The sequence below is a fragment of the Echeneis naucrates genome, chromosome 19, assembly GCF_900963305.1.
Source record: "Echeneis naucrates chromosome 19, fEcheNa1.1, whole genome shotgun sequence".
In the NCBI taxonomy this organism is placed as follows: Eukaryota; Metazoa; Chordata; class Actinopteri; order Carangiformes; family Echeneidae; genus Echeneis; species Echeneis naucrates.
Window position 1 is genome coordinate 17,525,930 of NC_042529.1, and position 69,331 is coordinate 17,595,260.

Below are 69,331 nucleotides of genomic sequence, written 5' to 3' on the forward strand. Positions count from 1 at the left end.
TTTGCTCCTGGTGTATCAGTGCTAGTCAATGAGCACTCATTTAAATCCCAGCTCCGGGCCACAGCCTTCACCCTGTTTCTGTTTCTGGCTACCTGGGCTTTAGGCGGACTGGCAGTGTCACTGGGACATTTCCTGGATATGATATTCAGCTGCCTCTACGGAGCATTTTGTGTAACTCTGGGTCTTTTCCTACTCATCCAGCACTGTGCCAAACGAGATGATGTTTGGCATTGCTGGTGGTCTTGTTGTCCATCTAAGTCCACGATGGAAAATGGGAATGGGGTTGAGCTAAGCCAGAACCAGGGACTCCATCCACCCCACAGCCACCAACACTCCCCATGTTCAGGCAAGCAGCCACTTTTCTCTCCTCTGCTTGTGCAGAGTTCATACCAGAAAATGACGTCACCCTCCCAGAGCCCCATAACCAACCACACAGGTGCATGCTCTGTGGCTGTGATGAGTCCTGGTACAACCACTTTCACCTCACCTCTCACAGATCCAATGGCCTCAATACATCCACAGTCACTTCCAGATGACCTGCCTCATCTCGTTTTGCCCCTGCACAGCTGCCTTACTGACAGAACAAAGTCACGCTCCTCGAAAACCCCACGTCTAAGCCTCCAGGACTACCAAAGTCACATGACCTCTGTTAACACAGATGAGAGTGTGCACACCTCCCATATAGACAGCCTTCATGCTGCACACCATCTTGAAGGCTCAACACTGGTTTCCAAAAATCCAAACCCAGACCTCCAGCTTACCTGCCTCAGTCCTCACTTAGATAAACAGCTTGTTTCCTGCCAAAGCTTGCAATGCCAGACATCCTGCCACAGTGTACAAGACTCATTAGCTTCTTGCTCATGTCACAGCTTACTGCCTTCTCATAGGGTTCACACCTGCAACTGGCACCAGCGCAGTTCAGCTGATCATTCCTCCAATACAAGCTTCTCACAGTATCAACAAAACCCTGATGCTTCCAGCTCCATGTCAAAGATAACAGACAAAGAAAAGGCTATTCTCTGTGAAGAGCAAGAGCAGAAAGGCTTTCCCAGAAATACTCTGCCTCGGCAACATGCCAGCATCAACATCCGAGGCTCCTTTAGCCGAAACAGGAGCCTGCAGGAGGATAACCTCCTGGGGTTAGCCGGCACTAGAAATTTACGAACTGGCCGTTGGATGAATGAAACCACTGTATAGTTTTCTAATGTGTTCACCTGCAACACCTTACAGCAGCCCTGTAATCAAATTATTCCTAAAGTATTTGGACCTCACTGCCTTTAGTATTGCCCTTAAATCATAGGTTGAGCTTTTCAGTGGGTTGTGGTATTGTAATGATATGTAAGAACCCCAAATTATGAAATTACAATAAGTTTTTATAAAGAAAGAAAACTAATGTTTACTTATTTTCTGCTCCATGCAGCTTTAAATTGCAGTCAGTATTTTTTGACTCTTGAGAGCATATGAACTCAGTAGGCAGCAAATTCAAGAAAAGAATTTGACCCCCACCAGTTCCAGTCTTTTTGTGTGTGGTTTGTGTTTACTCCTCGTGATTCCTCAACAGTCCAAAGCGAAATCAGATATGCAGCCCAGAGATCTTCACAGGTCGAAGACTGTGATAAGATTCTTAGTCACTAGGAGCTACAGGACATGACCTTGTGACGACATCCGAAATATGTGCAAAATAGCGCAGTATCTCAGCAATATTGATATTGTGACGTAACTTATCACTTTTTGGCTAAGCCACTGTTTCCATCCACAGAGTGCTTCCACATTTTACTCATCAATTATGCAAGAGAACCACATGGCAGAATTGTTCCCCAAAATTCTCAGATACACATTCACCTGCAAGGAGAAAAAGAGTAACGCTCCGAAGCGTCAAATAAGATTTTAATGAGGCATTTATCCTCACTTAGTTTCAGGACTGGAGGTTTTCATGTGTGAGACACCAACCTGAACTGATCTGTGAGAAAAAACAGACTTAAAGATAATCACATCTGATTTAATCCAGTATTATGCAAAAAGGACACATCACTGATTGCACCTTTACATATCATTTGAAAAAAGATCAACATATCATGTTTCTAATGATATAAGTTACTTAATGATTTTAATCAGTGTGAGTATTTGTGTGTGATTTCTTTTATGTACAGTGTGTTAGTAGGTACATAGAGGCCTGGTGTGTTTGTGCTGTATGCATTTGTTATTATGGAGCCACCCCAGAATTTTGCATTTGTAAATAGCTTAATGAAAATATTTATAAAGTGTGAAGGTTTTATATGAATATACTTTTATGTATGATGCCAAATACAGTGAAATAGATTTGTCTGACAAATATTGCACTAGTATGTACCAGAGTAACTCTCACTTGAGCTCATTTAAAAGAAAAATGCAAAGTGCTCCAAAGCACAAACTTTGTACTGTGCCAATATTCACTGTGATGACAAACTACACACAACTCATTCTAAACATTGTTTGTAGCATCCGACAAACTTGCTCTCAGGTGTTAGAAGATCATCAGCAATCCTTTCAACTATTCCACAGAGTTTTTTTTCTCTAGTGAAGTGTTTATGAGTGTATTACAGTCATTTCCTGTTCCTAAGTAGTTTAACAGGGTACCATTGAGATGTATGCCCTCACACCAGATTGACTTTCAGGTTTGAACATTTTTTTTTTATATTAGAAAATGCATCATCAGCTCAGTTAGCTTTATATAAAAGCTTCCTCCCTCGAGCTCACTAAAACCTTTTTTTTTACCTACATGTCATGGAATTCATCGAGGACTTGGCTAAGCTGTAATAGGATTAGCTACCCTAACCCCAGTCAGCACCACCCTGACAATTGCATTTGCTGATAAATGGAATTCTATTTGTTTAATTTGTGAGTATGTGGGACATTTTTAGCAAAATGTATTAACTAGGTTGAGTAGTGAAAATATATGCTAACCCTAACACAATATAAACAAAAATGTATTTTGTGATCAATTAACATATTTATGGCTCAACACAGTAGCCTGGGCCCGACTTTTTCCATGAAAATTCATGTTTGTCATGTGTATTTAAGTTCAACTTACAGTGCAGTGAAATGCAGTTTGTACCGGCTCTTTCTCAACTTTTAAGATCTATAAATTATACATGAATAATTCAATAAAAACAATGCCCGTGAATAATATTAAATAAAACCCAAAGCTGCAGTGATAAATAAAAGTGAAGGCAGTAGTAAAAACAACCACAAGACGTTCCACAGCTCTATATTAATTTTGTGCTACTGGTAAGTAACTGCTTGAGGGTTAGCTACTATAATAGATGGTAAGATTGTATTACCTGCACCGCAACAAATAGCATTTCACTTGCACAGCACACGCCACAAAGTTAAGAATTGGTGGAGGAGATTTTATCTGGTAGGGTGGTCTAGCAGTTGGGCAGGTAGAGACCCAGTAAGGAGAAATGTATTTGCCTCAGTTCGACACTCAGCCCTGAAAGAGTTGTAGTAAAGCTTGAGATAACCAGCCATGTAGGATGTGAAATCAAAGATCTCACAATGGTTCTGTTTGCTTCTGTTCGATATGTAGTCAATTTGATATAAAAGTTGAGAAGGTAGGTCTGAATAGTGTCAAAATAGCTGGTCCTGCAATATTCAGTGTGGGACTGGATATTTTGGATAGACTGAGCATGGGTGATGAAGTAACAGTTGGAATGCAATGTTTTGAGAAGGAAAAGGCAATACAAGAGTAGGTGCTATGGTAGCTTTGAAACAATTACAGCCTGTTAGGTAGGCCGATAGGAGGAGTCTGTCAGGATAGGAAAGGATGCACTTCATTAAATCCCCAAAGGGGAAATTCATTTGCTACCACGGCAACATACTGTACATCACAAGATATGAAAGGTATAATAGTGGATGCATCAGGCAAAGGTACTGAGAGATCCAGTAAATACTGGACCATTCATGCACCCAAAGAATGGCGGCTATGGGAATACAGGTCATGTAGTGCAGAAGAAGTCAAATATCACTGGGGGTCAAATTCTGACGGCCAGGCTAAGGAGAGCCATCCTCCCCTATAGAAGCCGTCGAAACCTATAGCAAGAACTGCATCATCTGTGAAAAGTTAGACATCCTGAGGTTGAGGAATGAAATCCTTGTAAAATGTTGAAATGCCATTCTATTATTACATATATAATAATAGAACGGCATATAATTACATATTAAGCCACACTGGCATTTCCAATCAGCAATTGTCATCAAGACCGGCTCTCTCATTGAGGTTATGATAGGTGTGGGAAGTTTCCAGAAGAACGTCTATGCCTGGGTGATAACAGATTGTGAGGCTGTCAATGAAAAGTTTAAGAAAGGGTATTAATTAGATGCAAGTGAAACTAAAGTATGAAGATTTTCCAGTTGGTACACCCGATTTGGAAGATTCTGTTGTCACTGTATTGGTTGAGGATGGGATGGAATGATAGCGTGTGTACAGGGATTTTGTAAAGCCTGCTAAAACCGGAATGAAAGGAGAGCTGAGACCATTTGAGAAAAAGCAGGCATTGGGGGATTTCTTGGTCTTGAGAAATCTGAGACAGACAAGCATGAAATGACTGACTGGCTATAAGTGGGCTTGAGAGGTAATTAGGGGTGTGGTTCTGCTTGTGAATTTAAATTAACTATATTCTAGCATGGGTTTTTGCCCTCCAAGTGTCTTCAGACAGTATTTAAAGCTTGTGATACTGCACATTTTCAACTTTGTAGATGCAATCTTTGATTGTCCAACATTGATATTTTATTGTTTATGGATTCCATAATCAGTTGCTCAAAGTACTTCATTATCACAGATTGTCAGGCTACAGGTTTTTTTTTGTTTGTTTGTTTGTTTGTTTCTTTGTTTTTTTTTTCTTTTTTTGGGCAAATGTGTGATAATGAATTTCTTCAAGTGTGGGAATCACAGAGAGACAGCAACAAGTTAAAAATATCTTTAACAAAAAATAATAAAAAAAAAAAAGACACCAAGTCTTTGGTTCTACTGCACTCAAAAGAGTCAAAAGTATTATTTATACAAGAGCTGCTAATAACTCAGCTTCTCTCAAAAACAGTTGGTTTATTGTTCATTTATCAGGTTCACCTCTGGTTTATGTAGTTAGGTTTGATTCTAATTCTTTACCGTCATGCTTTACTTTTTAAACCTCAACTTAATAGTACTCAGCTCATTCTTAAATTTGAGTCTACATTGAGATCTCCACTAGATGTATATATAGAAACCAGTGCTATATTAGATGAAGGATGAGTCACAAAACTGTTACATATTGTAAGTCAAATTTAAGTTCACCTATATGTCACCACATCCTAGTGTAGTTGACCATATAATCATGTAATCCACCTATTACATGAGCACTAACCTTCAGGCTGACACTGATGACTGTGAACATGTGAAATGTTGTCCCAGTGTTTTGGCATGCTTCACATGTTGATGTTGAAATTACACATAAGGATGTTGTCCAGACATGAGACTTTTTTTTTTTCTTTTTTGGTTACCTCTACTGTGGATTTTACACAATCCAAGAAGCAAATGGACACATTATGAGAAAAAGTGAGTGAAATAAAATGTCATTTGAAAATATAGTATGTCCTTAGCTGTTTGTACATGAATTTATTGAATTTAGAGTAAATTCAAGAAACTTGTGCGACAAAAAAAAAAAAAAAAAATCATGGACCAGACTCATTGACTAAATCCCTAACAAACTATCGCCCTGCCCTATGTGCCCTAAAGATAATATCTAACTAAGCCAGTGATCAGTGATAGCTAACATGTCCTTGGGGTCATCAGGTGGGAACCTCCTTTCACCGGTGTTTAGTCTAGTTAGGCCCACAACACCTCCAGGAGGCTAACCAGTGATCACTGGCATCCCAGAGTCACCCCACTAATGCCAGCCATCACCACTCCTCACACAAAGACAACTATCTCAAACAGCATTACTGTCAGCTGCTCTGACTGCTCACCAACTGCACCAGTGAAAGCAGGGTGGGGATACAGACCCTGGTTCGGGTAGGGGGCATGAAAGTATAGAGGGTGCAGGAGGTGGAGGCAATACAAGCTACACTAGCAGATTCAGCAAACAAACTCACCTGGAAAGTCCTATAATCAAACCAAAATCAAACCAATACGGGCCATTTCATGTGGACTAACAGCATGATCTCAAAGAGGCTCAAACAGGCCACATCCTCACTTCCCCTACCTGGATTTCTTCCTCTGCTTCTCCCTAGAGTCTGTCTATCTTAAGAGCTCCCCCTGCTGGGCCCCCAGCTACTATTACTTCTTCTAACCCAAATCCACTGACTGGATCTTACGGCCTCATTTGACATTACCTTCACCATTTTCCTCACACTCTTCCTTCTTTGTTGCTTCAACAAAGCAACAGCAGATCTTGCTACAAACCCTCTACATCCTACTTCCACTGGACAAATCCTAACCTTCCACCCTCACTGCTCAGCATCCTTACCTAGATCTGCATACCTGAGCTTTTTCCTTTCATATGCTTCTTCAACTGAATCCTCCCACGGCACAATCAGCTCTATGAAACATGCTCTCTTTCTACTCCTAGGCCACAAAATTATATCAGCCCTTTGTGCAGGCTATTTCATGGGGAACAACACACTTTCCTCCTAAATCCACCTGCATCTCCCAGTCACTAGCATCCTCTAAGCGGCCTTGCCTTGTTGTTACCTTATTAACTTTCCCTCCTTCTTGAACAAACTGAATTGCTACTGTCTTTGTCTTAGACCCTCCTAAATTTTCCTGCCTCTGCATATCTTCAATGCCTGCAGCTAAGCTTTTTAGAACTTGGCTATGTTGCCATGAATAAGTTTATTTAGTTTATGACTTCTACCTGCTGAACTAGTCAGGTCTCAGAATTAATCTCAAAACAACCTCCTGAGGCCCCCAGAGTTCTTGATCATTTCTTGATTCCTCCTGCTGGACCTGCAAGCAGCCTTCTGTAACTGCCCCATTAAGTGGACAACAGAATCACACTATCTTCACTCTTTGACAGGGGCATCTTGCCTTTTATGGGTTTGAGCCCTACTTCCCTTAGCACTCCTTTAGTATGTCATGGCAAGAACAAAATCCACAATTTTCCAATTGCTTTAAAAATATAACGCCATCTTCTTGAACTCTACCATTCAGCAAATATGCTCCCCCACTGTGTTGTTCTCAGGATGATGTTTCTGCCATCACCATCTCAGAAATAAAACCTTGTTAGTTCAGCCTGTTATGTGTTTCCCCAACCAGCCAGATGGATTCTGGTTTCTCACTGAAACTAATGAATGTTGTTAGCTATGTACCTTGAAAAGAAAATCAAATTTATTTATATAGTGCCAAATCATACACATCCATCCAAGAGCAAGCACTTGGCAACAGTGGCAATGAAAACCTTCCTTTAGGAGGCAGAAACCTCGGGCAGTCATCTGCCTTGGCTGGTTGGGTTGAGGAGGCAGGGGGGCCAGCGAGAGAAGCAGAGGCAGGGAGAAAGAGTGAAAACTGATGCTGTTCTCCCAGATAATATTGCCTAGTTGAAGCATATATAGGGTGAAAAGGATTGTTCCAAAGACAGAACCCTTAGGTTCATGATTAATTAAAGTGCGTGAGGAAGAGTTATTAACATGAACAAAATGAAATGTCTTGATAAATCATTTCAAAGAGTGCATTTCCTTTGATTTCCCATTTCAGCCTTTGTTATAGAATCAATTGGTCAATGGTATCAAAAACACTAACATCTAACGGGACGAGTATGAAGATCAATCCATTGTCTGAAGGTATTAGAGTGTTGTTGGTAACTTTTACAAGTGCTGTTTCTGTGCTCTGATGTACTCTAAAACCTGACTGAAACTCTTCAAATAAGCCATTCCTATGCAGATGTTCACATAATTGGCTTGCAACTGCTTTTTCAAGAATTTTGAAATGAAAGGGAGGTTAGACGTGAGTCGATAATTAGCCAAAACATCTTGATCAAGATTAGGCCTTTTGTGGAGAACTTAATTACCAACAATCTTGAAAGGCTGCATTACATAACCAAGAGATAAATTCACATTGATCAGATCCAGAATATAATTGTTAATTAGTGGAAAAACATCTTTAAATAGTCTGGTAGGTCTAAAAAACAAGTTGATGGTTGAGATGGTGAGACTATAGAAGCTAAAATGTAAATCCAATAACTTGTTCTGCACAATCGCTGGGGTGGGGTGGGGGTTCCCTTCTATTGAACTGACCTTGTCAAATCCACCCAGTGAGATGAGAAGCATCTATGGTGAAGATAATGCTTCACGTCGAGGTTTTCTCCATCCAACCATACCCCACACAGTGCTGTCCTCCACAGCTGTACCCACAGGCTACTGGCCTTAATCTCTTCAGCAGCAGAGAAGTCAGAAAAATAAAGTAAATGTCCTTGATGTGAACATGACCTATTTCGAATGCCTACAGAAGGCTGTTGTAGCCTCAGCCTGCCTACATGACACGTTGCATGCACATGATCAAAGATTCAAAGTCCTGAAGCCAATTTATTAAGTTTAATTTAAAGAGTTTTGTATGTAAATATTTCATATGTTCCTCCAATGTCCAATCTCTCTCCGGCACTGCTCTAGCACTTGTGAACAAATATTTACTGTTTGTTAGTGAATGTTTCAAAAGTAAGTCACTGGGAAGTCACTTGGTAATCACATTTGAGTTTTAGCTGAATTCACTTTGAATACATATAGTAGTCATAATATATATATTGACCGGTCGAGGCAGATGGCCGCCCCCCCTGAGCCTGGTTCTGCCTGAGGTTTCTGCCTCTTAAAGGAAGTTTTTCCTTGCCACTGCCGCTAAGTGCTTGCTCATCGGGGGATCTGTTGGGTCTCTTTAAATCATTTTATAAAGAGTTTGGTCTCGACCTGCTCTATATGTAAAGTGCCTTGATGTATCTTTGTTATGATTTGGCCCTATATTATATGTATATATAAATACATATAGCTGAATGGGCCTTTCTGTGTGGAGTCTCTGTCTTGCCTCTGGATACTCCAGAACGGGAGCCTACCACCAGGTAAGGTGGTAGGCCCCAATGTCCTCCACGCTGCACTGGTCTGGCTTGATCCAACGTTGATTTAGACTTTTCAAGCATTTCAGTTGGCTTCTCTCCCTGGGGTACAGCTGGATCTCTGAATCGTTGGTGATACATCTCAGAAGAAATGTCAAACTTGGCCAGTCGGCCTTGTTTAAGGTCTGGGTAGGAATTAGACTGCTCTTCATCCATGGTAGAATAGGTCTCCAATGCCTTCCCCATTAGTAAAGGCACAAGTTTGTAGGCCCACTCAGTCTCTGGCCACGCCCAAGTTCTAGCAATTTGGTCAAAGCAGAGTAGGTAGTTTTCAATGTCCTCACCGAACTGAAATGGAAGCAACTTGGGGTCTTTACACAGAGCTGGTATTGGTGGCTGCGGCTCTCGTTAGGGAGACTGAGCTGACTACTGGTGTAGGCAGCTGACTACCCACGTGGCAGGTGACCGTAAGCCTCGGAGTTCCCCCAGGATCGCTTCTTCCCGGTCCCTCTGAGCACCCATACACTGACAAAGTAGTGTGACCGTCTTCTGCTGTGGCAGCACATCATGGGAAGGCTGAGATGATGGCCCTTTTCCATCCTCAGCCGTCTCCCACAACTCACCTTCTGTATCTGTATCTGTTTTAAGTTTGACTGTCTTGCTCCTCATTTGTATTTTCTTTCGGCCCCCACTGGGGATGGGTCAGGTGGCCATCCCACCAAATGTCACACTATGACCTAGAGTGAGGGTAGTGTGACAGAAGACTGACTGAAAAAGGTCCAAACATAAAATGTTGGGGGGAAAAGGCAGCAAAACAGAATCTTTTCAATAGGAAAGAGATGAAGTGGTTTATTGCCCCTAAATTATAATCCAGGAAAATGTGAACAAAATGCAAAAATGCTGTAGAAAAATAGATATATTTACAAGGTATTAAGCAAAACACCACTGTGTCTACACAGCATCACAGCCCTTCTTTGACTGCCCAGGCAGTGTGGAAACTCCTCCATTTAAAGGCCAGCCCCACCCCCACTGGACCATACCACCCTTAATAGGAAGCAATCAAATAATCACTAGTCATTTTATATATCCAACATCATTACAAACTTTATTTACACATTTTCACACCTAACAGCAGTTGTCATTTGCACAAGAGCTCATTTCAGAAAATATATCCATGAACCCATTTCAACCCCACAGTTGGAATGGCCTGGGCATGCTCCCTACATATTACTCAGGCACTGTAAAAGACAGCCTGAAACAAGGCTTAGGTCCTTTGTTACTGTCCAGGACCAGGAAGCACTGTGGTAACGCAAGGAAAACATAAGATACAAATTTATAATCTCCACTCTTCGAATACTAAAGCAATAACCCAAACAATGAATGTGTTTGTGTGTCCCTTTATGGGCATAAATAGCACAAGGAACTTACTTGGATGGTATATGTAGTTCAGTATGTTACCAGGTATATTACCAGGGACGAAACTGTCACATCCATATTGGAGACAAAAAGGAGATAGATTAATTAGACAAGGACCTTAAAGATTCAGCAACTTTACTGAAAGACCTGAAAGCTTCTAATCAAGACATTGACTACGCAATGCAAATAATTGAGAATACAGTGCAAAACATCCAGGTAACAGTTAACAGTCTGTTACTGCCTTCCCCAAAGAAAACAGTCAAGCAGCCTTATTTTCTCATCTTAATTTTTTTATTATTGAAACAGGGCCCATGTTCAGCCTTGCTGAAGGTCATCACTACACATCTTTAGATGGATTTCTAAATGAATCAATAGTGGAAATGCCAGTGAGATTTATGAGTTTCTTTTGTGATTGGTTGTTGTTCCTTAGAATACTGGAAGGATTCGTGTTCTATAAATTCAATATTATATGCTGACTGAATAGGTTTTTAGTGATTAAATAAAGTTTATTAAATGACATAAATGGGGCACATTTTTAAGCCTTCTGCAAAAGCATACAACCTCCCACAATGCAATGTAGAAGGTGTAATGTATGTAGAGCTGCTCAAAGCTGAGAAAAAATGGGAAAGATATGGCTTAGTGAAACGCCTTTGGGGAGTTTGTCTTTGACCAGGAACATAATTTCTGTTCTAAGAAAGCAGCACTTTGACACTCTGAGTTCTGCTCTAACTGCTAGTCTGATGGAAGGTCTGCAGAAAGGACAAACTGTTCAGGAACTCACTTTTTTTGGAGCTTCAGGAAAACATTTGACTAATTTGCAGACAGGTTGGATATCTGTGGTACTTGGTCATCTGCTGCCCTCATGTGGTTCTCTTCAGACCTATCATTATATCATGTTGATATACTGTCACTTCACTTGACCAAGTAATAAACTCTAAACATTAAACTATATTATAATGCAGTATAGTATATTGGAATGTATTATGTCATCATTCTGATAACAAAAACAGAAACACATTCCTTCTATAAGGTATGTACATTTATTAGAGGACTGAATCACTAAGACAAATACGAGAATGCACTACATTGTCAATCAGCCAAGGGACACGAGGCACTTTGCATGAAGTAAAGATTCCCTTAAGATATTAACAGCCTGCTGAAGAGGAAGAGTTTACTGTACATGACGACTCTGCATAGGGGTGAGACAAATTGTAAGTGGAGTGTCATCATTCAGATTTTTGGGAGGGGTTTAGTTGGGGAGCTAAATTGTACTGGAGTGTACTTAACCTTGAGGCTCACACAATTGACAGAACTTTTGTATGCAGCTGGGAACACCGTCAAAACTTCTCTTCTCTTTCCTTCACAGAACCAAAATGTTTTGGACCTGAGAGCAGTGAAGAAGGAATACAAGTGAGGACATTTAACTCAATCTGTAGCAACCAACGCATTGATAATCATAATGCCAAGTTTAGTACTGTCACACATTAAAATCAAACATCAAAAAATTCACAATGACAAAATTTGCTTTTATTACAAGTATATTAACAGTATTTTAGACTGTAGCCCTTGACTTGAAGAAGTCCATTTAAAAACATTTCCTTCAGGAGATAAAGTAAGTCCTTAAACCAAGGCAGTAACACTGCGGGAACCCTTGTGATTTTTGACACTGTGGGCTTCAGGTCGGCGCATGTTCCCGTTTTTTTCCACAAAGCAGACACCACGCAGCAATCTGAGGAACCTTCACTGGCAAATTACAGATGGGTAGATTTGGTAATGGTTCTCAATGACCATATCTGACTGCATAAAAGTGCTGCAATGGAAATGAGAATATGTAATTCTGCACAGGACTTCCACAAAACAATTTTACATTTTTTGTGTTAATACATAACCAAGATAAAACACATTAGTTATGGTCTGGAGGTCTTAATAGGTCAGCTTCTTGATTTGCCTGTTTCCAACAGCCTAAACTGGGGTAATCATATCCCTATTCCAGCTCTGTATTTGACATCAAGACAAGAGCATATGCAAATTCATGTATTACAATGTGAAACTGTTCCTTCTAGGAGAATTTACAGATCATGCATATTTGGTTTTAATCGTAATTCCCAAAGATCAGTCAAAGGGATCTACCACTTATACTCCATTTACCGACTGTAACTCAGAATGAACTGATAAAAATGCTCTGCTGACTGGAGTGCTTGATCCAGATAAACATTTGGCAAACAGTGGAAAGTGGACCCTGCTGAGGCCAGGACTTCAGTAACTGGAGTCTGGCCATGTTGAATCATTTTGAAGTATAAAATATTAGCATGGCTTGCATTTGTTCAGTTTTGCATATCTAACAGAATAAAACATTCATTTTCAATGGTTCAATAATCATGTTAAAGTATAAAAATCATTAAAAGCCATGATGTTCATGTACTGTTAAAAAATTGCTTAAAATGTAATATCAAAATAAATGTATATACATTATACTGAATGACAGTAAGCTGATTTAAAGTACAATATTAATGCAGTAAAAGTGAAATACACGGGTGCCCTACTACACACAAGATGTTTATAAAGCAAGAAATCAAAAAGATTAGTAAATATAAAATAACCTCTTAAGGTATTTGACAAGAAACTCTAAACAGTTTAAAGGGAAGAAAAAAAACCTGCCTTTGTGCAGCTTTCTATTTGTTCCATTGCAAGTCTGTCCAAAAGTGCTGTTTCACACCCATATCTATTCCTGTACAGTGAAAGTTTTCTGCTCTCACATTTTGTACTTACTTTAAAATAAGATTTTGGGGTGATCCAGCCGACCCCTACAATCATATAAAAAAGATCAACGTTCTAACCAGCTCTAGCAGCAGTAACACGGGTTAAAAAACATTGTATCCATTTCCCACAGTGGTGAGGGCTCATTCTGAGTAATTTTGTAGTGGCTGTTTTTGACAGGGTTTGACTACCTTGCTTCCCTTGTCATCATTAGCTTTGTTTCAAATTCAAATTTCAAATTTTGCATTGTGAAGTTCTGGATATTTGTTCAGCATTTAACTTATGTACTTTGACTTAAATATGAGGTATAATTGCAGATTACTTTGAGCTTCCAAATGATAAATTATTAAAATAATGCACCAATGGCATTGTTTGTTTTTATACTGTCTCCAATATACAACTATCAAATCTCTCTTGATGTTGACAACTTGCAGCAGCTTATTCATTTGTGAATGAAACCTTGCAACCCATAAAATAAATGTAAAAATGAAAGCAAATTCATTGACAAACAGCCTGAGCCTGACAAAGTAATTTGAAATGAAACTGCATAGGGTACATCATCGGCTGATCTGTATTTCTGGCAGTGAGCCATGGAGCATCCCTGTTAAACAGACTCTAGGACCATTTGTCTATTTTAAAGACTTTGCAGACAAAAAACTTAACCATTAAAAATCCCAATCCTATCAAATGACAAATGCATGCTAAAAGTTAACAAAAATCCTGGCAAGGAAAATGTAAACTACTCTGAGATTACAATTATGTAAAACTGTAGCCTGTTAACTAAGAGGGGGAAAAAATTTGACCAAGAGGGGGTTTTCATCAGGACCACTAAACAACTCAGCTTGTCTACAAGCATGCTATACAGAGTGTTTCTTGTCCTTGTGCAGGGTAATAAAAACAAAGTCTCAAACTAGGGCTATGCTTATATGCTTTTATATATATATATATATATATATATATATATATATATATAGACACACACACACACACACACACCCCCACCCCCTAACCCTATACACCAAAATGAGAAACCAAATTAATATGAAATACAATATTAAACACCTGAGTAATTTCATCCAACTTTGTATTTTCCCCTTGCAGATAGTGTCTTCTAGCCAGTGCTGTTACCTCAACTCTTAATTACAGTGTACCATTTTCACAGTTTGACCTGTGCATGCATGATGGAAATCATGCTAGCAGTATATAACCAGAATATGCACCTATGAAAAGACAAACTATAATTCACCCAAAAATATGTATTTACATTAGCAGGAAATGAACAAACAAATAAGGGATGGTCATTAAAATATACAACTTCAAACACTTGCTCCACATCAAAATGAGCAGAACATCAAGCCATTTCAAGTGATGGAAACTTTCAGAACAGTTTATTCCAGTCTCTGGTTGCCTCCATGAGGTGCCGCTGGCCATGTCCAATCCAGTCTTCCTGGCTGTTGAAGAGTCGTCCACAAAACCAACAGTCAAAGACCACAGACTCCTGTCTACAACCTGATGTTTTAACAACCTCATACTTCTTCTTGCTTTTTTTCCTTAACTTCAGTTTCAAAAGGAATCGCTCTCTGACAGAGCTCTGAACTGGTCTTGGCTCATCGCTGTGAGACAACACACCTTTGGTTGAGTAATCCTTCTCTTGAGCACCAAGCTCAGAGAGTTCCTGGATTGTTTTTTGAGACAGAGAGACCTTAGTAACAGCACCTTTGTACCTGTACACTACCTTCATGATATTGGCCACTTCGGGAATGTCAGCATCTGGATGGTTGAGCACCACTACAGGTTGGTATCTGCGAGGACATTTGATCTGCTGTACAGAACTGAAAGGGACAAGTCTCAGCGTCCTTTCAACTTCTTTGGCTATAGGTTTCCATAACACAGCAGTTTCCTTTTCAGTCAGTACTTTGTTTGTGAGTCTCCTGGCTTTATGCACTGGTGCTGGAAGTTCATCAAATAATGGTTTCCTGCGCCTTTTCCTTTGGCTTGGAGGCCGTATTGGCCTTGGGGCAAGAATTGGTTTGTCTGCTTCGCATTGTTGAGTCTTTAGATTCATCTGAGGGAGTGAAATGCAAGGTTCCTTGACATCTTTTTGTGCAGTTTTATGTAGGGTGATCAACTTTTTGACTCCATTGCTGGCATTTGCATTAGTTTTGTTTGATGATACAAGAAAGCACTGGGTCTGAGGTCTGGTTGCCAAAAACATTGGCTGACTGCTTGAGGTTGTAGCACCACTTGTAAGAAGGCTACCTGAAGGAGTGACAATTTTAAATATGACTTTGTTTCCATTACTTTCACTGGTTTGGCTACCATTCTTCTGAGTCCCATTCTTTTTCTCTTGGTTGTTCAGAAGTAGGCCAGATTTGGGTGGAGAAATGTACCGGAGCAAGAATGCTTGACGACCAGGCTGTATGCTGCTTGTTTTGTCTACAGAGCTCACAGGCATGGCCAGAACTGGCCTTGAGTTCAGTGGGAGTTGTGTACTTGCCAGTCTGAGACCAGGAATACTGGGGTTGTGAACAAAGGGAACAGACCTCTGTACCAAATAGCAAGTAGGTTGCAACTTTGATGATCTGTCTGTAGGTACATTATGTGGTGTGCTTGAAAGGAGCACAGGACCCTTTAAACCTGGGCTGTTGATAAGGTAGTGATTTGAAGTGGTGCCGAGACCTGGTTGAACTGCAGAGAGAAGAGATGCTGCTTTTTCAGCAGGTCCTGCCATTGGTGTTGATACATTTAGCCTCCGGCATTTTGGAGTTGAGCTTACATCAGTTTGGTTACATGATCTTTCTGTCCCCGGTTTCATGTAAGATACATTTATCTGAGGATTTGCAGAGTTTGCTATAAGTTTGAAACCTGGAGTTGTCTTGACCTGCACTGGCATGGCCAATCTACTCTCACTAGTCCTCAGGAGTACTGACTGCTGACCCTCTGGCAATTGAAGAATTCGTAGTGTGGTTTTTGTTTGTTTCAAAGAATCGTTTGCACTTGAGGATGTAAATCTTTCTCTGTTAAGTTGTTGGTTAATGATGGCATCTGAATGTTCTTCAACAAAACTCCCACAAATAGTTGACGTACTCTTTGTTTCTGGTATTTTTTTGGATATAGGAATACTCTCCTCCTCAATTTTGATTATATTGAAGTCTTGGAGAACTGACTCAAGATTTTCATCCTCTTTGGTAGGATCATCAATGCTAGCGGTGCTCTCATCAGCATTAATGTCACTACTTGGCACCTTCTTAACGTCCTCTTGATGTTTTTCTTGATCTGTTTCTCTATTGCCACTTTCTGTGAATGGTTGTGGAGACTCAGCCAATGCCAAGCTAAACTGTGGTGATTCATTAATACTTTTAATTGCTGAGTGTTCAGAGCTTTGTGGAGTGTTGGGCAAAGGACAGAATGTTTCCTTGGAATAGTTATGAAAGTTAAACACTTCCTGGTTTAGTGACTTTTGAGTGCAGTTTTCAGAACCCGTGTCACCATCTCTACAGCTACCTGAATTTGGTACAGATGACCCTGATAGATGAACCAGATTTATTGAAAGCCTTTGAAAATTTTGCTTGTCATTTTCACTTTTGATCTCAGTTTTAAACCTATTAGTCTTTGCTGGGGTACTCTGATACACTTTGTCATCTTTTTTGACAGTATTACAAGAATTTCTGTCTTGTTCATCACCAAATTTATCTGCCACTGGGTGACTAAATGATAAGTCACTTGCAACCCCACAGTTCTCAGCAGTCTTTCTGGAGACTGATTCAAAAATCAAGGTTTCTCTAACAATTTCTGAAGATAAGCTAGTGACTTTTCCAGAACACAATATATTACTGATTTTACCACCACTGTGGCTGGTTGCATTACAGTTTAACGTTGCAGATACTGAACTATTGTCAAATGTATTTCTCTCTGAGCAGGTTGTTTGGGGGTGACTTTGATCACCCACATGATCAGAGTAATTTGTCATGGGATATAACGATTCTGTGGAAGTTGAAGACACACCTAGTGAAGAATTAGTTTGTTCTCCAGCAACATCTCTCTGTGGGGTGGAATCAAGGTTGTAAATAGATGTTTCTTCCTCTTCGATCTTTACTTTTACTGCCATAATATCATCTTGATCAACCTGTATGCAAGATCCACCTATTGGTGAAACAGCAAAGCAATGTGATGTCGAGCTCTTGCTATCAGTACAGTCCCCATTCTCAATAGAGTTTTTACTTTTATCCAACACAGGGTTTGTTGCCAGAAAACCCACTTCTTCAAGCAAGGATTGATTCTGAATGGATGAGTCCTGTTTTGCTGCTGGGATTACTTTGAGAACTAAATGCTTCTTGCCATCAACAATTTTGAATCCCATCACTTTGGTTGTACAGTTGGGGGGAAGAGAGATTTTGTTTTTAACCATCAGAACAGTCAGGCCATTAGGATTTGTGTGGCTCGCAGAATCAGAGTTTGTAGAGTTGTCACACTCATGTAACATTACTGGTGATATCTTCTCTGTGTTATTAGGGCTTTTATTCCAATTGTTGTCCTTTTTCACTGTAGTCCCATCAGCACAGTGGTGGGTCTCTTCTAAGGAAAGCTCTGCCTTGATTAGCCTGCCATTTTGGTTGGTCAAATTTCCAGAAAGACAGTTAAGTTTTGTTGTCCTCTGAACATCCTCCCCACTTTTTTTTAGCAAAGCTTTTAAGGCTGCAGATGAATTTGCTGAAGTGCTATTGTCTTCAATAGCCTTCCATGCATTCCTTTTCTCTGCCTCCTGTTTGTGAACAGCTGCAGTGTGTTTGTCAAGATACTCACTTCTTACTGTACCATATCCACAGATTTGACAAGTAAAAGGGAATGTGCCCAAGTGAGCTTTCACATGCCTCTGGTGATCCTCTTCATTCAAGCTGATATGTCTACATTTTGAACACTTCCAAGGACTCTCATTATGATGGTGGATGTGCTGAACAAATGTCCCTGCATCAACAGTGGTAAACTCACACCAGTCACAGTTAAATTGTCCATTTAGACTGTGACACATGATGTAGTGTCTTGTCAGCAAAAGCAATGAATACTGAACATCATCGTTGCAGAGTTCACATGTAACCAGGGTATTTCTGTGTTCAATTCGATGGCGTTGAAGTGCAGAAAATTCATTTGTGACAAAGCCACACAGGTCACAAGGGTATGTGGGAAGAATTCCTTTATGAGCTGCTCGAAAATGTTTAAGGAGATCATTAGGACTATATGTGGAATCATCTTTACACACTGAGCATCCAAAACTCAGAATCTTTCCAGAAAACACAGCCCCCTGTTGGATTTTACAAGAGGCTTTGTTGAGAGTTTGTTTCTCTTTCTTGGTGGAAACTCCATGTTCCCTAATGGTAGAATCTACTGCATTGTTGAAGAGTGACCCATCTGTCACTTCTCCGAAATGCTTATACACAAAGTCTTTTACCTTATCATCCTCTATTACTGATATATTGCAGTTTCTGGCAGAGTCTCGAGGTATTATGAGGTCTTCTTCCATTGTTTGATTTGCAGATATCTGTGAGAAGAAATCCAATATGTTTATCATAAATATAGACAGAGCACTTCACTTATAATGCTGGTTTCAATTAGAAAAATTATGCATTATGTATATACTTTAAGGCCCCTGTAATGATTCAGGCAATTGCTGATCATATCAGTGAACCACTGGTTGAATTAATATCAATAAAATAATGATGAAAAGAAAGTGCATTCCAAAATTTTCTAGACTACCTTGTAATGTGACTGTACTCATGATGTGATGGATTGAGTGGAATAAACCTCTAAGCCACCAGGGACTCGTAGAGAAGTTTGTTCATTTCTCGCGGCAATGTCATTTCTCCCGGCTGGATCCAACATCCAACTACCATGGGTAACTGTTTTGCCTTTAACACATGATGTCACCAGGCCAAACTATGTGTGGCCTACAGACAGATACTGAACCCTTTTCTAGAAAGCAGCAATACAACAGCCTGACTAACCCTAAAGTGACTGACAGCAAACAAGTAAATTGTTGCTCCGGCAGGTTAAACAAAGTCTGCTTGCTGACTTTATAAGAACCAAGAGCTACAGACCAGACTTAGCATTGAGCAGCTAACTCTTAAAGAGAACAAAGACCAAGCTACACAGCCAGCAGCACCGTGACCTGTACCTAATTAAGAAGCTACCCAAGTTGCAGCTCATTGGACTTCCCTTCTGTGGAAATTCACTGGGCCTAGCATAGCACAGTTAACCGTTGTTAAATTAATGCTCTTGAATGCATCTTGTAGCCAAATCCTTCAACCTTTACTAGATATTGATACAGTAATTTTGTTTTATGGTTAATTATTTGTTCGATTTACAAAAATATGGTTAGTTATTTTATGAGAATGAATCAGTCTCCATGTCCCCAAAAAATAATTTTCTCCTGGGTATAACTCTTTGGAAACCAGCACATTTCTCATTTCTTATACATATTAAAAAAAAAACAACTCTGTGCTGCCAATGGCATGGGTGAGTGCAAACCTTCAGTCAACATGTACATTTTAATGTGTGGATTCATTCTGACACAAAGAAAAAATAGAATCATTTGTTGCAATGACTGGTTACAATGAACTTGCACGAATTTTTGGTCAGCTTTTTAGACTTTACATTATTTTAACTAACACCTTTCAAATGTCAAAGAAAAGTTGAAACTTGTTTTTATAGTATGCCAACTTAAAATGGGGATGACAAAGTTAGTGTATTGGCATGCTTTACCAGAATTTCTTTTTTCTTTTTTTAACAATAGTAACCAACCAGTCGCTCTCTAATGTATCATTGTCATGATACTGTACTGTACTGAACATACTGTAGTATGTTCAACATGTGTTCGTCTGTAAATAGTCACTCTTGTGTTATGTGTCAAACAACTTACATTATTGAAGCCCTTGGCTCATTCATCCAGCAATTTCTATTATACCACACCAACCAAATTACCTACAGTAAAAGGTCCTTATGGCAGATAGCCCTAATAACAATTTATGTTAGAGATGTTAAAAATTCAAAAGAATTCAATAAATAATTCAATAGATGGATTTTTCAACAGAGTAAATCTATGGATAAATGACTATATTAAAGTATAGGGTGAATTTTAAACAATTTCTACCAAGTTATATTTTCAAGTATTGCTATCGCAATACATATTTTTTGTTAATAATTTTATTGATAATATATTTGACTTTATGATGAAACTTTTACCACTAAGATTCAAGTTTTGATTTGATCGTACACTACAAACAACACATTTACTAACAAATTCCAGAATCATTAAAGCTCTCAACTGGTACTCAAAATGGATATGGTGGAGCTTTATGCGTTTTTTTTTTTTTGTTTTTTTTTTTTACTTTTTCTTTAGTTACTAACTTCATTTTCTGGACACTATATCATATCATACTGTCAATAAGTTGGTTTGCAATCACATGATTTAATGCTATTTAGCTTTGGCTGCAGGGTGCACTTGTGCATTACAGTGCAAGTGGCCAACACCTCATGCAGGATGGTGAAGTGGTCCTCTATAATAAAATCGCCATCAAAGTTTAATGTTCAGTTTTCAACGAAACTAAAACTGTACCATCATTTCAGATACTGTCATCAGTGCTACTGTATTGCACTATACAGTATTAAAAGTATTTATGAGGGAACATTACCCCAGGTCCTTCCTACCTTCAGTTTTCACACTACTCAACAAACAGTAGTCAGCAAACCACACAGTCTATTAGCCCAATAAAAAAAATGTGCAATAGCATAGTTGAATTGTGCAATTTTTTCTTGTACATATGCTGGTTTAATTTTGTTTTTTTTAGATTTATTTATATACTCCAATTTATTGTTTCTGGCTCATCTAACCATTCCAGTTATTGTTTAATGCTACTATTGTCTCTTATACACTCACCGGCCACTTTATTAGGTACACCTGTCCAACTGCTTGTTAACACTTAATTTCTAATCAGCCAATCACATGGCGGCAACTCAGTGCATTTAGGCATGTAGATATGGTCAAGACAATCTCCTGCAGTTCAAACCGAGCATCAGTATGGGGAAGAAGGGTGATTTGAGTGACTTTGAACGTGGCATGGTTGTTGGTGCCAGAAGGGCTGGTCTGAGTATTTCAGAAACTGCTGATCTACTGGGATTTTCACGCACAACCATCTCTAGGGTTTACAGAGAATGGTCCGAAAAAGAAAAAATATCCAGTGAGCGGCAGTTCTGTGGGCGGAAATGCCTTGTTGATGCCAGAGGTCAGAGGAGAATGGCCAGACTGGTTCGAGCTGATAGAAAGGCAACAGTGACTCAAATAACCACCCGTTACAACCAAGGTAGGCAGAAGAGCATCTCTGAACGCACAGTACGTCGAACTTTGAGGCAGATGGGCTACAGCAGCAGAAGACCACACCGGGTGCCACTCCTTTCAGCTAAGAACAGGAAACTGAGGCTACAATTTGCACAAGCTCATGGAAATTGGACAATAGAAGATTGGAAAAACGTTGCCTGATCTGATGAGTCTCGATTTCTTCTGCGACATTCGGATGGTAGGGTCAGAATTTGGCGTCAACAACATGAAAGCATGGATCCATCCTGCCTTGTATCAACGGTTCAGGCTGGTGGTGGTGGTGTAATGGTGTGGGGAATATTTTCTTGGCACCAATTGAGCATCGTTGCAACGCCACAGCCTACCTGAGTATTGTTGCTGACCATGTCCATCCCTTTATGACCACAATGTACCCAACTTCTGATGGCTACTTTCAGCAGGATAATGTGCCACGTCATAAAGCTGGAATCATCTCAGACTGGTTTCTTGAACATGACAATGAGTTCACTGTACTCAAATGGCCTCCACAGTCACCAGATCTCAATCCAATAGAGCATCTTTGGGATGTGGTGGAACGGGAGATTCGCATCATGGATGTGCAGCCGACAAATCTGCAGCAACTGTGTGATGCCATCATTTCAATATGGACCAAACTCTCTGAGGAATGCTTCCAGCACCTTGTTGAATCTATGCCACGAAGAATTGAGGCAGTTCTGAAGGCAAAAAGGGGTCCAACCCGTTACTAGCATGGTGTACCTAATAAAGTGGCCGGTGAGTGTATGTCTAATGCTTCTGTAAATTTCCCTAATCTAATGCAATTTGGCTGACCCGTGTTTATGGGGTGTGGACAAAATTAACTAATCAACAAATAATCAACTACCAGTTCGCCAACAAAGAGTCTTCCAGCAGAATGAAAGTTCATACTTGTCCTGGTGGGATTTCATGCTGCATTTGCCCATAAATAATAATATTTTGTTACAGAGAATGTTCCCTATTTTCCCAGCAGATCACTTTGCTCTCTCACTTTGCCTTTTGTTCCTAGAGTCTCCAAGAGAAGAGCAGTAGGCAGAGCTTTATGCTATTAACACTCCTGTAGAACTAGCCTTCAGAGTCAATCTTAAATGTAGGGAGGCAGACAATCTCGCTACATTAAAAAATAAGGCAAAGCTCTGGAGACCCCTAAAATTGCCAGTAGTGATTCCAGACCTAAATCCCTTCACCTCTGGAAAGATCTCAAAACAATAATTGAAAGAAGGCACCCTTCAAATCTGAATGAGCTGGAGCAGTTTCAGTGGTCCTAAATTCCAGTAGAAAGCAGAACACAGGAAGCAAAAAAAAAAAAAAAAAAGTCTGACATAGGGTTAAGGGCACTTTTTTTCAGTAAATTTATTCATAATATGTTGGACGTTTTGATAAAAGTTTTTACCAATAAGATGGACGAAGCAGATGGCTCTGCCTACTCTGTCTCGTTCTTAAAGAAAGTTTTTCCCTCCACTTTCACCAAGAGCTTGCTCATGGAAGGATTTGTTGGGTCCCACTTCTACAGACGTGACAAAATTGGTACCTTTCCGTTAAAGAAAGGAAAACCCACAATGGTCACTGAAATGACTTGAAACTGACAGAAGTAATAAATAAAAATGTACTGAAATTTACTTAACTAATAAAAATCTGACATTGATTTTGAATTGTGGTTCAAAAGAATCATTCTAAAAAATTAACTAATGAAACTGGCTTGGACATAAATGATGGTACCTCTTGAACAAGAAAAACTGATGACAAATTGAAGAAACCGGTGCTTCAGTCCCATTAGCTCTATATTCACAGACGCAAAAAGGAAGCATACAAAGAAAAGAACACCGTACGTACTGTGAAACATGGAGGAGGCTCAGTTATGTTCTGAAGCTGCTTTGCTGCATCTGGCACAGGTTGTCTTGCATCTGTTCAGTGCACAATGAAATCTCAAGACTATCACAGGATTCTGGAGCGAGATGTGATGCCCAGTCGCAGGTCATGGGTCCTCCAAGAGGATAATGATCCAAACTCCTCAAAAATACTCAAGAATGGCTAAGAACAAAACATTGGACTATTCTTAACTGGCCTTCTATGAACATCTGTGGAAAGAACTGAAACATGCAGTGTGGAGAAGGCACCACAGCTAGAGCAGTTTGTTCATAAGGAGTGGGCCAAAATACCTGTCAACAAGTGCAGAAGTCTCTCAAGAGTTACAGAGTTTCATTAATTTGTTTTTTTAATATGACTGTTGAACTTCAATTCAAAAGCAATGTCTGATTTTCATTTCTTGATTTTCACTTTTACCGATTATTACTTTTGTCAGTGCCAAGTTATTTCAGTGACCATTGTGTGTTTTTCTTTAATTAACGGAAAGGTATCAATAATTTTGTCCATGTCTGTATATGTGAAGTGTCTGGAGGGTTTTCTACAATTTGGTGGTGAACAAATGAAATTTTTTAAGGCTGCAGTAAGAATAAATTATTATTGAAAAGTTATTGTTTTTGTTACCTGTATTTCTTTAGGAAAGTATCAAACATTAATTCATATCATCTCTGAAGAGGTGGCTCTTGTCATGTGGCCATGATGCCTGAAAGAAAGACACAAAAGATGACTCAGTTTTTCAGATGTAAAATGTTCAATACATGCACTCATTTCAAATGTGTGATCTGAGATTCCAGCATGAAAATATGTATTCACTCAAAATGTATCAGAATAAACAGTTCACACAGATTGTTTGATCATTTAACAAGAAGAGCTGGACAATAAATTGATCAATAGAAAGTGATATGGCCCTTCGATGGAATGGCGACCTGTCTAGGGTGTACCCAGCCCTCGCCCAGCACGAGATGGAATTGGCTCCAGCACCCCACACGGAAATGGATAAAGTGGTTGAAGATGAATGAATGAATGATGATATGGGCATTTCCAATATTTCGATATACATTATTTACATGATCTGTCAATGACTGAGATTCAGAGCAGAACACAACAGGCAACATTGGTGAGTCATGACATCACCATAGGCACAAAGCCATGTTTAGTTGTTGTGGGCTGGGGCTCAACATTGGCTGCTAAACGTGCATCTCTGACTGCAATACAAATGTTACTGAATATGCAGATAGAATTGTTGACGGGAGAGAAATGAATAATTCAGTGTGTGGAAGAGCTTCAGTTATCAAAGAACAAATAAACTTAAGGATTCACTGTGCTGCTAAACGTACTTCAGAGGAGCCATCGATTAATGGGAACATATCAAATCTGTCCACCTGAGTCTGAAAGTTAACCTTCAGAAAATAATCTGTGAGCCTGAAGATGAGGCATTTTATAAGCTTAAGTTCACGTGTGCCCAAGACAACATCAACACCACCCGACATGTATTTTTATTGTTGCTCGTGGTTTTTCTGTATTCTGTAGCAATTTGGAGCACTTTTCATATTATCGTGGCTGAGGCACTTTTGTTACATTCTATTCAAACAAAAATAAAATAGTCAGCGTATTTTTTAAAGCTAGTTAAAAGATATAAAAATATAAATCTGAGTTTTTTGTTTGACTGTGATTTTTTTTCTTGTTTGAAAGCTGAATACAAATAAAAGGTTTACCATAATTAATTACTTGCTCAGTTTTCCTATCTAAAATATTATGTAGTTTTATAAGAGGTTTCATCAACTTGGCAAAAAAGCTTTTCACAAAATCATAGGTACAAATGTCTCATGGAAACAAAACAATTCAAGGCAGTTTTTCTGTGACTTTTATAATCTCCATATCAATATCAAAATTACATTGTATCAACAGAAATTAAGGAATATTTCTTCAGGCTATATCATCCAGCCCTACTTGAGAGTTAAATATTACCATATTATTATTATTATTATTATTATTATTATTATTATTATTATTATTATGTATAGTGTCTAATTTTATTTTATTTAATAATTTATTTAATTATTAATAATAACATTATTACACAATCAAAAACACACTTAGCAAAAAAAAAAACTCAAAAAACTATCATTAATCTTTCCTTTCAAAGACCTGTTTTCTTTTCCACCATGAGTGAAGAAAAACCAGATAAATGTCAACTCCTTATAAGCAGCCCCATTGGACATGCAACAGGTAATCATCTCAATAATCTGCTGAATATATGTCACTGGCAAATTCTGTATAAATTTTCTGACCGTACAGACAATTAGTATAGAAACCATAAGAAATTAGCTTATACCACAAACACATCAGGTTACTAATGAGACAGGCAGTATAGTCTGAATGAGTTGTGTTAAGGCCTTTCATGTCATTCTGTGGATGTGGATGATTAACATTCATCCACTGAAAATCAAATCAAATTTATTTATATAGCGTCAAATCATAAGACTTATATCAAGGCACTTAAGAGGCAGAAGAGATCAGGAGAGAAGATGCAATAAAAATTTGTCCAAAACTACATAACTAACTACAGTGACAATAATGATAATGTAATAATAATAATAATGTAACAAATAATGTACAAATAGGATTAAATGGCATTTTACTGAAGATGAATCAAGCTCATTTCACCACACCTTTTTAAGCAGGCAGTTATGCCCTATTCCTGAAAGCTCCTGTTAATGTCATATTTCTTAAAAAAGGTCTTGAACAGAGACTAAAAGGAATTGAATCAGGCACTTTTCTCATTACACTCTGCACAGATTTAGTTTCCATACCCTAGTATGCACATGACACCAAAATTTAATGACTGAAGATCAGACTGGCAGAAGTTGAATCAAGGACACTGAACCAAGCATTCTTTAGCTGTAGTAACGACTAATCAAAGATCAAGGATTATCCTCAATGCTCAATGAGCCACTCTCCAAATGAAACTGCTTGCCAAGTGTACAACCTAATGACAAACTTTACGGCACAAACCCCAGGTGACCTTAATGTACATAGAGATGCAGTTTAGAATAACTAGCTAGCTGACTAGCTTAAAGGTGAAATGGTGGGAAAGAATTGTCTTTATCAGTCAGAGAACATCATCATAGAAGAAGATATTTTGCATTGTGCAGCGAACATTACAGAACATGATCTGGATGCTGCTGCAGTTAACATGGTAATTTCAGAACCAACAATGTCTCCAGAGATCTTATAAGGTGTGGTTCACATCAGAAGATGTTTCTTGTGACTACTAAGGAATTCAAACTATTCAGGTGCTACCTCCTGACTCCAGTTACCATTTGTTATGGGAAGTAGCAGGGGTTCCCATGTTTCTTCCAATCTAGATTGTAAATGTGTGAATGGTTGTTTACAGTTCATACAAATCAAAAACAATTAATTACATAAGAAACTGCACTAGAAAATAGATTAATAGATAAGATTAGACAGTTCATAAGGTCTCTACCACAATGGGATAATGTGAAGCTGGAATTGGTACATTACTAACTTAATATTGCTTTCATTGGTATTATAACTAATTACTAACTTCAACTTACTTTTATTGTAAACATATTGCAACTGGCTATGATGATGTGCTTTTGACATTTTATTTACATATGTTTATATACTTCAATAGTTACAATGGAGTTGGAGTTGTTTTTACATTAGTACTGCTCAACACTTAATATACACTAGATTCCTGCTTAGATAAAAGACACAGTGTAAACATGTCACATAGCATGTGGGAAACTGAAACTGGCCTTTTCAGTATTTTCTATCACCTTAGACCCAAGGCTGTAGAGCAGATCACATTAATGGTAAAATCACCATCTGTCACAGCAGTATAGTGTTTTTGTAGAACCAGTGTTAGCTTCCTTTTGCCACAAAAATGTTTTCGTCCAAATGGTAATCAACAATATGACAAAAAAAAAATAAAACAAACAAACAAACAAAGAATAAAAAACAACATACAAAGACAAACAACCACACACACTCACACCAACGGGAAATTTAGAGTCACCAATCAACCTAGACATGCATGTCTTTGGATGGTAAGAGGAAACCAGTGTACCCAGAGGAAACCCACACAAGAACATTCAAACTCTGGACAGAAAGGCCCCAGGCCCAGGAACCGAACCCACTACCTTTTTATTGTGGGGCAACAGCGCTTTTCTGCTTCTTAAATAGGCATCAGTACAACAGGGCTTTTGAACACACAATGTTGATGACATGTATCAGAGCTGGCATTTAACTCTATACTTTAAAATATTCATGTAAGTTCAGCAGGAGACTTTTGTCAGCTGTCAAAGCGCTGGATCTGAGGAAGCCATGTTGGATGAAAAAATGGCTGCCATCATTTCATGACTTATCTGCACCAGCTCCCTCAGCCCAATTATATTTAATTTCTGTAGACACTTGTGATACACACTTTCTTTATCCATAACATAGTACATTTGAAAAAAGAATGGGAATTATATGCTAGTTCCAGAATCATATTAAACTAATGGGGATAATGCATGATACAACACTGTTTGTTTGTTTTTGTTTTTGTTTTTTGTTTTTTTTTGTACTAAAGTAAACACCAAATAAGGACAGAATAATGATGCTATGTAGGGGCAGTGAACACCTTGGTGGCAGACAGGTAGGCTACCGCTTGCCGGCACGATCTACACGGGACAGATATTAATGCAGCGGGGAGATGAGGAAAAAGTTTAATCGTATCAACACCGCATTTCCATTGAGCCTCGAACACGCTGACAAGTACAACATGTAGCAGGAATGCGACTGTCCATCTTAACATTAAAGTGCTACATCCTAATTCAATTTAGGTTTACTTTTCAGAGTCACTTGCTCAACAGTCGCTCAAGTTAGTAAAGGCGAGGAAGGCTACGTCTGGAGGGAGCATTACTGGCTGTGGGCACAGCAACAAAGGATCCGGAGTCGGCGCTCTCCGTTTTTTTTGTGCTGTGCCAAGTTTCGGTTCAGTACAGGGAATTATATCTGACAATTCATGGCAATGTTAATGTCTACGGAGTTTGATAAGCAGTTATTTTTAAACCAAAATGAAGCCCCCACCCACGCCAAGGCATTCAAAGTTACGGAAGATCTCGTGTGTCTTACTATGAACTCGATAGAAGTTGAAGCGACATCCGATCAACGTCCAACATTATGAAAAGAAGGTGACGCTTAAAAAACACACCGTGGAAACGTTTGCTTTCCTTCTCTCTTCTCTGTGGAACCACAGAGTCGGCGGCCATGACACTCCATCCGGGTACTCCTGTGCTCTTGACACTCATGTGGAAGCGGATGAATATGTGTTGCTTGTCAAATCCCAAACTAGTACCTCGAAGGACATTCTCGTTGAAAACACAATAAAAACTATTTGCGCTGGCCCGCTATCACACTGTGCAAAGACATCCATCGGAATCTGTCAGAGGTTTCACAAATTGAGTACTACGTCATTTGTTGCGCGCGCGTGTTTATACTCGCCTGTAGAAAACGCAGTAGAGCAATGGCGGATATACGCCATTTCCTACGGAATGCGTGAAATGAAGGTTGATGTGCGTTTGTTGACCTGCAAAACTAAATTATTTCTTTTCACCTCTGAACACTTGTAAATTATGTATTATTTTCCCTGTCCGTATGTCCTTGGCCAACACACAAACACAAACACACACACACACACACACACACACACACAAAGGGAGACAGAGGCTGCCAATATGGAGGAGAGCACACTGTTGCTCATCAACAAGCACTATCGCTGTAACATGACATCACTGTAAAATTGTGCTCTGCCAGTGTCTCATCAGCCATATTAGTAATCATGAGTGGTTTAGATTCTCTGCCTGTCTGTCTCTGTTTAGGTTGAATATTAAATCCTGATATTATCCATTTGAAATGATATATTACCATAGAATTGAATATGTTAAATCAGTTGGGAAGCATAGTTGGAAGAAAAAAAATAGTATTAATGTGAGGGTTACAAACAAAATTACAAAATAAACAAAATTGAAAGAAAATGCAATAAAAAGTTGTGATATGTGGTGGCACCCTGGTGAGGAGTACCAAGATAATTATGTCTTGCCTACAGTCAAGCATGGTGGTCATGCTACGAGCTGGGGCTGCATGAGTGGTGCTAGCACAGCGGAGCTGCAGTTCATTGAGGATAACATGAATTGCAACATGTACTGTGACATTTCGAAAAAGAGCATGAGCATGAGTTTTCTAACATGATAATGATCCGAAACTCACCGCAATGGCCTTGCTGAGGGAGCTGAAGGTGAAGCTGAAGGAGTAGTCAGGTATGGCTCCAGACCTAACTCCAGTAGCAACCTGAGTGGCTCTGGTGAACTCAAATCCAATCAGATTTATTTATTTTGTGTCAAATCATAACAAAGTTACATAAAGGTGCTTTACATATAGAGCAGGTCTAGACCAAACTCTTTAAGTATAAAACTTAAAAAAATAATAATAATAATTTATAAAACCCAACAGATCCCCCAATGAGCAAGCACTTGGCGACAGTGGCAAAGAAAAACGTTAAGAGGCAGAAACCTTGGGCAGAACCAAAGTTGGGGGGGCGGGGGGATTGAGCAGAGTAAGGAGAGAACGAGAGCAGGAGGAGGAGATACTCTACAGAGAAATTATATAGAAATACGAGAGCAGCAGGCATTGCAGGAACATGGGGTAGCGATGATTCACCACCTGCAGGATGAGGACAGGGAGAAAGAGGAGGTGAGGTGGGAGAAACAAGAACTTTGGGGAAAAATGATTAGCAGTATGTCAGTGCATGCAAGGGGGAGGGAGAGAGGTGCTCGGTGCTTCCCCCAGCAGTCTAAGCCGATAGCAGCATAGCGAAAGACTAAATAAACTTTAACTTTTTAACTATAAGGTCTGTTATATAGAGAAGTTTTAAGCCTGGTCTTGAAAATTACTAAATAGTCCCCAGACCGATACTGGAAGTTGGTTCCATAGAAGAGGAGCCTGATAACTGAACGATCTGCCTCCAGATTTACTCTAGGAGACTCTAGGAACCACAAGTATACCTCCATGCCCAAGAGGATTAATGCAGTGTTAGATAACAATGGTGCTCACACAAAATATTGACACTTTGGGAAAGTTCATTAATTTTCTACTGCTTATCCATTTCTGGGTCACATTGGCTGGAGTAATTCCCAGCTCACTTTGGGCAGAGGAACACCCTGGACCATTTCAGGGCCAACACATAGAGCCAAAGCCAAGCAATCGCTCACAATGACACTCAGACCTATGAGCAATTTAGAACTTTTAGAAAGTTCTAAATTTAGAAAGGCCCCCAGGTCTGGGAATCAAACCCACAATCTTCTTTTTGTTGGGCAACAGAGCTAACCACTATTCTGCCGTCACCCCACTTTGGGAATATTTGGACATATTCACTGTGAGGTGTAGTGTGTGAGGATAGTAAATCTATATTGCTATACAAACTGTCCAGTGACTACTTTAAGTTATATTGATGTTTCATTTCTACAGTGTTGTCCCTTGAGAAGATATAATAAAATGGTTGCTGAAATTTGAGGGTTGTACTTACTTTAGTGAGCAACTGTACATCGGTCATGCTCATACTCACTGTCTCTCTTTGTGTGTCTCTGCCTTGCTCTCTCTCTCTCTGGAACTGTATATTTCTCAACCAAGGTGTTGAGGAAATTTTGAGTCTGATTATGATTTGTTTTCGTTGACATATTAAAAGTACTTTGTATGGATGACTGATGTAGTTAACTTAATTAATTTATACAGTTCACTTTTGAGTTGTTTATTGCAACAGGAAGCTAGGCAGATGGAGAACTGCACCAGTTCTCACGGAAGTGAGGGGAATAGTGTTTTGGGTGGCACGTCACAACTCAGGTAGATAACACGCAGCTTTGAAGTGAACTAGCATTTCGTCAGGGGTTGCAACCATTACTGAAGGAGCAGGTTGGGCGATTGATGGGTAGGGGATGGTGGTGATGCAGATATTTCATCACGGAAAGCAAATAACAAAAGGTGGTATTAGTTTTTGCAGTGAAAATATGGATGCCCTGTCAAGGTCTTAACAGAATTTGAGGAATACTCGGGGCAGAGAGTTCTTTCAGCGCAGTTTCTGGACAGAGAAAAGTCATGTGCGAATGCACAAAAGGAATTGTGGAAGTCATCAAAGAGAGAGCCACTGTATGTGACTGAAAGGTTTGATATTCTGGCCAAATAGCTATCAAGATAGCTAACCCAGCTTCTATATTTTCAGGTAAACCTGCATTCTGTGTCAGTTTAACAAGGACTGCACACAGCTCTAATTAACCTCCAAGCCTTATTCTACTTTCCATTTCCAGGAAGGTAAATCCTGTTCTTTACCTCAATAGCAATATATAAAATCTACTTTGCTTCCAGCTGATATATTCAACCAAATTTCTTACTGAATTACGAATTATTAATGAAGTATTTCACATTCTGATTAAAATTTTGATTCTCTTTGACCTTTGATTTATCAATAGATTTTTCTTTCCTTCAGATTAAGATTTAGAAGGAATTATCTTAATATTGTAAACAGGTTGAACTGGAAAAAGTCTATAAAGGTAAAATGGCTTTATTCTTTTAGTGATTCATTCTGATCTGAATTCTGGTCAATGCCAGGGGGACAGTCAAGTGGGCAAATCTCATCTGCACATCAGCTCAAGGCTCAATAGTTATTCTTATAGGATCTTGTTTCAGGCAATTATAATCCAAATTATTAAAAATTTTGTTGTAAAAAGGTTTTTTACAACCCTTGTGAAGATACCCTAGTAATCCGGTACAAATGTATCTACATCCACAGTAAGTCCTAACTTAACATAACTTGATAGACAGCTTAGTCATCACTAGTGATGGGAATTTTGGCTCTTTTTAGAGAGCTTACTTTTTTGGGTTCCTAACTGGCTCCTTAGATTTTTTGTTGCTTAAATTTTTTATTTAAAAAATAATGTAACATGTTTAAAATGAATTACTAATGTAAATAACATCCATCCATCCAAAAAATGTTTATTGTTTATATTGTTTTACTTTCTTAACAAACTGAATTTGGAGTATAATGCAACAAATGATAAATTATGTAAGTATAAAAACCCAAAATTCCAACTCAATGAGAAAAAAAGTCCCATCTCTGATTGAATGTATACCATTTATAAACTTTTTAACTATTTACATTGAACCAACATAGGTAAGTATAAAGAATCCTACAACAGAAAATAAATTAAATGTAAATAGTTAAAATATGTACAACAAAACTATATGCTGTTAGTAGGGTCTCTCAAAGCAAATTGGTCTCAGGCGATGCACCAAACAAAGACTGGTTCAAAAGACCCCATGAAAGATAGAGGAGGGAGAAAGGTTACCTTGCCTGGAGGAAGCCCAGGTCCCAGGGCTGGAGCCAAGCCTGAACAGAAGGCCCATTAGCAAGCACCTGGTTGCCTGGTCTGCCACGGGGCCCGGTCAGGCACAACCAGAGGGTGTGTGCCAGTTACAGGGGCATCACACTACACTGCTTCCATTGAAAAGTCTACTCTAAGGTACTGGAAAGAAGGGTCTCTCCAAATGTTGTACCCCAGATTGAGGAGGAACAACCAGATCTTCACTCTTGCAGCAGAGATGGGAGTAAGTCCCATACGTGCAAGTCTCAAGTAAGTCGCAAGTCTTAGCCCTCAAGTCTCAAGTAAGTCCAAGTCGTCTGTAAGGAGGATCAAGCAAGTCAAGTCCAAGCACAGCTTTAGTCAAGTAAGTCAAGTCATTCATTTTTTCAAATATGTATAATATGTATTTCACCAAACCTGTTTTTTTTTTTTTTTATGTAAGCTGACAAGTCAATGAATCAGCTCAACATGAATGAATTTCAAACAGCTTTTTATTACTTAACAAGATGAAACAATCACATTACTGTATGTGAAAAGAAACACTGTAACATTTAGAATGTGCTTAATTCAACAAAAATGTGTGCATGTGTGAGTGAGTGAGTCAGAGGAGAGGGGCAGAGAGAGAGAATGTGTGTGTGTCTGTTTGAAAGAGATAATCAATAACCAGGTCTGATCAAGTATTCAGGTCGTTCAAGTATTGAACGTGTGATGTCGTTCTACTGGGGATGGCTAGAAGTGTAGTGTTGCTTGTTGCTTGTGATGAACTGGGAGATCTGTGGCTGACTTAGGAGTCGTAGGAGCTGCTTTTGAGTGAAGGTATTCTTCATATGTAAACATTTGGGACAGAGGGGGAGAAAAGATAAATGTTAAACTCATGTATTCACTGCACAGTTTGCCATTACTGCCTACAAAGTAGTCATAACATCAGAAAATAAAGTTTTGATTCCCTAGCTTTAGCCTCATTCTAGGCATGCAGTTTTGGTGTTAAAGCTCAGGGATGCAAACACAAAAAAGAGAGAAACTAGTTCTAATTGATGCACACAAAGGGCTATGTGAAAACAAGAGCAAACAGAGAGAAAGGCAGAGGATGTGGGAGCGCATTTAAGGAGGCAGTAAATTAGACTTCACATAAAAACACAGAGAAACAACTTTGCCTGGCGGTCAGTGTTGAAAATATGTGGGAAATGTCTGGGAAAAAACGTTTTTTTAGATGTTATGGCTGTAATGAGGTTACACTATAATGTCATTATTATACTATAACCACATTACAGGCGTGTATGCATAGATATTTAGCAGGTACACTAACGTTAGTCAGTTCTGGTGTTACAGCTACTGAGCACTAGCGCTGCTAATTGCCACTTTTTTTTTAGCTAAAGTAAAAAAATCATCAATAGCAAAAATGTTAACATATCAAGCCACTCTCTCGCTCTAATATTAGCAGCCAAGTAGTATTAGTAGCAAAATAATAATCAGGACGTTAATCCATCTAGCTTTGCAGCATGTTACTCACCTTTCTTTATGTGCTGCCCTAAAATGTCTGATGAAATTCGACATAGTGCTTGCAGTGTCAGTAACTTTAACATTTCAGAATTTGCATATAGCTCCGTTTTATTTGGTGTTGTCACGTAATCTTTGAATCCAAAATGTATGATTTTCAGAATGGTGTTGGGCAGAGTGCCCTCCATCTCTCTGCTGATCACGCACTAGACTGATGCAGGCAGGTGTGTCTTGTCACAGGGGGGTGCCAGGTTTGCTGATATTCTGCAGGTCAGGAGCACTCGCGCACAATAAAGCAATGTTCATCTAATTAATTATTTGTTAATTTAAAAAAATAACAAGACTGCAATGACTTGGCAAGTCACATGACTCAAGTCAAGTCGCAGGTCAGGAATGGCAAGTCAAAGTCAAGTCAAGTCTTTTGTTAATGTTGATTAAGCAAGTCACAAGTCACAAATCTGGCGACTCGAGTTGGACTCGAGTCCACCCATCTATGCTTGCAGGGATCCTTGAGGGGCCATGGAATACAATTCCCCAGTCGACAAGTGCTCTGTGGATCTTGAGAAGGCGTATGACCGGGCTCCGAGGGACTTTCTGTGGGAAGTATCACGGGACAATGGGGTGAATGGGTCTCTTTCGAGGGCTCTATATGCCCAAAGCAAATCAAATCAAAATCAAATCAAATAGCAATAGCTGTATGCAGATACTTGGCAGTGAGTTGCACTTGTTTCCGGTGAGTGTTGGTAGTGTAGTGTGTTGGTGAGTTTGATATTCATGGACAGGATTTTGAGGAGCAGGTGTGGAGAGGAAGGGCAGTAGCTGGAGCATTGTTGATTTTTACAGATGATGTGGTCCTTCTGGCAACCGTTCACCATAGATCTACAGTACTTACTGAGTCAGTTTGCAGCTGAACCCTAACCCTAACCCAGCAGTCCCTCCTTATATTTTCTCAACTCTAAGTATGTAACTCTAAGTAAGAATTTTGTTTTCAATTACAAAACAATAATGAGCTGAAGAGCTAGATAAAATATTGTAGGGAATACCTAAAACTTCAGATTACTTTTAAACGTGACGTGTTATGGGCTCTCTACTAACAATTAAATTCAAAACATACAGTACAGCACACACTCTGGCTTTTCACACAAGATTATTCATAATATAAATATTTGTGTCACATCCCCAAACATACAACAGTAAAGTTAGACTGTAGTTAATAAGTGGGATGCTGGACTGCAGCATCACGCTGGCTTGAGACCAGTGAATGAGTGGCATAAGAAGTCGTGTAGGTGCATGTCACTTAGCCTTGAGTTCAAACGATTCTTGTTTAAATTCATATCAGAAAATATATTTCCATATTCCAATGTGCAAATGTTCACATGTCTGGGAACCTGCATTTTTCCAGCTGTTGATAAAAGTTCACTGGAGAAAGTTGCTGGTGCTGGCTGAGCTCCACCTTGTAACACTGCAGCTTAATGAGCTCCAGTTGCAACTGGTGCAGAATATCATTGGGGCCCACAGAGAATTGGGAAGAGAACAGCATTATGTCCCTTTCAATAACTGTAAAATTGTGAAATTGTTTCAAGGCCCTGCCAGTCAATTATGCTGCAGAGTTGGTGTTTCCTCCCTTTTCTTTGGCTTTGTGAGTCTGAATAATCCACTTTGTTCACCAGCTATCGCAGGTGTGTTATCAATAAAAATCCTGTTAACTTTACACCGTGGTAGTTTAATATCATCAACAGCTGAACAAACAGAAACAGATAAATCTCTTGTGCATCTCTGCATTGTGTTGCACTGGTGCGTACTGTGAGTTATGGGATACATAGAATTTTCCTGAGGGGACGAATAAAGTATTTGTCTATCTACCGAACAAAAAAAATATATAAATGAAGCAAATCATACTCCCCCGTCCCCCAGTTGGCTCTTATTATCTGATGATATTTTTTCAATTCTCTGTGATGCAGTGTTACAAAGCAGGCGCACATTAGCAAACTATTGCTTTTTTTCAGGTAAAATTGTGTCCACCATTTGTTTGATACATTCTTTGAATCAACTGTAATGCGTTCTCTCCAGGACTCTCACCACATGGGATGTGATGTCAAAATGTCAGTAGTCCCTAAGATCAAATAGAGTCAACTTTGTAGGGCCAGGAACCAGGCAGAATGTCTTCCAGAGCACCAATTTTCTCTCTTAACTCAGGCTCAGGTCGTAGAGATGCTGTAGGGCAGGAGTCAGTTGCCTTGTACAGGTCCTCAGAATCCTTGGGCTGATATGTCAGGGCCTGCAGCCTTTCACTGATAGAGTCTCTCCTACTGTCTCCTAGCTTGGCCTTTGGTCCCAGTCATTCTGGGGAAGGTGCTTGTGTGGAGGACAAGACTGCATAGGAGACCTCACCACAGGGGAGTGAAGGGGGAAGGGTGGAGGTATTTGGGGCAGTGGGGGTATATGGTGGTCTGAAGGTGCGAAGGGTGTGAACTAAACCTGTTGAGGAAAAGAGTTAAACTTGTTTTCTTTCCTGGCTGCTGGATGGCTGTCATTCACATGCTGGCTGTTGATTTGAGCAGGTCTGTAGATCCAGACACATCACCAGTTCCAATTCCTACCAGAGTCTCAACGGAGATGGCTGAAGTCGACATATAGATTATGCACTCGCGTGTGAATGCTCATTTCTTGTTTGAGAGTTTCTAAGGGAAGTCCAGTTGGCTGTGGGTTCTCATGGATGCATTTGTTACCTTTAGACTGGACTACTATCTGGATGTCCCAACAAACCTCTGTAAGGCCTTCAGTTGATAGAGAATGCTGCTGCACAAATATTAACAGCAACTAGAAAAAGGGATCACATCTCTCCTTTTAGCTTCACCACATTGGCTCTGGGTAAAATTCGGAAGAAAATTTAAAATTCCTTTTATTCACATGTAAAGCTCTTAATGACCAAGCTCTATTATATCTTAGAGAACTCATAGTTCCTTAAATCAGAATTAAATTAAAGGTAGCTCTTTCAGCTAGCATTCCTCTTCTATGAAACCAACTTCCAGTATCACCCTGGGGTACTAGAATCTCACTCTCCTTTCAAGATCACCCTTAAAACCTTCTGCTATGACAGTGCCTATAGTGAAAAGTAATTATTGTTCATTTATGCAGTTATATGCCTACATTGCTGGAGGTGCAGTGAGAACCTCAAACTCTCACTCATAGCCTTTCTCACACCATCACAACTAATTTAGTCTCTTCCTGTAGTTTGCGGGGGGGGGGGGGGGGGGGGGATTCCTGAGGTTAAGGGAGCAGCAGGCGTTGAACCACCTGCAGGATGAGGACAGGGAGAGAGAGGAGAGGAACTGGGGGAGACAGAGACTTCAGCATCTTCCTCACCTAGCCCCGCCTCAACATCAAGCAGAACTGCGACAGCCACAACCTCAGTGAGACCACTTGATTCAAAAAGAAAATGGTGTCAGTTCTGGTGTCAGCAGTAAGGACAGAAAGACAAACACATTTTGCTTCTACTGCAAAAAATATCTTTGCAAAGAACACACTAAAAGTGTCCATTTTTGCCACACATGCATCTAAAACCACACACATACACATGCACGTTCTTGCACTTATGGACATTGTTTGGCACAGGAGAAATGTGATCTCTTTTTCTACTTATTGTTATTATTGTCTACTTATTGCTTGTGCAGCTACATTCTTGATCAACTGAAAGCTTTTTTTTTGGGGGGGGGGGACATTGGGTTCGTAATTAATTATAGCAGTCCAGTCTAGAGGTAACGCATTGTTAACATGAACAAATTGATATCTGCCTGATAAATATGATTTAAACAGGTTTAGTATGGGTCCCCTAACAGCAAGTTCAAGTTCTATGTTGCATGTTACATTGTGTAACAGATGCAATAGATGTACATGTGTAATAGCATCACAATAATGTGACCGCAACTCAGTCATGTGGCTGCTCTACCCCAAACTGTCCCCATGACATAGGACCCCAGCTGAGATGAAGACTATACACAACTTGTATGATCTTGTACAAATTCAGTCATTTTAAAGCTCACCTTAGGAGATGCGAGGTTCAAACATTTTCATTTATTGCACAGCTGCACTCAAAGGTATTTTGGTGCACACTCCACCTAGGACACATCTTGACACAAGGCCCCAGTTAGCTCCTAGAAACATCCTTGCTGTGGCTGCATGTATCACCAGCACTGACAAAAATTATGCAGAAGTCATTCTGTTTATTTTACACTACACCCAGTGCCCATGCAGCCCATTCATATACATTTGATTCCTGTTGTGAGTAACATCATAACCAACAGTGGGGGACTTCACAGAGAGAAACCCCAAATATATCTTACAATTATCTTAGTTTTTCTGCAACAACATTCTGTGCACTGTGCGCATCCTTCATACACAAAAATGTGGTTAACCACAGAGGCGCACACACACAAAGACACACTTTCTGCAGAATACCTGGCATGTCACTAAAATATATACTAAAAGTCCACATGTAAGTAGAGAGGCTGAGTGTGACTGGAAAGTTGGAATGTAGGACTACAAGCAACACTGTGCCAAAGTCTACAGAGTGTGTGCTGAGATGTGACCACACAGATAATGATGCACAGAAGGGCATGCTCATGACTGTTGTTTGGGATAAACCAAGTTTCAACATGGCTGTTTCCATGATTATTAACATGTGTCCTGTATAAGCGGGAAAGTCACTGAATGAGTCTCATCCCTCCAGCCCTCTGTCATGACTGTGGCTGATCTAGCTTGCCTTGTTCTGATGCTTTCACATCCTTAGGTCAAGAATGACACCTACAAAAGTTAGGCAGCATAGATCAAAAACCAGAGCTTAAATTTGTTCAGATGAAGGTCTGAAAATGCAAAGGGCCGAGTTGAATTGATAGCTGACTGGTTTGATTCTCAGGTGGTTGGACTAAGACAAATATTCTAAAAAAATATTAAAAGTGGGTCTTCAACAAAACCTGCTCACACAGATTTAACATAAAGTGCAATTATTTCATCAATAATGCTCTCCACACCACAGGTTCTTCATATGACTAAGAATGAAATGTCCATGGAGGAGGTAACAACCAACTGACCATAGAGATGTTGCCATTCTCCTGTCGTTAACGCTCTAGAAGTACACATGAAGATTACAGTGTGTATAACTACTGACAACTATTGATATCGTAACACTGAGCTGAGATTAATCTTTGGAATGGATGTAAGAGGAATCACCAGATCTGTTCTCGTTGTTAAATGTTGGTTGTACATTTGTTGTTTATATATTTCAAACTGTGTGCTTTCTTTTACTGTTCTTGTCGGTGCTGTACCTGCTGGAACAACAATTTCCCTGACGGAGACCTCCCAAGGGATTAATAAAGTCTATCTTATCTTATCTTATCTTATCTTATCAGGGGGCATTTACTAGTTTCAGATTGAATCACAGTAAAAAAAAAAAAAAAAAAACAACCACAACAACAAAAGGAAAAAGTAGACTGTAAGCAGCTTCAATCTACTATTTAAATCAAAGTTAGGGGATATTAGGACCTGTCCAGGGTGTATGTGCCCTTGTCCAGAATGTTGACTGGGATGGACTCCAGCAATCCTTCAGGGTTGACCCTGTGACCCTAAGCAGCAGAAATTGAGAGAGAGAGTAGATATAAGGATACAAGTTTGTCTTTCTCTTTTCCGCTGTCCACACAGAGGGCGATATGAGGCTCTTTTCAATGTCATAGCCTTCATGGAGACACTTTAATTGTGATTGTGGGTTTATGAAACCTACTCCAGGGATGCAGATCACTTTTTATTCCCCGAGCATGATGGACATTTCAGGTCTCTGTCATTCAAAAACTGTTACAACACAGAAAAATGATTATTGATAATTATTACTGTACATAATACATTTGCTATTTTCTTGTTTACGGAGTAGGCATGCTGCAGGCAAACCCAGCATGGCCCCTCTGCTGTGACACAGATTTTTTCTTTGTCCATAAATGTGTGTTAATAGAGTGAACAGATAGTGTGATGTTATTCCTGTCATGTGTAACGTATGTCTGATGATAATTAATCCAAAACTCCAGGAACTCCAGAGCTCGACCCCTGCAGAGTTGGCCCCTGCAGCAGCATCCTTCCATAACTGTTTTGGAATCGGTTATTAATCAGAGAGGAGGCAAGATGAGGCAACAGACAGAGCACGAAAAACACAAATCAGTGATCCAGCGCTCTGCTGCACATTGACTTCACACCATCCACATCTGCTGTTCTTCCTTTTACTCTTCTGTCCGCTTCATACTTTTTTCTCTTTTTTTTTGGCTCACTGCCAAGAGTCAAATCTTCATGCCCAGCTTGGCTTTCTGCAGAAATGACACATCACAAAAATTAGATGATTAGATATTTTAAGCCCCTGGAAAGGAACGAAAGGGGTGGACACTTAGTCTTACAGCTTGTTTGGTCAGTATAAGTAACAAGTGAATATAAATTTCAATAAAAGTGTCCAAACAGCTATAAAGTTGATTTACAACGCTGTCTGAAGAGTCATTCATAGTGCAACAATGCTGTTTTCAATCTTTTCCTGACAAAAGTCTTCCCAGTCTTGATAGGTACCACAGTACCAGTTTGTACCCAGATAATCCTCCTTGGCATTAGCAAGAAATTGCAAAAAATTTGTGTGACGGGAAATTAATAGAAAAACAGCTGCTCTAGCTGGTCTATCTTTTCCATTTCACTCCAATCTTAGAAGCTTAAGTCAGTGGCAATGCATTCTAAATTATCTGTCCATCCTTTTGAATTGACTACAGTACAGAAAGTCCTGGTGAGGTGTAATGCCATCATGTAAAGTACATGGGAACTGTACAGAAGTACAGCAGTTGAGAAAATCCTCTAACTTTCCTCCACTGCTGCTGTATCTAAATTTCAGCACCTAAAAACAGCAATAAACATGTGTGGCTATTAAAGCAATAGCCAACTGTAAAATGTTCACAGTCTGATGTGAAATATAGATTTTCTGATTAAATACCATCCTGGCACTTATTAGTGCCCCCTTTGTTGCCAAATATACTTGGTGTCATAGATTCCACAAGAGGATGGATTTCCTCAGAGAGTCATTGTTTATGTGAATTGAAGTGAGGACGTTGTTGGGTCTGTGTCTGTCTCCTTGTTTTTGTTTTTGTTTGCTCAGCTGGTCAAGGCAGGCTCTCCGGATAATCACCTCACCTGTGTTTCACCTCCAACTGCTGCTCATCTTCTGGATTGCCACGACTCACCACCTCCAACTCTCCATGCTTCGCCAGTTCATCAGTTCATTCCTCATTGACACATCGCTGACCGGCTCCCCGCCTTGACTAGCTGCCTCTCCGTCTCCCTGGGTTTCCTCCCTGAGTATCGGCACTAAACCTTCTCATCTTCTCTCTCTGATTTTTTTGTTGGAGAAATAAACCTTGTTTCCCGAAAGAGTTGGCATTGTGCATCCAGTTCTTTGTACTAACCGTGCGGCCACCTAAATGAATCCCGTCGACACAGTCCAGAAGGCTCTATCCCACCAGGGCTCCCATGACCAGGTACTAAGGGCTTTGGTCGAAAGCAACCAGAGCCTTTCGGTCCACTTAACTTTGCTGTCGCTGCAGATGGCTCATCTGGCCGCTTCAATGGTCCAAGTGGCAGCACGTCCTGATGGGGCTACATCTACCTAGGTCGCACCCCTGAACAGAGACATAAGTGACCCTTAACCGTTTTATGGGGCTTTAGAAAAGTGAGACTTTTGCTACAGTGTGCACTAATCCGGTATGTGGTGGGACTTTTGAGGGATTGATCATTGGCCTGGGTGGAGGCAATAAACTTTAGCTCAGATGTTGGATTATGGACTTATAGTGACTTTGAGGTTCGCTTTAAGGTATTGTTCAACCACCCTTGCCATCGTGGGAACACCTCCAGCCGACTTCTCAGCCTGCGACAAGGGAACCGTTCAGTCGCAGATTACTCTGTGGATTTCTGGACCCTGGCGGCTGACTCAGGGTGGAATGACGCCGCCCTACAGGGAATATTCTTCAAGGCAGCAATTCCCAACTGCTGTGCCGTGCCGTGTGGATGTGCTGCGGGGGGTTGTCAGGTGTGCCGTGGAGGATTGTCCAGTTTCACCCGATTGGTACACTAAGCCTTGGAGTGCCCGTCAGGTGTGCCGTGGAGGATTGTCCAGTTTCACCCGATTGGTACACTAAGCCTTGGAGTGCCCGTCAGGTGTGCCGTGGAGGATTGTCCAGTTTCACCCGATTGGTACACTAAGCCTTGGAGTGCCCGTCAGGTGAGGCTGGGTGGTCTTTCACAGCACACCTGGTAGTTTCTTGCAGTGAGCCGAGTCCTATGTGTCTCCATTGACACATGACAGATTGGCTTCATGGATTCATGCTGTTGAAAAATTCTAACCCCATCATCTACTGCTCCAGGAGAAATCCAGATTCATCAGAACAGATCATGTTTTACAGTCTTCAGCCTGTTCAGTGTTGTTGTGTCCACTACAGTCTCATAACAGTTTTGCAGAAAGACAGCCTGATGTGTGTCTTGATTACTGCATCTCCTCCACTTCCATGTTCTTTTTCTCTGGACCTTTTATTCTCACCTTAGGTTTAAAGAGTGACTATCAAAAAACTGTAATCTTCTTGTAAGCCTCAACCAGTTTGACCATTCTCCTTTGACCTCTGACCTGTCTCATCAATACAGAATTGATGGTGGGTTTCTATTTCTTTTCCTGGCTTTCATCTCAGGATTTCAATTACTGCACTGCTGCCATAAAACCTGCTTGGTTAATTCCTTGAATAGGTGGGTGTGTAGGTGTAAGGAAGTGTCAGGTGGCAGAGGAAGCTATGAGAAAGTGTCATAAGTCTTCAGATGAACAGACAGATTTTTTTATGCTGTGCTTGATGGGGGAAAAAAAGGAAACTTACAATGCCAGAGGCGTGTTTAGGTTTGACGCTATAGGAAGCCTTCTCCTTAGCCTGACGGAAACATTCCTCTGCTGCTTTTAACCTGCACAACAGACAATATCACAAATACACACTCAATTTGACACTCTCAGTGTTTAACATTCATGTATTGTTGGTAAATACGACTGATAATATTCATTCAAATTACTTCAGCCTATTCAAAGAAGGAAAGAAAGAAAGATTACAGGAGTATTCTGCAAGAAAATGTGATCGCTTACCTCTCCTTGAGAATGATCTTGTTCTCCTTCTTCCACTGGTCCTTAAAGTCAGAGGAGAACTCATGCCAGATGCAGAAAAGTGTGTTGGGTGTAACTTCTTTCTCTCCTGCTTTGGCCTTCACGGAGAAGAATATTGTGAGCTCCAGGAACCTAAGAGAACACAAACTACACTTGATCAACATTCACTTTATTCAGTACCCTAGACAAACTTTAGAAAAAGTTACAGCTCATTCTTCCTGATTGCTTGAATTGTGATTGCTTATCTTTGAGATTTGTCTAGAACTTGATTAACTCACACCTAGATGCCACATAAATCAGGTCAAACTTTGAGTGTTCCTAGTAGCACAGCAGCTTCAATGACTGGAAAATGGTAGAAGCTTAGACCCACTAGAACTATTCCCCTGTCCAGAAGGGGCAAATTAACGCTAAAGGCGGCAATGTAGAAAATACATTATGCAGCGAATCAGGACCATGGCAAAAACATGGCTTTCTTCCTTGTCAGTCCTACTGGGCAATGGATTGAGTGTATCTCCATGCTCCCCAATCTGAAGTGGCCTCAGCCAAGTGCGTATACACTCAGTTGGGAGGTGAGGTGGCATATGTTCATGTCACCCATCACAAAGAGAGGGTGATCTTGCAATCAAGAAAGTGCAGCGAAGCTATTTGTTGTAAATTCTGCAGTTTCCTTGTTATTTGACCCTGAAACGTAGACAAGTATTACAGTGATTTTTTCGAATTCCTGCAGTATATAAAATGGTCTAAATGATGCTGACAGCAAGTTATAGTTTGGCAAGCAATTAATTGAGTGGCCCATAAAGTGTCTTATAGGATAGACACTCCTCCGCGGATCGATTTGTGAAATGCCTTTCATCACTGTTTGCCTTTAGGACTGTGTACCAGTATGCCCTCATGGAGCCAGGTCTCAGAAAAGAACATCAGGTAACTCTGGAACTGAGAAATCCTCCTCCTGTCTGAGACATGTTGTGAACTCATCAACTCAATTAATAAGTGATCTGATGTTTTATAGAGTAATAACTGGGGGCCACAACACCAAGAAATGGAGCAAACCTCCAAAAGCACTTGAAAAAGCACAAAATTAATTTGCAATTAAATCACAATTGCAATATATGTCAGAAAAGATGCCTAAAATTGCCCTATTGTCCAGATGTACCGACTAACTAAGAAAGAAGGGCCTTGGTCATGGAGATAACTGGGAAACCAAGAGAACTTTAACCATGCCTCAGAAGTGAACTGCGGAGATGGAAAAGCAGATGGATGAAGCAGCAGGACAGATGCTTCTGTGAGTAAAATAAATGAGAGCCTGCTACACTCTGGCAGACAGGATTTAAAAATTGGATTCCCAGGGAAGAATCCCATACTGTTACTGGTGAACACACAGAGACTTATATTCACCTGGTTATAAGCATCTCTATGGTAAAGCATGGTAGATGCAGTATGGAATGGTGGGTGCTACTATCTCAGAAAAAAAGAATGTAATAATACAATTGCAACACAAAAGGAACACAGGCTTTTGGATTTCAGAATTGCACTGGTCAGTGGCTCTCCTCTGCACTTGGTGGTGTACATAAGCTGAGCTTGTATTTGCATTGGTGCATAGCTGAAATATAACAAATAAAGAAGGTTGTCCTTACAGTTTGTGAGTGTTGCTGAGTTGAGCTTCTAGGGTCTCCAGTTCATTTTTTGCTAAGGACGGAAGAATAAATGAAAAAGGTCAAACAAAAAAGTGGCTTTGTTTCACACAGCTTCTGCTGTCTGCTTTCAAAAAGGGGGAGGGCAAGAAGATTTTTTTTCCTTCCTGGAAGGTATGCCAACCATACAGTTCAATGTAAGATTTTGGACAAAACCTTGGATCTCTGATCAGCATGAGTGAGTGTCTCACGATGACAACATCTTATCACAAATAACCTTACACCAGGGCTAGCTGGCCATTGTCAATATCAGAATGAACAGGACCTTCTTATTGTATGTGGTATAACTTAAGTTGTCATTCAAAAACAAACTTAGCTCTTGATCGTTTCCATAGCAATAATGATATTCTGGTGAGACACACTCATGGTATCCAGACAAACAGGCTTGTAATCCAGAACCTTTAATTCTCTCTCATACCATTAATTTTATGTCTCACAATGGGAAAGCTAAACACTCCTGGATTCCAAGACAAGTGTGTAAAGAGGACAACCACCCCCCACAGCACAGTATATCCACCCTCCGAGAAGAATATAGACCAAGGAGAGCGTGACAGACCAGTCATGCTATAGGTGACAAGGCCCAGCTGGCAGGAGCCACCACCTTGTAACATACGCATCTACATCTCCCTGGCATAAGCAGTAGCCAAGCCCTCACAAAAAGAGAGAAAGGATTTTTGAGTGAGAACCAAGGCCTGATATATGGGGGGAAAATCCTTATAGCCAAGGATCATGTGACTTGGCAAACTCTATCTGCGATCACACCTGGACTGGCTAATCAGAGGCCTGGGAAAATTCCCAGGGAGCACGTGTGACTTTTGGGGCTTGAAGGTCCAGTCATGGCACTGGGTAGAAATATATTATGGCTGCTGTCCTTGGACTGCATTTGCAGCTTACTCGCCTGAGTGATGACAAAACATAATTATGCTTTGACTCAAGCCAACAAAATCATCTAGCCCAATTGTACACTTATGAGTGTTGCTTATTTGAGGATATATCCCAAGTAAATTAAAATACTAGATACTATAAAGATCAAAGGGTGAGAGTAAACGAAAGAAAAGTCTACTAACTGAAATAGCTAAATGTGCTGAAGTAAGCTAGTTTTGTAATAAAACCAGTTCACCAGTATTTTGTGTTAATTTCACCCTTTGCTCATGCTGTTTTTGGCAGAACTGAAGCTGGAACAAAATTAGCAGCAATTGATTCAGAGCACCTGTCTTAAAATTTTAATAGTTTCTGTCAGTTACCTTGTGTGAGGAAGTCTTCCATGTTATCTTTGAAAGGCTGCAAGTTATCCTCATCTGAAACTTTACACACCTTTTCCACTTCTGATGTACAAGCTGACAAAATTAAGAAAACAATAGTTAGATCAAAACCTACTTACGTTAGCAGCAGGAAAAATGTAATTATGTTGGCATGTTCTTGTGATTAGATGGCCTTGTTCTGGTGAGAACAAAAAGTGAATCTCGAAGAAGTCATATCAACTGCCACACTTAGTAGATAAGATATCAAATGTCAATCTTCTCTTGCCAACAGAATGAAATGAGCCACAAAGCAAAATGACTGAAGCTGAGGCTCAGAGTGTGATACATCCATTTGTCTACCCTCAACTCAAAGACATTTTCACCTTACAAGCAAAATTACAAGTTAACATGGCACTCATTACAAAACACTACACACAGAGCTTTCTAGTTTAAGCCAAACAATATTAATTGACCATGCTCTCAGTTGTAAGGAGTCCTGGATGGACAGTCCTCGCCAGCGAGTCTTGGGTCCACAAAACCTGGACAGAGGTCTTAGACAGAGGGTCCAGGGTCCTGGATAGAGGATGCTTGACATAAGGTCAAGGTTTTTCGGTAGATGATCCTTGACAAAAGGTCTTGGGCTCTGGACAGAGAGCCCTCAACACAAAGTCTTAAACAGAAGGTGCACCACACAATGTATGGCACAACATCAGCTTCTGTTGGAGGTGGGAATCTCTCAATATCTCATGATTCAATTTTATCCAAATAGGATTCAGAGGGCTCAGATTACACGATAAAGCAATTATTGATAGATCAAAATTTTAAATGTTAATCCACTACACTTGCCAAGGGAGTGAAGGATGGAAACTTGCTGTGGCAATAATCCAGCATTTCGATGTTCATCAACATCCACTGCCCCTTTCAAATAAAATAAAATAATTAAAAAAGTGTTTTGCATTTTATTTTGATGCTTGAATGTATTTCCAAACTGATTATTTGCAACTTTTAAAATAGTGTATATTTGTATAGAGCCATGACTAAAATAAACACATGAATTTACTTCTATTATCCTGTTATTAACAACACCGGCAGGATTTTGTGAAAAAAAATGGAAGGTTAACCATGACAATATACTTAAGTTATTTGAAAAAAAAAAAAAAAAAAAAACAGAAAACAAAAGGAGGCTCTTGTCCATGTCCAGTTTTCCGTCGGCTTCATGGACGCTAAAATGCTTCACAATGCCAGGAGCAGCCGGCATTCATTTTGTTTGCTCACGTGTAGCTCCTAGCCTGGTGGCTAGCTAAGATTGAAAACACAACGCGCACGTTCTATCTTCGTGACGCTTCAACATCCAATAGAGACAGAGCACAATGCGTCATACTCTGAAAGACACGCCCACGGAGGGGAAAACGATTGGCGGCACAATAATAAAAATAAAAAAACAATGTCTAGTATTTAGTTTAAAACATTATTTCAAAATTGTCAAATTAGTATTTTATCACGCTCGCTGTACAAGAGGAAAAAAGGTACAATGAAACCATTAGCAATACACACACAACAGTGAGAAATTACAGATCTTTGGATGCCCATAACTTTTTTAAGTGAGTGGATTCAAGTTGGGATCACCCATACACCAACCGACTGGTTACTCGGTAGTGCACTATACCACACAGCAGCTTTTGGGTATTTGTTTGTGTTTGCTGGTAAACGAAGAGTGACAAGAGACACCCTCACACAATTCAAAGCCAATGGAGACGTGATTTTTTTTTTTTCCTCTGGTCTGGGCGGGGCTTAAATGCGCTCTGTCTCTATAGGTAGATACATGCGGCCCATTTTACAAAGTTAAAGTGAAAGGTAAGGATTGACTTTTAAATTTCCGATTACTGATCTTTCTCCGTCGAGAATTGAGCTTTCAAGAAAGAATTGCGATGCATCCAACAATCGACTTTTTACCCCACCCCTAGCTTCCACCTCACAGCTGTGTCCAGAGCTGGTTTGCTGAACCTCCCTCCAGGGTTTTCTAATCAGTTGAGCAAAATTTATGTGTGTGCTTGCGTTTACCTCTGAGGTCCTTCCGAAGTCGAGTCAGGTCTTTATGAAAGTCTTCAAATTTCATTTGTGAAGCCTGGAACAGATCATGAGGCTCAGGGAGAGGATACAGGCATGTCTCCCTGCCAGCATCCTAGTGACACGCACACAATAACATCATGGCATGAATAATTATGACACTCATGCCTGATTTTCTTTTCTAAACCGTACACATAATTTTATTATTAATTTTTATTTTTAAATATTAATTTGGATGGATTCATCCCTTGGTTCGCTTTTCTCTTTGCTTTGATATAATAGGAAGTGTAATATGAGAATTCACTTGAAGGGAAACACAATAAGAAAAAAATACATAAAACAGATACATGGGAAGAAAGGAGGAGAGGAAGTATGGCAGCAGAGCAACTCACCTCATCAAAGTGTCTGAGGTAGTATGCAACAATATAAGACAGGAGACTTTTTGTGCTGTCCTGCAGTTGGAAAGGAAACAAAAACACGTACATTTACAGGATTAAAGAAGTTCTTTACAAGCATTTCTAGTGATTAAGTTTTAAAGGTCATTGTGATGTTGTCTTTTCTATTCCACACATTATCCTTACTTATAAATGTATAAACTTTACTCACACTGCTTTTGACATCTTTGAGTTTGGGTAAGATGTCAAGGGTGAAGCCATCAGCTTGGCCTCTGGTTCGATTACCACCATTCATAAAGTTACCAAAGGCCAGAACCAGACCTAGAACCTGCTTCACTGTCTCACCTTCTTGTAAGGCCTGAGGATGTGAAGGAATGGAGAGAAAGGGGCTAGAGACAGAGAAATCTAACAGAGACCTGGAGATACATAAATGCAACAAAACCCAAAACATTAAAACAGGGACGAAATTTTGATTTCAGAGTTGGGGGGGACACAACTGACCAGAGTAAGGGAACATGGAACTGCCTGAACAGTGCCCCGATATCTACCCTGCAACTCAAAGCAATACGTATATGTATAATATGTATAAAACTACAGCCTAGAGGCTTTTAAATACAAAGTTGTCACTTTTCCACAAACACGCACTCCTGATCATCTAGCCAAACATCGGTGTGCAAGTCCAGGTGTTGTTTACAACCAGATGGAGTGACAGCGGGGACGACCAATCACACGTTAGGAAGAAACGGCAGAGCCAATCGATGAGCTGGTAAGCTGGTAGTCTAAAGGGAAACAGGGTTCAGTTTGAATGCCAGGTTCCGCTTGGTGCTAGTGCTTGATTAACCCATCTCCATTTAATATAGTCTAACATTGTTTTTGGACGGTAAAAACTGCAAGGGACACGTTCCTGTATTAAAACATCCATCATACAGCACAAAGCAGTGCTGAAACAAGACGTAGTCACTGCTACACACTGAACAAAAGACATAAAAGACATATAATACTGTGCTGACTTAAGTGTTCAGTAACAGATGGCATTTTACTCACCTTGCATACCCTCTGCAGTGTGTCCAATTTCCTAGTTATAGATGTGATGCATTCAGAGAAGCTGGACTGGAAGAGGATGCAGAAAACTCTGCCTGAGAAGTTTGGAATCACAGAGAGCTGGTAGAGGAACCTGCAAAACACAACAAAGGCATGCTGCTCCTTCCATCCCTGTACTGACTGTCATTGTGCCTTGTGAGTGACATACAACATTTGACCAGTCACTGATGAAAGGGGAGAGAAAGAACTCACTGCTCAGGTTTGTCTAGGGGTTTGGCATTCTCTTTATCTTTAGTGGACTTGATGTGCTTTTCGATCTTGTCTAGCTCATCCTGCTGGGCTCTCTGTGGGAGAGATACAGTACATTGAGTCCATCTTGTTCCTCATTCCCACAGTCCATTTTTGGTGAGCACATCACAACACTGGAGAGTATAGATACAACAGATACAGACACACATACATATGATAGACTGTACAGACTCTTCACTTTCTCCACAGTTACCTGAACCCCATTTTCTCACTGATCATCCACCGTGTTCCACTCAGCACATGCAAACCCAATAAGCACACACTGACACTTGGTGAATCTGCGCATTTGTTCAGATTATAGAATTGATAGTAGAAGACACGAACTGGTAATACTGGCATTTAGTTGCGTTGTGACATGCAGGTGATCACTATATACTCCACAGTTTGGAGAATGATTCTTCCATTCATGCAGAATAACTTTGAAATGCTAAAAACTGTGACAGGTAACATTATATTACTAGAAAGACAACGCAAACTATGTATGTAGCTCACATTCTCATACAAGGCTTGCAGAGTCTCCAAATCCACTACAGTGTTGTCCAAGTTCAGGACGGCTGAGAGACAGAGAGGGAGACATAGACAGAGCAGGATAATTGTTCACCACTGCTGACAGGTGATGATGGAAAAGTGAAAAAATATAAAATCTTATGTATCTTGAAGACTTGTTTTCCTATATGTGAGTAAATAGCTACCGCACTGGACAACTAACACTGATGAACTCACCATGCTGGATATCTCTCATATCAAGGTGGAGAGAGGACATGAGTATCCCTACAGCCTGAGAGCGCTTGTTGTTTAGGAGCTTCACAACCTGAAAACAGACTCATACATGGTCAGACTCAAACACTCCCATGTGGTGTGAACACTGTAGGTTTAAGGATTTTTGCTGTGCCAGTGCACAATTTGCATGGTCTGTAGATAAACAATGTCCATATTCTATGACACAATATAATAACTGTAATAACTGCTGCTCTCCCTGAATATGCTGATTCTAGTATTCTAGCATGGATTCTAGTATCCATGTTTACATTTAGTTAGTAGTTATTACTGTTGGGCTAATCAACTGCAATGAAAGATAATGAACTGTGTGTGTTGTAATTTATTATACCACCCGAGCAAAGTTTCTTTGTCTCTTTTGCTGAAGAAATGCAAATGTGAAGAAGTTTTCAAACTTAACAAAGCTAATCATTTCGATTTGATGATAAAATTATATGTTCTATTTTTTGCATTTATGCTTTTTTTAACTATACACATAAACAGGCTTTGAATACAACCTGACTGTACATCTGTCACAAACTGTCTTCTGGGTTTCGTTGCATGTGCTGTCTTGTCCTGACAGGCACAATGAGACCAGGGTCAATGTTTAGGTTAGTCATTAGAACCCTTTATTCTACCTGAAATTAACTAATCCTTAGACCAAGCATTTTGTTAGTTTTACAAGACTATTTTTGCCCACTGTACGACACTGACCTGTCGGGCCTTGGACTTTGTGATGGTGTCAGAAAGGGGTTGCTTCTTTTCCTTTACAGCTGTTTTTGAGAACAACCTTACAAACTCCTCAAAATCTACATGGGGCTCTTCAATTGTTTCCCACACCAATGAAGAACAAAGGTCTCTGAAAAACGAGAAAATTGAAAACAAGTTACATGCAATCAAACATTATCTTCAGGGTAAGTACTTTCAAGGCAAATATTAACGGGGCCTCAAAAGATATACTTTTTTTTGGTCTGACATAGATGCAAAATGAGACATTTCTAAACTCTGTGAATTCAATCCCATACTCTCAAATAGCCTCTACTGAAAATGTGTTATGTGAGTATCACACGCCATGAACTGTTTCTGAAACACTTCCTCTATTGACATAAACATGCATTTTGTGGTTTATTTTGAGGCAGACCCACACACAATGTCCTGCTGCCCATGTACAGCACCATATGTGGCTTACTAGGGCAAATAGTGGTTAATAAGCGTTCAGTCTTTCTTTTTACGGTAAGGGTAATTTGTGATTCAGAAAACCAACAAAAATTTCATGAAATTAAACAAAAAACAAAAACAAACATAGAATAAATGCAACCATCTTTTTCAGATTACGATTCCTGCACCAAATTGTTGAAAAGCCTTTCTCTCTCATCCTTCACATATCTAGATCTATCTACAACACATGATACTTAGATCTTAGATGCAAGTAAATAAATAAACATGGTGTAAAAGCATTCATGGGTACAGTTAATTCTTCATATGTTTACCTTTTGGTGTGCAGCTGGATCCTGGTCCAGTAGAGTGGCTTCATGGGTCTGGGTGGCTCCACAACAGCCTTCCTAGGTGGTTTCTCCTGAGTCACACCCAGAGCATACAGCCCCAAAGGCAGTGGAGGAGGCAATGAGCCGAGGGCCCCTGGAAGAGCTGGTGGAACACAGATGGCTCCTGGTGGATGAGGTGGAGGAAGAGGAGGCCCACATCCTGGAGGTAAAGGATGACAAGGGCCTCCAAGACCTGGTAATGGAGGAGGAGGAGGTGGGGAAGGGCCAATGTCAGCTGGAAGAGGTGGGGGTGGGCAGGGGACAGAGCCACCAGGTAGGGAAGGAAGAGGAGGAGGAGGTGGGGGTGGGACAGAGCCACCAGGTAGGGAAGGAAGAGGAGGAGGAGGTGGGGGTGGGACAGAGCCACCAGGTAGGGAAGGAAGAGGAGGAGGAGGAGGGGGTGGGACAGAGCCACCAGGTAGGGAAGGAAGAGGAGGAGGAGGAGGGGGTGGGACAGAGCCACCAGGTAGGGAAGGAAGAGGAGGAGGAGGAGGGGGTGGGACAGAGCCACCAGGTAGGGAAGGAAGAGGAGGAGGAGGAGGGGGTGGGACAGAGCCACCAGGTAGGGAAGGAAGAGGAGGAGGAGGTGGGGGTGGGACAGAGCCACCAGGTAGGGAAGGAAGAGGAGGAGGAGGAGGTGGGGTGGGACAAGGCCAGCAGGAACGAGAGGAGGAGGAGGTGGGGTTGGGACAAAGCCAGTGGGAAGAGGCGGAGGAGGAGGTGGTGGTGGAGGAGCTAACATTGAGCCTACTGATAAGGATGGAGGGGGAGGAAGTGATACAGGAGGAGGGACCATATTTTGCCTTGTATGAGGACACACTGCTTCTTCTGTAAGAGCAGGGGGCTGCTGCTGACAGGAACACTGGCAACCATCTTGCCTGTGCTGTAGAGAGCCATTCCATGCAGTTGACTCAGTCGACGACACTCTGAACTTAAAGCTGTCTTCCATGGGTGATGTCTGGACTGACTTGACCTCAAGGCAGTCCAGGTAGGAAGCTGACTCTGTCTGCAGGTGAGCATCACAAACAGCCCTCACTGCGCCCTCCCCTCTCCCACATTCCTTATCTGTGGTTGTAGAGGTTATGATGTTGCCCCTTTCCAGCAGAGGGGGCTGTCGCTCAAGCTCAGCAATCTTAGTCTTGAGGTCCTCAATGGTTTGTTCCAGCTGCTGGATGACATTAATGTGCTTTTCTTTCAGTTTTGAGGGAAGGACATGTTCCTCCTGCCATGGGGGACAATGGCCATAACAAATGTCTATTTAAATCAAGAAGAGACTGATCCACAGTGTTAAATATTGACCCGTTTGGACCGTCAGACCTCTGAAGACAGACTGTATACTGTATGTGTGTACATATGAAGCCATCTCAAACAGAATACATTGTTATGAAACTGGTGAATATGTACAGCTTCAACATTAGACACGGGGGTTCTGACCCAGGAGCTCTGACTACTCTGATTGTCTTCTATGACTGAAGAACATCAGAAACATGTAATGTAGCCACACAACTGTCAATAACAGCTAATATTTTATATTTGGCTCACATTATGTTTAGATCAGAATTATGGCCTTTTCACTATCTATGTATAATATTCTATGTTTTGACTCTTTAAAATGTTTTTCTTAAGCCCCATAAACATAAACACTGCAGATTAATAGAATAGCTAAAGGTTTTGTTATTGTAGAATATCCTACAATGGACAACAATCAAAGAAATCTTCATCACATTTGGGAGAGATGCAATTCCATAAAGTGTTAGTAGAAACTCATAGCTTGTTGTGGCTCAAAAATGACTCAAAAATACAGTAACCAGTAATGTCACTGACCAGAGAGTCCTGGTCATCTGCCATCTGTTGTTGGCTCAAGATGGCTTCTTGGTTCTCTGCAGTTCCGTAAATACAATACAACAGAAGAAACGGTTAAACACCCTGGAGGTGATTAAAGTAGTGATTATAATATTTTTCTTAAGCGTTTACAGAAATTACTACACACCTTGATTGTCTTCTATATGAAGAAATCCCATTCAGGAGAAGATAGGACAGAGAGAGAGGAAACAAAGCAAAGGTCAGAGTCCCTGCATAAAACTGAAGGAATGTTTTCCTTTTGCTTAAGCAGTTGGAATCAATCTTCACCCAAAAGAGCACATCAAATTATTGTCTCTGATCACCAACAGGATATTGGTTGTTGAGGGACTGTGAAGACTGAAAACACGTGTCTCACACATAATGTCCATGCTTTGTCAATGTTTTGAGTTTCCATAAGATCTAAATTCACAGTGGTATTTAATCCTCTTCAATAAACATTAATAGTTTAAACATGAACATAAGTAAAACAGCACAAAAATGATAAAAGGGAAGTGAGTTTAAGAATGAGCTGTATGTATAGCATATTACCAGCCTCGGGCGATTTAAATCCAAGTCTTCCCCTGTTGATTTGCACTGGAAACCTCCCGTCAAGGGGGTCCTGTGAGTGTGGTGGCTGGTTAACTGCTGCCCATGTATACAACTGGTCATGCTGGAGATTGTAATTACAACCAATTAAGAATAGCATGAGAAACAAGGGAAAGGTGGTTCAAAACTAATTAAACTCAACTTTGACTTCAAAATATATGGAATTGTGAAATTAGTAACTCACAGCAAACATATCTGAGTTGGGTGTTACTTACATCAAACTTGGCTAATGGTGTTGTGGTGATGTGGGTGGGGCTGCCACCCAGCTGCTCTCTGAAGCAGTCAGTGAACGGTAGCAGGATGCCCATGGCCAAGATCCTGGAGCACAGCTTCTCAGCCTCCTCTGGCTCCTCCTCTTGCTGCTGTAGGAACAGCTTCTCCAGCAAGGTTCGACCTGAATGTGTGCAATGACAGATCAAAAAAGCTGTGTGAACAGCTAGCATATGGATGCTTCTTGTGTCAATTTGAAAACTTCACACAACCCATGTGGCACATTCAGTGTCTCTAGAAGGTCCCAGATTCTCTGGTATGCTTGTGTTGTTCATAATGTTCACTGAGGTTGTAAGAACTAATTTACTGTACATGGACGACACAACTAGGGGAGGATAGATGAGCTACATAAAAAAGTATTTAATGGGCCATCCTCATTGTTATCAGGTCAAATTGAAATAGGAATATCTTTCAAAACTTCTTTCAACTCATCCCCCAAAAGCACACACTCGCACACAGGCACAGACTCTTCTGATATCTCAGCAGTGTATCAACTGACACGGACACATAAAAACACAGACATACTCATACTCACTCTCTCACACACACACACACACACACACACACACACACACACACACACACACACAGACATTGGCAGACTGTTCTTAATTATCTTTGGTTTGACATTAGTTCATGTCATGGAAAAAAATTTCATGGAAGGTAGTACAGCAAAAACCTATTGAGTTCTTGTTTTCATTTCTTGACAATAAATTCAAATTATCTGAGAACCACAGTCTCTCACTGGATCTTTTGTTTTGATTTGCATCAAGCACACTTCACTGGTAAAAATGTGAAGGACAGGAGTTAAACAGTTTTGGAGGATGTTTTTTTTTTTTTGCTACCACAGTAACAAACCGCTGTTACGGTACTGGTGTCAGAGTTCTCCATCCAGTATATCACATAAGTTCTTCGGTCTCTGAGTGGCATTGTGGGCTGTGGATGTGATGTTAAAGACAACTGATATTTGGTCTAGGACAATGAACAGCAGTGACATGCACAGACATTTTGGGGGGCAGGTGCTCAATGAAAAATAAAGGGACTTTGTGTGGCTGTCTTATTATAACAGTGTGAGATTTAAAAAAAAACCAAAACATTACAGACAGCACATGTTGAACGTAATTGCGCATCTATTTATGTCAATATGTTGATAAAAAATACTTGACCTTTCAATTGGACTATGGCACTGATCAGTCAATTTCTTTTGTTTTATCTCTCTGGAATAAACACACATGGAGAGGTTTTTAGCAAGTTAGAAGACAAAAAACAAAATATCAGTGTACTGGAGGCAAGATAAGAAAAATATGTTCGTTCCTGTAAGAACAAAAGAAGTATAGAAACTGTCATTTTGAAGTGAGGAGAGAAGAGTGCAGCCAAGTTGCCAAGTCTTTAAAGCTTCTGATGACCGCACAATGTTTTATCTGGATAAATCAGGGTTCATGTTGACAAAGGAAGAGAGGTGTGTGCTGGAGGGGGGCAGCATTATTATCACACGCTATTAATCGTTGAGCATTTATAGATGATTGTGTCAGCATGGACCAGATACGCTGTTTAAAAGAAATAGAAAACTAAATTTCAAAAGGGCACTTCCTTGGTCCAAAGGGCAAAGGGCAGGTGCTATAGCATCACCTAGTGTCTACCTGTGCACGCCACTGATGAACAGGGTTCATGATAATAAGAAGTGGCTACCACATCAGAGTAGAGGGGTAAGTCTGACAGGACAAGAGGTCATCTGGAAACATGCATTTCCAACATATGCCTGTGAATGCAATCATTTGCCTGCCAATCTATGCCATGTCGCACGTGGAACCAATCCTTGTATGTCCATTGTCTCTGATCTGCACAGCATTAACTGGTTTCCACTCTGTAGAATAGCAGACACATAAATAAGCGAACAGATAACCAGCTTCCGTACTTTTAGATAGATGGCCTGGAGTTCATTGTAAGATAACAGAGCTCACACTGCCAGACTGCTACTCTGGCTATAACATAGGATCACTGGCTACTACTAATATTTGGCCTACTCAAAATCACAAACAGTAAAGGAACTAAAGAGGGAAAATCAAAGGATCAAAGGTTGAGCTTGTCTCCAGCTAAATGAATACAGTACAGGCCAAAAGTTTGGACACAATTTCCTATTAATTTGAAAGAGAAGGTGTGTCCAAACTTTTGGACACTTTTTGGACATTTTACAGATAACAAGCTGCTTGACATTGAAGCTGTCTCTCTGTGACAATGCTCAACATCTATATTTAGAACATTTAAAAGGCTTCATTAAATTTTCAACTGCTTATCCATGAGGGTGCTGGAGCGAATCCCAGCTGGCATCTCAGGCTAGGACAGGGTTAACCCTCGACAGCTTGCCACTCTATCACAGGGCAGACATATACAGTGACACAGAACCATTCACAATCACAGGCAATTTAGAGCCACCAATTAACCCAAACATGCAGGTCTTTGGACTGTCAGAGGAACCCGGACTACCCTGTTGTAAGAGGGAGAACATGCAAAATCCACACAGAAAGGCCCTAGGCCCAGGAATCAAACCCATAAACTTCTTGCTCCTGGGCCACACCTGGCCGGAGTGCTGCTACTGTAGCTGCTCTTCATGAAATGCAGAAATAACACATTCAGGTCTGAAAGTAACTCTGTACTTACCTGTAAAGACATCCTGAAAGCCACAGGTTGAGACCTGTCCACAGGAAGATCTTCTTGTTGCACATATGGGCTGGCTGCCTCCTCCTCTGTATCCTACCAGATATTCTCCCGAACCACAAGACCCTCCTCCGTCCTCCTCTCTGCTCCTCAGCCTTTTCTCCAGCTCATCCGTCCAGTCGGCTGAGCGGCTCAGAGGCCCAGCTAGGCTTAGAGAGCGCTGTCTGCGGGCCTGGTGACCATCGGCCATCATCCTGCCAACAATCACATTTCTATTGTGCTTTTCTTTGACAGTGGATTATACAATTAAACTTGAGGAGCAGCTTCTTGTTAAAGCAGTCAGTTGTTTCCATTTGTACATATGTACTTTGAAATTAAACCAGGTGAGACATCATGCTTATTTTCAGTGTGATTATTCTTAACCTTACCCTTATTAACAATATAAATATGTCATTTTACTAAAAACAAAACAGCTAACAATGACCGTAACGTCTGTTGCTACTGTCCAAATTGTCCTCGTGGAGATAATTAAAGGGGATTACAGAGGGGTATAACTCCTTACACACTGCTGTATTTGTTCTATCACTGCTATTGTTAAACAAATTTGCTTTCTATTATTACAGATATTACCTCAACTACTTTGAGACAGGTCTAAGTATACCATCTCCAACTTAGAAGCTTGTTTACAAAATGGCTCTGTTAAATGGCTCTATTTAATTGATGCGGCACTTAACACCTTCCCAAATAGTGAGTCACAACTTGGCAACACTGCTGACACTTTTAGTAAGAGGGGAGATGGGGACATTGCAATGTGTCTGATTTTATGTGACTGGGAAAAAAACAAGTAGTAAATGATATGTTATTCCAGATGAGCTTAAGAACTTTATTTGGAGGTCAATGTGAAAGTGAGCACACTTGATAATATCCCATCATGACACAGGTATGGCTAGTACTTTAGGTCAAAACCGAAGCAGGAAGTGGCTCTGCCCTAAATTCTGGAGGTAGGTTTGTCTGTGTTTCTTGCCTGAAAACTGCTATATATAAAGACCTCAGCAACTGGCTTGTTAATGTTATTAAATGATTAAATAAAGTTTAAGTTGTAATAATGTGGAATTAAGCTTCCATGCTACGCATATAGACCTAATCCAACTTTCTCTTAAAAACCATTGTATCAAGTAAAATAAAAACCAGTGACATGCAGACACAACACAGGTACCTGGGGAGGTGATGATGGGCTCTGCGCGGGGACAGGGGGCTGTGGGAGGGGGACAGGACTGGGGAGTATCCTGGAGAGCTGAGTTGCCTGGTGGTTGTCTTTATGTATGAGGGGAAAATAGGAGGGTAGGGTTTCACCACAGGGCTCGAGGAGGTAGAGGAGTGGATGGACCTGAGAAGTCTTTTGGCCAGTGTGGGGCTCTCTTGGGGCAGAGTAGTGAAGCAGATACTGCTCCTTCTGCACTGCTTGGTGGAGGCACTGGTCCTGGTAGTAGCAGAATGGTTGAGGTCAGAACTTAGGCAGTCCTCAAGTGACTCTACACTAGTAACTGAGCCCATCTGCCCCTCACCTTCCTCACACAGGATCCCTGCTTTCAGCCTCTTAGTGGTTTCAGGACTTCTGTTGTCTATGGGTGGAGGACTGAGCTCCACCTCCACCCCAGGCCCCTTCTTCTTTGGGGATTTACCTTTTGCTTTTTCTTCTTCATCTGGGGTTTTCCCAGTGCTGTCAAATGTGTGATGAGGGATGCTGTTACCACTGGTTGTCATGGTGACTGGGGTAAATGCTGTCCCCTGTTCAGATGTCATAGTGACAGTTGTGTGGGGGAGCTGCTGTACCAAGACATACTGGTCTTTTGTGCCTGTAGCAACACAAAGAGAGGTTTCTCTCCCTCTTTCATGCTCTGTCTGTTCCTTCCCATCAAGCTCCAACTTCACCTCCTCCTCCTCCGTCTTCTTGTTCACCTCTGTGTGGAGGTGTAGTGTTTGATGCTGCTCTATGAGCCTGAAAGAGCTGGACAGAATTCTTGTTTCCAAGAATGACAGGGCATCAGACCCCAGTTCTAATTCTGGAGTCATGTCAAGAATCTCAGGAGGAGATAATTTAATTACTCCGTTACTCTGCTTCTTCATTTTTCCTTCTTCCCAGCTCAGACCCCTGTCTACCCCACCCCGTGTTTCCACATTTGATGTTACCATCCCCTGCTGCTGTTGGTGCTGCAGCCTTATGGTAAGTTGGATGTCTGCGAGCAGATCCTCATGGTCAGCTGCCGAGTGGAAGCTGTAAATATCTGTGTCTGAACCCGAGCTCCCTCCCTTGTGCCCTCCATTCTCAGTAGGAGAGGCTGCTGCAGTTGAGGTTTTTTGCTGCATCTCATGCTTTTTCTCTCCTTCTTCTCCATCTTTTCTGTCTTGTTTATTTTTCTTTTCAGGAAAAGCAGCCTCAGTATCTGACTGTCCGAGCTCATCCGCAGACAAATCAGGTGTTTTAGGGTTGTCCAGTTCTTCATGTTGAAATGCTAAAACATCCTCTTTTGAGCCTGTAACTGATGTGTCTCCTTTTCCCTTCAAGTTGTTCTTTCTCTTGCGGATGGAGAAAACAGAGGGCTTGGTCTCAGTTTTGTTTTTCTTCTTGCCTGGTCCTGTGCCATACACCCCCCCTCCTGCTGTGCTGCCACCTGCTCCTTTACCTCCGTGCTTACCGTGGAGTTTTTTTCCTCCCTTTTTTGTCATATCCCCTCCTCCTTCTCTCCATCCTTCATCCAGAGAAGGGTGGCTTCCATTACCGGATGCTGCTGCAGCTTTCTTTTGCTTAGCCTCCTGGTTGCCCATGTCGACAGAAAGCGTCCGGTAGCTGCTTTTCTCACTCAGGACATGCTGGGGATAGCTTAGATGCCTGAGCCTGGCAAAGGTAGAGATGTGTTGACCTGATCTGTGAATGCACGACCAGTGAAAGAGGTGGTGCTGCTGCTGTCGATGATGTATTTTTTTCTTTATCTCTCTTGTTGTGTACAGATTTTCCTCATTATTTTCCGGTGACGAAAGCTAGCATGGCAGTGATGTTGCAGCTGACATACAGCTCTCTCCTCCTTCTTCCTCTGTCTGTCCTACCCTCCCCCTCTTCTTCCACGCCATCTGCTGAAAGAAGTGACGTAGGCATGACTGCCTGCTTAGCTGAGCTCTGACAAGGAAGCAGACTGGGAGAGATGAATAGGACGGGAGTAAAAAGCCAGTTAAGCTGGAAAAGAATTAACATAAATGACCCCCCCACACACACACACAGACACAGACACACACACACACACACACACACACATCACAACTCCCCTCATCCCACTCACACCGACTGGACATTCTCCCATGCTAGTGCATAAGATTCTTCACTACATTTCCCATTATTCCAACTACATTATCCATATAGAAGAAGAAGAAGAAAAGTTTATCAAGTGTTTCAAGAGTTCCAGGTGGAAAAATTATCTTTGTTGATGGTCTCCTCAGTAAAACAGCTGCTCCACATCACATGATCTTCTTTAGCAGCTGGTAGATGCTTTAGATCTGTTTTCATGTATACATGTTGTAACCTTGGTGTGTCAATTGACTTAGATCTGACTTTCAACAGCCACATCAAAGCTGGCACCAAAACAGCTTTTTACCAACTCAAAAACATCAACAGAATTAAAAGTTTTATCACCCAAAACAATAAGCAGATGCTCATCCACGTTCATCTCCAGTAGAGTTGATTACTGTTATGGTCCTCTGACTGGACTAACCAAAAGGAGCATTTTACAGCTGCAACTTATCCAGAATGCTGCTTCTAGAGTTTTAACACAAAAAGTTTCATTACACCTGTTTTGAAATCTTTACACTGGCTCCCAGCCAGTCACACAATAGATTTTAATACGCTGCTGCAATTTATAAATCACAGAATGGTTTGGAACCAGGACCATTGACTCTGGTCAGCTAGTCCAGAGTAGAGTCCTGACTAAACATGGAGAAGCAGCATTTAGCTTTTATGCAGCAAACAAGTGGAACAAGCTGCCAGTGGAGGTTAAATCAGCACCAAATGTTGACACTCTTATATCTAGGCTAAAACCATTTATTTTCTCATGCACTTATCCTGGTCACCTACACTGTGCTTTTCTTAACTTATCCAACCGACTACATATTATTTTAATAATTTTAATTTAATAATTTTATGACTTATTTTCTGGATATCCTGATCAACATGATCTGTTATTGTTTCATCGCTGTTCTTACTTTTGTCTGTATGTTCTTTGCATATGTGTAAAGTACATTGAATTAGGATTCAGCAGCAGTAGCTTGTCTTGTAAATGAGTTCCTAATTTAAACCATGGCCCCACATCAAACATTTGAAACATGAAGATGTTCCAACTATACTGGGGGAGAGGATGAACGGATACAGCCAGATGCTGTTTTAAGATTTAAAAACATAATGGTCTTTGCAGGAGAGTCATATGAATGCTTGAATGTGAAGTTTAAGCTGCTGTCACACATGACAACTTCTCATACACCTTCTCATTCTGTAGCTTCTGTGCATTCTTCTATTGATTCTGTGGCACTTGCTGATGCTGATCACTTGCATATTGGCCAAGTTTTATTGGGGAGCCTGGTGCAAATATAATGCATCATTTGACCAGATGGGTGATCATCCCTTCAAAGGCACTGTGTCATCAAAAGATAAAGGCTCAACAGTGCTTTATAGGTTTTTTGAAAAACCTGCTTTCTGATGATATACAGCAGGTAAAATAAATATTGACAGTTTTTCTTTGTGAATAAAAATATATTTTTTTAAAAACTACTATTAACATGGAATTTTGACCACATATGGGTAAAAATTCAAGTAATGCATACATAAAAAGAAAACAGAAATAGGTTGAGAAATCCACTTGTGTAATAAAATGGAATGACACAGGAAAAAATATTTAACATGCTGATTGAAATCGAATTCTATGTACAAAATCTTTTTCTAGTAATAACAACTTTAAGACACGTCTTGCATGGAGAAACTAGTCGCATGTCTTCAAATATTCAAGAGTCTGTTGCCCTCTTTAATGAACTCTTTAGGTGATTGGCTGGGCCATTCTGGCCACTTTATTTTCTTTCTCTGGAAACAATTAGAGTTTCATTGGCTCATTGGGATCTTGCTGAAATGTCCACCATTTTTTCATCTTCATCTTCATCTTTCATCCTGCTAGATGGCAACGGATTTTTAATCAAAATTGTCTCATTACATTTTTCCATTTGCTGTTCCTTCAATTGTATGATGTTTGCCATTGCCATATGCTGAAAAAAAGCCTGTTATGGCCTGGCTGAGAGGCCACACAAAGAAGAGGAACACACTGTTGATAAAGTTTAACACCAATACTTTATTAAATAAAATAGGACAAAATTAAAATAAAGTTAGATCAAAGTGAGAGGATCTAAACTCAAGTATTTACAGAATGTAGGTGAGTCATCAGTAAAGTTAGTAATGTAGATGTGCACAAGCAAGTGCGTTTTGTGTGAGTGCTGGAGGGTGTAAAACAGAACATAAAGCCAAACCAGATCCAAACTGAAGAGAAACTTCCAGCATTTTTTCCCTTGTTCATCCTTGAAGTATCCAACTTGGTCACCAAGACTTAACAATCCCGACATAATGCAAGCAAGAAACAGACAATTAGGACCTGAACACAATGAAGCCACATCGACAGACATCCAGGACAAGTTGGTGAATCTCACAGGTCCCTCATGAAGCCAGAAAGAGATGTGGTGGCAAAAGGCCTGAATTTTGCTACTCTCCATGAAAACTACCAGTCATGGATCTCATTACGTCTACAATTTCAGCAATTAAGACCAACAAGCTGACCCAAACAGATTCGAATTAAGGTGTCAGCAAGCCTTGCCAGTATGAAATATTTTCCTCACAATTGAGGAAAGAGGGTTAGGGTTGGGTTGTAATGACACATGGGTCAAAATCAAAGCTCAAGAAGGAGACTTTCACTTGACACAAATTCAGTGGACAAGAACATCAAGACCATCAGGGAGGATACTAAGGATAACAGGTTGCCCTTCCTGAATTGTGCTGTGTCCTTTGATAAACATGTCAACCTCAGCATTGTGGTTTTCCAGAAGCCCCCCACATACAGACCAGTACCTCTTTTTTGACTCCTACCATCCCCTGAAGCACAAACAGGGGGCAATCTGAACCCTACAACACCAGGCCCAGAGGGTTCCCTCAAGAACAGAGGGAAAACAGAAAGAATTAACACGCATCAAGATAGCACTCCAGACATGTGGCTAACCAAAGTGCACTTTTGTCACATCCACATCACACAAGAAACACCTGAGACAGAAAGTGAAAAACAGATGAACATTGTCATCCCATATGTGGCAGTTCTATCTGAAAAAGTCAGAAGGATCTTCTAAAAACACCAAATCCAAGTTAATTTCAAACTGGGCCAGACCTTCAGACAAAGACTGGTCCACCTCAAGGACAAAATACAGAGGCACATGGCACAACACAGGAGAGCCATCTCATCAGGACAAGACACAGCTGTACATCTGTATTTAAAGGAGAAAGGTCATTCTCTTGAGGACTCCAATGTCAACATTCTGGACAGAGAAGACAGATGAAAGAGGAGTAAAAGAAGCCATTTATGTCCACTTAGAGAAACCTTCACCAAACAGAGGTGGTGGACACACCATTTTGCCGCCCTCCCCAAGGTGTTTAATCTTCATATACAGTTGGGCGTATGTGACCTTAACGACTAACTTGATGCCTAGCCAGAGAACCCCCTACCAGGCTGGGTGTCTTCACCCATGTCCTAATTTTTGGTGATTGTCCCCACTCACTCTGGGTTAAATATTTGGGTTTCCTGCACTGACCCTCAGAACCGGGGGGACCCTCAGAACCAAGGGGCGGACTCTTTAGTAACTTTCAAGACCAGGCTTAAAACTTTCCTGTATGACAGAGCGCACAGTTAAAAAGTCCTCTACTCTTTAGATATGCTGCTATAGGCCTAGGCTGCTGGGGGAAGGACTGAGCTTCTCTCTCTCTCTCTCTCTCTCTCTCTCTCTCTCTCTCTCTCTCTCTCTGTCTCTCTCTCTCTCTGTCTCTCCCTGTCACCCTCTCTCCCCCTCTCCCTCTTTCTCTCTAACTCCCTCCTTGCATGCGCTGATAAAAACCATCCTTCTTAAAAAAAAACAAACAAAAACAACAGTTTCACCCAGTTCTAAGCATTTATACTGCATTTACTAACCATGTTCTGCCAAAGTCTCTGTCTCTCCCAGTTCCTCTCCTCTCTCTCCCTGTACTCATCCTGCAGGTGGTGACTCATCTCCATCCCATGTTCCTGCAACACCTGCTGGTCCCATATAGCATGAATTCTGTATTACAGCTCAACTCCATGAACTTCATGCAACAACATGTTCCTGCCTACACCCCCCCCTCCAATGCCTGCCTGCCTGTCTCTCTCTCTCTCTCTCTCTCTCTCTCTCTCTCTCTCTCAACCCAACCGGTCGAGGCAGATGGCCGCCCCCCCTGAGCCTGGTTCTGCTCGAGGTTTCTGCCTCTTAAAGGAAGTTTTTCCTTGCCACTGTTGCCAAGTGCTTGCTCATCGGGGGATCTGTTGGGTCTCTTTAAATAAATTTATAAAGAGTTTGGTCCTGCTCTATATGTAAAGTGCCTTGATGTAACTTTGTTATGATTTGGCGCTATACAAATAAATCTGATTTGATTTGATTTGATTTGAACTGTATTTTCGGATGAGAGGTGAAACATCTTCGAATAAGATACAGAAGCCCAGTTGCTTTCTACCAACACTCCAAGACTAAGATGGCCTAGGTCATACAGCCATCACGGACAACATAACCAAACCAAGGACTGGAGAACCTTGGGAGCCTGTGAGGGCTCCAAGGAGGCCCCAAGTGATCATTTCAGGCAGACTACAAAGACAGGAACTTTGTGGGTGGCACAGGGATTCCTGTGTACTTAATCAGGTATCTGCTGGAAAAGCATGGGTTAACATTATAGCACCCCCAAGAAGACCCCAGGGGCTGCAAACCCCCCCCCCCCCCCCCCTGCACACCTTAAGTCAGTGTCACTAACTAGTATCCCTCAAAAACTACAAGGGGAGTGTAGGGGGAGCTGCAGCACCACCTAGCCCCCCTCCTATAACCGCCATTGCTACTAAAGCCAAAATCCAACAGTTTTAACTACAATTGGCAGTAGTCCACTTTCAAATGCAGCAGTTTCTCAATTAATTGTAAAACCTGCTTTGTATTTGGGGTCTTTTTCACCTTAAAATCTCTCTGAGCTAGTTTCTAGTTTCATTATCCAGACTATCAACTTGTCTTTTAGACCCGGTAACCATCAGGCTGCTTAAACGAATTAAAACATCCATGCTGGATCTGATAATTTTAATTTAGTTTTTGTTATGTACCACAGACTTTCAAGATTGCGGTAATTAAACCTCTTCTCAAAAAAATCTAATCTTGATTCAAGTGTTTTGGCTAATTATAGACCAATATCTAACCTCCCTTTCATCCATCAATCCATCCATCCATCCATCCATCTTCGTCTGCTTATCTGAGGTAGGGGCCCCGGGGGTCACAACTTCACCTGGGAGCCCCAGACTTTCCTTTTCCTGGCCAGATCCACCAGCTCTGACTCTGATCCCCAGGCCAGAGTGGAATAATCTCTCCACCTAGTCCTTGGTCTGCCCCGGGGCCTCCTCCCAGCTGGACGTGCCTGGAACACCTCTCAAGGGAGGCACCCAGGTGGCATGCTAATCAGATGCCCGAACCACATCAACTGGCTCCTCTCAAAGCAAAGGAGCAGCAGCTCTACTCTGAGCTCCTTTTGGCTGACCAAGCTCCTCACCCTATCTCTAAGGAAGAAGCTAGCTACCCTTCTAAGGAAGCTCATTTCAGTCGCTTGTTCTTTCGATCATAATCCACTTTTCATGACCATAGGTGAGGGTAGAAGCGAAGATGAACAAAGACTGGTGCGATACAGCAACTGCAGTACCATTACCGCTGCTCCAATTCTCTGGCCAATCTCACGCTCCAAGGTCCCCCCACTCATGAACAAGACCCCGAGGTACTTGAACTCCTTCACTTGGGGCAAAGACTCATTCCCAACCGGGAAAAGACAGTCCATCGGTTTCTGCTGAGAACCTTGGCCTCTGATTTGGAGGTGCTGATCCTCATCCCAGCCACTTAACAGTAAGCTGCAACCCTGTCCAGTGAGAGCTGAATGTTACAGACCGATGGTTGCCCACAGCACATTGCACATCGTCCGCAAAAAGCAGCGATCCTGAGCCCCCCCCAAACTTCAACCCCTCTCCTCCTCGACTGCGCCTAGAAATCCTGTCCATGAAAATCATGAAAAGGATCAGTGACATGGCGCAGCCCTGGCAAAGGCCAACACTCACTTGGAACATATAAAGCTCTTAATGACTAAGCTCCATCATATTTCAAAGAGCTCATAGTTCCTTACTGTCCTAGCAGGCCACTCCGCTCTCTAGATGGAGGTTTACTTGTGGTTCCTAGAGTCTCCAAGAGTAAATCTGGGGGAAGATCTTTAAGTTATCAGGCTCCTCTTCTATGGAACCAACTTCCAGTGTTGGTCCAGGGGGTGGACTCTAGTAATTTTCAAGACCTGGCTTAAAACTTTTTTGTATAACATGGCAGGACAACTAGAGTCAATCTACTCTACCTATGCTGCTATAGGCCTAGGCTGCTGGGGGAAGGACTGAGCATCTCTCCCCCCCCCCCCCCCCCCCCTTGCATGCGCTGACAATAACCACGGTTCTTAAAAATCTCCCAGTTCTGTTTCTTTTCTTTTTTTTTTTCATTTATACTACATTTACTAACCATGATTTCCCGAAGTCTCTGTCACTCCCAGTTCCTCTCCTCTCTCTCCCTGTCCACATCCTGCAGGTGGAGAGACTCATCACCATCCCATGTTCCTGCAACGCCTGCTGCTCCCATATCATCATGAATTCCATACTGCAGCTCATCTCCCTGAACTTCATGCAGCATCATGTTCCTGCCTACACCTGTTTGAATATCCCCCTATCCTGCTCTCATTCTCACCCTACACTACACCCCCCCATGCCTCTCTCGTTCTCTCTCTCGCTCTCTGTCACTCTCTCTACCACTCTCACCCCAACTGGACGAGGCAGAGCCTTCTACATTTCAGGACAGATCTCAATCCCTGGGGTTTTGCCACTGTGTATTTGTTTGACTACCTCAGTGACTTCCCTAAGAGAAATTGTTGATGAATCCCCTTCAGCCTCAAGCTCTGTCTCTGCTCCAGAGGGTGCATATGTCGGGTTCAGGAGTTCCTCAAACTGTTCCCTCCACTGTCCGACTATCTCCTTATTTCACGTCAGCAACTGTCCCACCCTTGCTGTACTCGGCTTGGATGGTTCCCTGCTTTCCACATCTGAGGTGCTGGACAGTCTTCCAGAACAGCTTTGGTGCTGACCAAAAGTCTTTCTACATGTCTTCTCTGAGCCTCTCCCATGCCCACTGCAGACCTTTGGACCTGCCAATACCCAGCAACTGCCTCCAGCTTCCCCCGAGACAACATACCACGGAAGGCCTCCTTCTTCAGTCAGACAGCTTCCCTGACCGGTGTCCACCATGGTGTCTGAGGGTTGCTGCCCCTTGAGGCACCCAGGACCTTGAGGCCACAGCTCTCCACTGCAACTTTGGCATTGGATGATTTGAACATCAACCACTCAAGTTTGATGTCCCCAGCCTCCACAGGGATGTCTGAAAAGCTCTGCCGGAGGTGGAGGTTGAAGGTCTCAATGACAGGGGGCTCCTCCAAACGTTCCCAGTTCACCTGCACAACATGTTTGGGCTTACCAGATCTGTCTGAAGGCTTCCCCCACCATTTAACCCAACTCACCACCAGATGGTGATCAGTTGAGAGCTCAGCCCCTCTCTTCACCTGAGTGGCTTCGGGCCCCGTGGCAGACCCAACCACCAGGTGCTTGTGTACGGGACTGGCTCCAGACAGGGACCCCAGGCTTCCTCCGGGCAGGGTCTTCTTGTTTCCTCTTTTCTTGTTCATGGAGTCTTGTGGACCATTCTTTGTCTGGCTCCTGTCTGGCCCCTGAGACCAATTTGCCACGAGAGACCCTACCAGGAAGACAAGGGTCCAGACAACATTGCTCCCAGGTTCACGCAAACCCCAGAGAGGACATTTAATTTCTAAAATATTGGATAAAGCAGTTGCAAGCCAATTATGTGAACAGGTACATAGGAATGTTTTGCTCAGTCGTTTTTCATCATAGATAGTAGTACTAGTTTCATCA

General features: G+C 41.1%; 3 protein-coding genes across 9 annotated transcripts in view; 1 reads left to right on the forward strand and 2 right to left on the reverse strand.

Moving 5' to 3' along the window:
- Positions 1-1,265, forward strand: part of adgra1a (adhesion G protein-coupled receptor A1a) — a 9,440-nt gene extending 8,175 nt beyond the window's left edge. Inside the window, exon 3 of the mRNA XM_029528196.1 lies at positions 1-1,265. This exon is cut by the window's left edge and continues 238 nt beyond it. Coding sequence (XP_029384056.1) covers positions 1-1,197 — 1,197 coding nt within the window. The 3' untranslated portion in view covers positions 1,198-1,265.
- Positions 1,266-11,495: 10,230 nt separating this feature from the next.
- si:ch211-214e3.5 (zinc finger protein 518A) lies at positions 11,496-29,023 on the reverse strand. 7 transcript variants are annotated; one of them, XM_029527525.1, is made up of 4 exons: positions 28,691-29,023; positions 24,094-24,172; positions 23,440-23,510; positions 11,496-18,762 (listed from the first exon to the last, which is right to left on the reverse strand). In XM_029527525.1, the coding sequence occupies exon 4, from the start codon at positions 18,742-18,744 to the stop codon at positions 14,605-14,607; it is 4,140 nt and encodes a 1,379-aa protein (XP_029383385.1). In that variant the 5' UTR covers positions 18,745-18,762; positions 23,440-23,510; positions 24,094-24,172; positions 28,691-29,023; the 3' UTR covers positions 11,496-14,604. The 7 variants fall into 7 exon arrangements, with proteins under 7 accessions (XP_029383385.1, XP_029383382.1, XP_029383380.1 ...); XM_029527522.1 differs by having other exon boundaries at positions 28,612-29,023; XM_029527520.1 differs by having other exon boundaries at positions 23,440-23,637; positions 28,612-29,023.
- An 11,682-nt stretch (positions 29,024-40,705) lies between these two features.
- fmn2b (formin 2b) lies at positions 40,706-60,734 on the reverse strand. Its single transcript, XM_029528411.1, has 21 exons — positions 60,373-60,734; positions 59,224-60,309; positions 58,011-58,261; positions 55,298-55,476; positions 55,026-55,146; positions 54,459-54,514; positions 53,546-53,856; positions 52,581-53,381; positions 51,805-51,949; positions 51,058-51,145; positions 50,827-50,888; positions 50,278-50,369; positions 50,029-50,158; positions 49,196-49,342; positions 48,982-49,041; positions 48,584-48,704; positions 46,526-46,618; positions 45,225-45,276; positions 43,573-43,722; positions 43,316-43,397; positions 40,706-40,732 (listed from the first exon to the last, which is right to left on the reverse strand). The coding sequence occupies exons 1-21, from the start codon at positions 60,732-60,734 to the stop codon at positions 40,706-40,708; spliced, it is 4,416 nt and encodes a 1,471-aa protein (XP_029384271.1).
- Between the last annotated feature and the right edge of the window lie 8,597 nt (positions 60,735-69,331).

Excerpts from the sequence above, each read along its gene's own strand:
- fmn2b (XM_029528411.1), bottom strand. The coding sequence starts at position 60,734 with ATGACAAAAAAGGGAGGAAAAAAACTCCACGGTAAGCACGGAGGTAAA. Across the intron at positions 50,370-50,826 it reads TGCAAGCCTTGTATGAGAAT|AGAGCCCAGCAGGATGAGCT; the intron begins GTGAGCTACATA and ends TCTCTCCCACAG. Across the intron at positions 48,705-48,981 it reads ACCTCAGACACTTTGATGAG|GATGCTGGCAGGGAGACATG; the intron begins GTGAGTTGCTCT and ends GCGTGTCACTAG.
- si:ch211-214e3.5 (XM_029527521.1), bottom strand. The coding sequence starts at position 18,744 with ATGGAAGAAGACCTCATAATACCTCGAGACTCTGCCAGAAACTGCAAT.